The 70535-nt window shown below is 46.1% G+C and overlaps 2 protein-coding genes and 2 long non-coding RNA genes across 7 annotated transcripts in view; 2 read left to right on the forward strand and 2 right to left on the reverse strand.

The window, feature by feature from the left end:
- The window catches only part of LOC122462735, a 9692-nt gene extending 7520 nt beyond the window's left edge, over positions 1-2172 (reverse strand). Inside the window, exon 1 of the long non-coding RNA XR_006285481.1 lies at positions 2056-2172. This is a non-coding gene — a long non-coding RNA (uncharacterized LOC122462735). The remainder of the gene's footprint in view (positions 1-2055) is intronic.
- Positions 2173-13718: 11546 nt separating this feature from the next.
- LOC102941931 (perilipin-3) lies at positions 13719-22642 on the reverse strand. Of its 4 annotated transcripts, none has more exons than XM_043527219.1 (8): positions 22506-22642; positions 21396-21476; positions 20764-20959; positions 16705-16787; positions 15924-16149; positions 15194-15384; positions 14820-14945; positions 13719-14749 (listed from the first exon to the last, which is right to left on the reverse strand). In XM_043527219.1, exons 2-8 carry the CDS (start codon positions 21459-21461, stop codon positions 14381-14383), a joined length of 1257 nt encoding a protein of 418 aa, XP_043383154.1. In that variant the 5' UTR covers positions 21462-21476; positions 22506-22642; the 3' UTR covers positions 13719-14380. The 4 variants fall into 4 exon arrangements, with proteins under 4 accessions (XP_043383154.1, XP_037771264.1, XP_043383156.1 ...); XM_037915336.2 differs by having other exon boundaries at positions 13719-14746; positions 22506-22584; XM_043527221.1 differs by lacking the exon at positions 14820-14945 and having other exon boundaries at positions 13719-14746; positions 22506-22584.
- A 3025-nt stretch (positions 22643-25667) lies between these two features.
- LOC102941700 (perilipin-3-like) lies at positions 25668-38100 on the forward strand. Its single transcript, XM_007057199.4, has 8 exons — positions 25668-25797; positions 28848-28918; positions 30231-30426; positions 33065-33144; positions 34374-34626; positions 36700-36887; positions 37139-37264; positions 37371-38100. Exons 2-8 carry the CDS (start codon positions 28865-28867, stop codon positions 37743-37745), a joined length of 1272 nt encoding a protein of 423 aa, XP_007057261.2. The 5' UTR covers positions 25668-25797; positions 28848-28864; the 3' UTR covers positions 37746-38100.
- A 12493-nt stretch (positions 38101-50593) lies between these two features.
- On the forward strand, positions 50594-56945 carry LOC119567914. Its single transcript, XR_005227848.2, has 4 exons — positions 50594-50728; positions 53739-53794; positions 54511-54600; positions 56852-56945. It is a non-coding gene; the product is annotated as an uncharacterized LOC119567914 (long non-coding RNA).
- The last annotated feature ends 13590 nt before the right edge of the window (positions 56946-70535 follow it).

Below are 70535 nucleotides of genomic sequence, written 5' to 3' on the forward strand. Positions count from 1 at the left end.
ACGGGTCACTTGCTGAAGGATTCTCTGCTCCTTGAAGTCTTTAAACCACGATTTGAGGACTTCAATAGCTCAGACAGAGGTGAGAGGTTTATCGCAGGAGTGGGTGGGTGAGATTCTGTGGCCTGCGTTGTGCAGGAGGTCAGACTAGACGATCATAATGGTCCCTTCTGATATTAATATCTATGAATCTATGACTGGTAAGTGTTTCCATCTCTTTATCAGACACTGTGCAGTCCAGTGTAACCGAAAGGCAAGATGGAGAAGTGCAGCAGACTGTCCTCATGTCTGAGCTCATCACTAAGTTCTAGCACTGCCGCTGACTGAAGAGACGAAACCCATGCCAGGCAGGTTTCACTGTTCAGAGAGTGAAGAGCCACAGCAGCTGGTGCTCTCTCAAACAGGATTTCATGGCCCCCTAGGAGTCAAGAGCTCCATTATGCAAGCCCAGAGTGCAGTATGGACACCTCATTGCATCCCTCTCCAGGGGTGCTTTTAGGGACTATGGGTTAGAGTCACAGAGAAACTTCAGTGTGAGGCTGCCGAGTGTCACCATGCCTAACTTTAGGCAACTCGGGGGAAAAAGGTCTGTGGGTTTCACAGAGCCCAAATTCAGCTCCCATACAATGAATGGGGAGAGTCAGACACACCAGAACGTGAGTCACAAGCATGGTGGTTTATGCCACCCTTCCACCTGAGGGGGAGAATATTTGAACAGGGAGCTGCCATCTCACAGAAGAGCTATGGGGTATTGTTAGGCCGAGGTCCCTCAGCCTCTCCTGAGGAAACTGTTCCACTGTGGATAAATAACTTGAAAATGCCATTGGAGCAGGGGGTCGGCAGGTGGGAGACCCAGGATCCAGAGTGCTCTAACCACCAGGTTACACAGTCACTCATGCACCCGCTCTCTGGCCCAGTGATTTTCGTTATTTATTCTCAGTGGAACAGCTACAACAGGAGAGGCGGAGGAAGCCTTCATCGCAGTGCCTCATGGCCAGTGGTTAGGTCACTCACCGAGAGATAGCACTTCCCCATTCAAATCCCTGGTCCCTGAGGTGGGGGAGGGGGGGGGAAGACTTGAACTAGGGGTCTCCCACATCCCAGGTGAGTAGCCAAATCGCCAGGTTAGAATTATGAGGTAGGTGGTTCCTCTCCCCTCCCAGTTTTGTAGAAGCTCACGTATAAGAGCCTGACCTGATAAGCCTGCTCAGAACTCACCCACCGGCTTGGGCCCTGCAGGCAAGGTGGGAGAGGAACGCCTAGCCTCCCCGGTTACTGCAGTGCTCTGGGGCCTCAGCACTGGGACACCTGGCATAGGGCTGCAGTGCACATGCTTAGAGGCAGAAGCTCTCCTTCCCATTTTTTTTCCCTCCTTCAAATACACTCTCTCCTGGTCAAAAGGTTTAGGATGGAAGGAATCACAGGCTCAATGCCAGAGCCAAGTACAATTGCCTCCAGGTAGTGCCCATTTGCCTAACTGCAAAACTGAGCATGTTTACTTGCACATGTCGACACAAATCTTCCCTGGAAAGAGCTGTGCTAGTTGAAGGACAAGTCAGCATTTAGGTGTCACGACAGACATCACCGAGTTCTGACTGATACAGGAAGACTCTGTATGGAAGCAATTTACACCCAGGAAATCTGCATCTTCCAGTTGACAGACAGGCAGGCAATCAGCAGTCGTTTCAACACCCTCTCCCACACGCACTGAAGGTAGATAGATCACATATCCCCCTTTCCTCTTTCCACCCTAAGACACCCTAAGGCTTGCTTTTAGGAAAATTTAGCACCTGAAATCAAGATAAACCTACAACTAGAACTAGCATCTCTTAAGAGTTATTTTGTTATTGAATACACACTGCAAACTGAACCTAGCTTTTAATCCAAGGACAAGACAGATACAAGTTCTATTTAGCCTTTTAACTAGGGCCACTAGGTAGCTTACCTTGGTGAATTGACACAAGTCTCTCAGTAATTGAGAAAGACAAGCTATGTCTCAATTTCAACCAGAAATTCTTAAAACAAAAAACAACCCTAAACCTTAATCGTGCTCATTACCTTTAAAACTCAAACTACTTCTTCTTCTTCGAGTAGAAGTGTCTTCACTCCAGGGATCAGGCCAGTAAGAAACAGAACAACTCACCTCACTTTTTTTTTTCCCCAAGCAGAACCTGTACCTCACCCTCTGTTCTGCCTTTATATACTGGTTAGAGATAGTGTTGTAACAATGGAGGACGTGACTGACAATTCAGGGAAGCAATAAAAAAAAGCCATTGTCTGTCCTGACTCATGAGAGCTGGAACCTGGGTGGGGCATAGGCCTGAGACCCAGGAATGTTGTGATGTGTGGAAGTGAATGGTCATTAACCCATGTGATTCCCACTGGTTCTGCTGGCTCTTTGGTTGACAGTATGCCTACACTGCAGCTGGGAGATGTAATTCCCAGCTCAGGTACTATACACACATTAGCTCTGCTTGAGCTCGTGTAAGCGGGGGAATGGTCCCACTATTGTGGGGAACTTTCCTGGCTTCTGCACTACCCCAATGAAGTGGGCTAGTGAAAGGATCTGAGTCCTCGCTCCCACTTCCTTTACCCAGAGACCTCCCTGCCCTTGAGGACTCCCCTTCCACTCTCCTGTCTGGCAGAGTCCTCATAACCCCGACAAGGCTGGGTCCAGGATTCCTGGGGGGCTCGACCCCCAACCCTGCTGTGGTCACCTAGGACAGGGGCTAGGGTGTCCCCACTCCGGGGTACTCTCTCTGCACTGGGCACTTCTCTGACCCTCTGATCATTTCATACAATTTAAAGTAAATACAAGTTGTTTAATTAACAATTAATTTTTAAAAAGAATAAAGAAAAATGGGAAAGGTTAAAGGAAACCATATCACCCCACTCTGTGGTAGGGAACATTTCAAACAGTGTCCCTGGAACGTCAGGACAGTTCACAGTCTGTTCCTTGTAGGTCCCAGGCCTCCTTCTCAGGCCCTGGCTGTGCTGCAGGGATGCTGCGGGTTGGACACTTGCAATGGTGGTGGCCACACACCTCCAGGCTTTGGGTGGTGGGACCCTTCTTCCCAGCGTCAGCCCCCATCAGGTTAAGATCTCCCTCCCAGTCTGGCCTGCAAGAAACCTTGGCTGGGGGTGTCTTTCTGCCCTGGGCCCTTTGCCCAGGGTCCCCCCCTTGGCTGGCCCCAGTTGCTCACCACACCTGGCTCTGTGGCTGCAGCCCTGCTCCCAGCACAGGATCTGCTCTCCCTGGGCTGTGTCCCTGGCTCTGGGGCTGCAGCTCTGCTCCCGGCGCAGGGTCTGCTCTCCCTGGGCTGTGTCCCTGGCTCTGGGGCTGCAGCTCTGCTCCCAGCACAGGGTCTGCTCTCCCTTGGCTGTGTCTCTGGCTCTGGGGCTGCAGCTCTGCTCCCAGCACAGGGTCTGCTCTCCCTGGGCTGTGTCCCTGGCTCTGTGGCTGCAGCTCTGCTCCCAGCACAGGGTCTGCTCGCTCTGGGCTGCTTCTGTGACTGCTCCCAACTCTGACCTGCTTCCTGGGCTGCTTTTCTGGCCGCTCTGGCTCTGGCACAGCTCTGCTCCCCAGCTCAACCTGCATCCCTGCTTTCTCTTTAGCTCAGCCCCACTCTGTCTGACCCAGGCAATTCCAGCTCACAGGGAGGACAGGACCTCCCTAGCTTCCTGACTCCCTGATTAACCTGCCCGCCCTGTCATTCAGGCTGACCCGGAATATTGGCCTCTCCCCATTGTTCCTGGGGACTGTCAGTCTCAGGGTCCTGATTTCCCATCGACCCTTCCCCTTTTAGTACCAGCAGCTAGCCAACCAGAACACCCCCACTGAATGTTAGTAAGGGGGCAACAGTCCCCTTACATTCGCAATCTAAAATAGCATTGTGGCCGTGGCGGCTCAGGCTGCCTGAGTACGACTGTTGCTTGGCGCCCTGGGTATGTAGTTGGGTGGCCAGCCTGAGCTGTTGCAGCCACACCGCTGCTGAAGCGGAGCTAGCCCATGTATGGCTACCCGAGCTGGGAATCCCACCTCCCAGCTGCCGTACAAACCTGCCCTGAGAGCAGCCGGTTTAATCTTGCCTGCTGCTCGCTAGGACACCACAGAAGTTACAAGAACAGGAGTCCTTGTGGCACCTTAGAGACTAACACATTTATTTGAGCATAAGCTTTCGTGAGCTAAAGCCCACTTCATCGAATGCACGCTGTGGAAAATACAGTAGGAAGACATATAAATACACCAAGAACATGAAACAATGGGTGTTGCCAGGCCCACTCTAACGAGAGTGATCAGTGAAGGTGAGCTATTATCAGCAGGAGAAAAAAAACTTTTGTAGTGAGAATCAGGATGGCCCATTTCCAACAGTTGACAAGAAGGTGTGAGTAACGGTAGGGGGAAAAAATAAGCAAGGGGAAATAGTTTTACTTTGTGTAATGACCCATCCACTCCCAGTCTTTATTCAAGCCTAATTTATTGGTGTCCAGTTTGCAAATTAATTCCAATTCAGCAGTCTCTCGTTGGAGTCTGTTTTTGAAGTTTTTGTTGTTGTTGTAGTATTGCAACGTTTAGGTCTGTAATCCAGTGACCAGGGAGGTTGACGTGCTCTCCGACTGGTTTTTGAATGTTAATATTCTTGACATCTGATTTGTGTCCATTTATTCTTTTAAGTAGAGGCTGTCCGGTTTGGCCAATGTACATGGAAGCTACAGTTACTGTAGTTGACATATTAACAAATCAGTGGTAGGCAGCCTCCCATTTGAATTTCCTGGGATAATAAATATGACCTGGAAAGGAGGAGGAGGAGCTATTGTTGTTTTTGTTTATTTTATAGTATAATTAGAAAGGAAAAGATATAAGGTGTCTAGTCAGGGGATCATAATGATTGACCAGGGACAAATTATCCTTTGCAATCATATAACAATAGAAATTGTGATTATAGGTGGGCCACACAGTCTGGGAAAATAAATAAACATCAGTATTGATGCCCAGGCAGATCTGATTGCAGGATCAGGGCTTATAAGGGGGAAAACAGTGACACTTGCTATATGAACCTGGATTTGTGCTGGAAATGGCCCAACTTGATGATCACTTTAGATAAGCTATTACCAGCAGGAGAGTGGGGTGGGAGGAGGTATTGTTTCATGGTCTCTGTGTATATAATGTCTTCTGCAGTTTCCACAGTATGCATCCGATGAAGTGAGCTGTAGCTCACGAAAGCTCATGCTCAAATAAATTGGTTAGTCTCTAAGGTGCCACAAGTACTCCTTTTCTTTTTGCGAATACAGACTAACACGGCTGTTACTCTGAAACTTGCTATATGCTGTCAAATACACCAAGAAAATGAGCTTGAAAAACATAGACAATCATTTCCCTTGGTTATACAACTCTTAGGCCCTGCTCTTGCATGGCTTCCATGACAGCCGGCCTCCAGGGCTCTGAGCAGGGGCAGAAACCCACCCGTGAGGATGGTACTGTGATATTTATATTAGTGGTATCCCTTTATGGACCTGATCCCACAAAGACACACTTGCCTAACTTTACGCACAAGTGGTCCATTTCTCACAGCAGTTCTCTGTCACGGTACAAATGTTTTCAGGCATTCCCATGCCCTGGTGTCCAGCACCTGCCTGTTCAGATCCATGCTGCTGAAGCTGGGAGAAATGGGGGTAGATCAGGGATCTGCTCCGGTTGCACAAACACAATGTGGTTCCCTTTGCAGTGGCAAGGCGAGTGGCTTGTGGTCTTGATCTGAAAGTCCCTGGAACACAGTAAATTGTGATGTGACTCTTTCTTTCCGTATTCCGGATTTCCTGATGCTGCAGGGGCTGATTTGGGGATGCGTCCGTGGGCATTTGAAGTGGTTTCCTTCTCCCCCTCCATGCAGGCTCCATCTGCAACTTTGAATATCGTCTGTTTCCATTGGAATTGCCTCTCGGTCCTGTAAGTGTATGTCAGCAAATATTTGGTGCAGCAGAAACTCCAGATGGTTCTTAAGGTTCAACAGCAGCATAAATGGGCTTGTTCCATCTTCATGGCTCACCAAACCCTGCATTCAGCGATATGTAAAGGGGTGACAAGTGGCACAGACATCCCGACAGCACAGATTGCCAGATCCCCACCACCGGACTGGAAAGCCAATTCCCTTTTTCAGTCTGGTGCTTTCAGAACTGCAATGTTCTCCACCAGATGGCCAGCCTGTAAAGGAGAAATTGAGAGCGCTTAACATTGCCCCTGAAATAAATGCACCTCACAGCCCACCAGCCCAATCAGAAGCTTTAAGACATTAAATATTTTAAAACCCTTAGTTCGTGCCACATACCATTTCCAGCAGTTGCTTCTTTCCTGGGGGCTGCAAAAGTCATTTGAAGAAACAAGGATAATGAAACAAATCATGTTCCAAAATGCTGAAACGCATCTATATTGGTGGCCTTCCAAAGCAGAGTTCTGTTATGTGGGGGGGGGGGTTTCTTCCCTGCTTTCCAAGAAAAAATAAAATATAATGTTGTGCCTGTGATTGAATTGGCAGGACCTTTGGCTGTGGAGACTGCGCCCATTCTGCCCAAAGCCAGGAGCAGCACCCCATGGGCAGACGGAGGAGGACACTGGTGGAGCTGCTCATTGGCATCGACAAGAGCCAAGAGCAGTTTGACTTTTTGAGGAAAAGGGAGGAACATGCCACTGAGCAGGAGCCACAGGCTATGGAGTGGGAGGAAGGTTTTGTCCAGAGGCCGAGGGAATTAACGCTCTGGTTTCTGGAGCAGGACGCACGGTTCAGGGAACAGGAGCTCTCCCAAAGGCACCGGGAGCATGCCCTTTTGCAGTCCGTGATACAAATGGTGAAGGAACAGATTTGGGTCCTGCCTGCCACAATAGCCACTGCCAGTAACCGCAAGCTGGCACCTCCTCCTCTGACTCCACATCCTTCTGCATCTGCAGCCTACCAAGCTGCTGAGATGGAGGACACCAGCCCCCATGATGCGGGGAGGCCGCAGCACTCCAGGCACTGCACTGGCACCCAAAACCCCTCCCAGGGGGAGCCCTGTGACCATGCAGGAGATTGATGAGCCCAAGACTGGGCCTGAAGGCCAGCATGTATCTAGCCCCCAAGCCCCATGCAGGAGATGCCCCATTTGTCCCCCTGGAACATTCTCCACAGCCATGCCCCCCTTGTCTAGGGAAGCTGTTCTCCCCTCCTGCGGGGAAAGGGGAGATGAAGGCCAAGGAGATGGGTCACAGACAGTGAAGTTGTAATGTTCTTCGGGGCATCTGATCGGTTCTGTTTTAATTCTCAGTTCCTTTAAAAAATGCTCAGAGTTATGCTACATGCACTAGTTTCAATAAATGTGTGTTTCCTTTATTGATGTGTGGACCCTTCATTGGGGCTGTGGTGAACACCTACGTTTTTTGTCCACCCTTCTGCTGTGGGACCCTCCAGTCCATGCCTTGAGTCATGTAACTGTCTGGGGCAGAGACCTGTAAAGTCCTCTCTGTCCTTCCCAGAACCACCTCCCAATCCCCTGTCCAAGTGTGTGTGAATACAGGGAAGCTGGAGACATGAGGAAAGTACACTGTGCATGGAAATAACTGGTAACTTTATGACCTAGAGAAAGAAAGATGGGCTGGGTGAACTTCCCTGTGGGTTTTACAAAACAGAGAACAGGAAAAGCAAAGTGAAATACCTGCCATCACACCCTGAACAGCACTAAAATGTCACCTTCCCCCACCCCTCAAAAACTAGCACCACTTTGAACCCTGGGGTTACTCACAGTTAACAGCCAGTAAGTGCCCGTCTCCCCACACGCAATCACAGTTGCCAGGAAATGGTTGTCAGAGCTCCTCACACCCCCCTTCACCAACGATTCTCAAGGTCCTCGGGCACTGAACAATCCCCCTAAACTGTGGTGCAGCTAACAGGTGTGAGCATTAACACAAAATGAAAGTGCAATTTAACTTGGCAGGCACCTTCCGCATAAGCCAGAAGGTGTTGTTCCCATGGAGGTGCACTGTCCCAATTATCTGTACTGAGTCTTTACCGAAACGACTGGATAATGACCATCAGCGGGAGGGTGAGTGGGAATATTCCCTGCAAGGTGTTGTTCCTGGGATTGTTTTTACAACAGCTGCATGGGGTGGGGCACTTTGTTTCAGACCAGGCTGAGGTCACCCTCTGCCCACCCGCTGTTCCAAGATGTAGGCACAAATTGCATCCCAGATTTCCCTGGCCTACTGTGATCCAGCAACCAGTATGAACGTTCACTGGATCAGGCTGTCTATAAACGCTTTGGAAGCCAGTCCTCTCCAGTGTCCATTCTGTCCTAAAGTACTTGCCTTTAGTCTAACAAATGTTATGAAGCACACGTGCCACAATAAAGCAGACAGCTTGGCCACACTGGCATCCAGCAAGGTGTATAGGCTTTGCCAGTGAGCCTTCAGCCACCGAAAGGCATGCTGCACTACCATCCTGCTGATGCTTCGTTTGTAGCTGAATTCTCATTCTGGCAGGTCATTGATGTAGGGGTAGGATTTCATTAGCCAGGGTAGGAGCAGGTATGCGGGGTCCCCAAGAATAAATTTGGGCATGGAGACACCATACAGAACCCCATCATTTCTGGGGAATAAAGTCACTTTTTCCTCCTTCAAGTACAGTCTCAATGTCCTTAGCACCCTGGTGTCATGAACCTTCCCTGCGTGTCCAATGTTAGTGATTATGAACCTGCCTTTGTGGTCCACTGGGCCTTGAAAAACGAGTGAATAATACCCTTTCTGACTGATGTATTCACTCACTACCTGGGGAGGGGGGCAAAGTATGGGATGTGGGTGCCACTTCCCCACGCCATTTGGAAATCCCATTTTCTGGGACCCAGCAATAATTTCCAGAACTTTTGTGATGGCGACTACCCATGGGTAGATGGGAGTGTTGTTAGTTTCACAAACCAGCACCATAATGGGCCCAACAGTGGACTTCCCCACCCACAAGTGGTTTGTGACTGAACCATAGCTGTCCAGCATTGCCAGCTTCCAGAGGGCAATAGCCACCCACTTCTACACCTGTACGGGTCTCCAGAACCAAGTGGTTTGCCACTGTAGGGTAGAAGCCAACTTCTCACAGAGCTCCAGGAACATCTGCTTCCTCATTCTGAAGCTCTGCAGCCACTGCTCATCATCCCAGGTTTCCAAGACAACGTGATCCCACCACACCGTGCTGATCCTCCTGGCCCAGAAGCCGCTGTCCAATCATAGATATACAGTAACAGCACCAGCAACCTCCTGCGTTTCTCTGTCACATAGCATCAGTGGATCAGTCACTGTCCCAGTCTCTCACTTTTGGCTTGTGAGAAAGGTTTGAGGCCATTCAACCAAGGTTCTTGCAGGTCATGTACTGCAACACAGGCACATTTGTCCTGCAAGAAGGAGCAGTGGCAGAACCACATCATCAGTCACTTGCTCCACGTCTTCCACTAAGATGGGCAGGGGAGAGCAGTGAGTGGGAGCTGTCATCGCCAAATGTGTGAAGGCATCTGCAATACCACCAGCAGCAAGGAGGACCCTAGAACGTCTCCTGTGACACAGATACCACCCTGGAAATGCTAGCGCTGACCAGGTGTACCAAAAATTACAGCGTGGATATGGGTATTCCTGGGTCCAGAGCATATACCTGTGTCCACCACAGGATATCTGGACATTCAGCACAGATATAGGGTACATGGGAGAGCATACCCACACTCCAGTACCCATGTCCAGAGGCCAGTGTAGATGTAACTTCAGTGCCTTCCACAGGAAGCCATCAGGAATTTTTACAAGCATTATTGAATTCAGCCTCCCAGCCCTCTTTTTGAACATTATCTCCACTTTAGAGATGGGGGGATAGCAAGACACAGAGGCTCAGGTCCTCAAAGATATTTAGGCTCCTCACTTTCATGGAAATCAATAAGGGACTGGGCCAGAGAGATGAAGCCATTTGGCCAAGATCACACAGCAAGCCAGTGGCAGAGGTAGAAATAGAATCCAGACCTCCTGTGCTTTAATCACTAGGCCGTTCTAATGTTCAGTAAGGAACCATTTATTTCCCCTACCACTGCCTATTACCCCACCCTTGCAGCCCTTATTGGTCAGGGCAGACTATGTTTTATTTGTCTTGCTTTCTCAAGCTGTCGTCTAGTGAAGCCCACCACACGGCTTTATAAAGACGGAGAAGCAGCTTAGCTGGGAAGCATATAGAGTATGCATCCGATGAAGTGAGCTGTAGCTCACGAAAGCTTATGCTCAAATAAATTTGTTAGTCTCTAAGGTGCCACAAGTACTCCTTTTCTTTTTAGAGTATTTAAATGGTTTGTAGATATTTGTCCCCGTTCAACAGTTGGCAAACATGCCAGTAAGGAGTCTTTAGACCCATTAATTTTCTGTAGTCATAGTATTATCAGCAGCTCTGGCTGAACAAAGAATATATTTCGATTGTTACAGGTAGGTTGTGATGGAGTGAAGCTGAGCCTGCTTGTGAAACTCACACACCTTCTGGGTGTGGTGTTCTGTCCCATCTAGTGGCACCGAGACCAGAGAGACAGAGACAGAGTTAATGAGTCTGCTCTACAGCGTTACCTAAAACGCATATGGCTTTTAGGTAATGCAGTAGAGGCTCATGCATTAAGCTCCAGAGGTCCCAGGTTTGAGCCCGCCCACTGATGACTGGGGTCTGTTGGTGTTACATTTGCTCCCTTTTTTTTTTTCTCCTGTGCTGGTTCCTGATCTTAATAATACAGACTATAAACTAGCATGAGGGAGTATGGCAGACTGGACTACATAGCGAGGAGAATGAGAAACTCTAGTTACTTATGAGAGATTTTCCAGTGACCTTCTTTTGGTTCTCCTCCAGTGCAGCCAATAAAATCTGGGCATGAAGTGAACGAGGATACCAAAAAAAAGAAAAGAAAGGGGAAAAGCTGCCTCATTTCCCAAGTGCAGTCCCTCTTGTGCATCAAATGAGGCAGGAGTCCTGTTGAAAAAAAGTGCAATGTGACCATGTAACTAGAGCCTGTATCGCAATTATGGCTGAGCAAATAATTGTTTTGTTTTTTTTTAGTTCGGTAGCTAAACCGAAAAACCTGGAAGAAAATTCACTTTGTTTCAAACCAAAACAAAAAACAGAAAAAAAATTCTTGGGGTCAAAATGAAATGGCAAAATGGTTCATTCTGACATTTTCTGAAACAAACTGTTTCAACATTTTGGGGGGGGAGGTGGGAAATCAAGGGGTTTTTTTTCCCAGATGAAACAATTCACACAACTAATTCAAATTCATTAGTTTTGGTGTCCTGAAAAATAAATTTTTGATGAATTTACTATTTGCCAGAAATTTTTTTCCCCAAGATGGGTAGATATGCACAAAACAACCTTTCATCTAGCATCTTCAAACTTGAGAGCTTGACTTTTCAACTGTAACACTATTCTCTCACTGTAGGTTTCATACAGAATAGCAAATAAACTAAGGAAATTACTTCCTGCAGTAAGTATAGGGAAGTAGCATATATCATATTCTAGGGTGGTAACTAGATAACCATCAGCTTTTTAGTGATGACAACAGTAGTATTTCCGTTATGAAGATCAACCATACCTTCAAGGACATTTGCTTTGCATTTAAATAAGTTTTGTTTCACAGAAATTTCCCTATGCTCTCAGCTATCTCAGGGAAGAGACTAATTATATATAGCTGCTCCTTTGTTGAGCCATTATTCATATTGATAGCTGCATCCCATCTTGCAACTATTTTCCCTGAGCAAGCTTCTGGAGTAGTAGGTCTTATCAACTTCCTAGAGGTTTTTGTTTGACTTTCTCAGTGATGACCTATTCTTTGCCCCTCATTTTCTCTTGCTCTTACTACATATAGTTTGATATGGAAAAGACCTTTTCTGTCTTCTAGTCCACCTCTCTAAGCCTGCACAAACTCCATCTCCACAATATAGCTTTTGGTTTCATTTACTCCAGGTTTGAAAACTTCATTCAGTCGCTAGACAATTGTTTTTTTTTGGAGCTTAACTAAAAGTGTGTCCCTCTGATTAGACTAAACTCCTCAGGGGAGGGATGGGCCAGGTCCATGTCTAGCAGGACCATTGCAGTTTTTAGGTCTTAGTTGCTACTAGGTTCATTCCAGGTGCTCTGTTTTCCTTGTGAGAGTTTTCAATGGCCGTCCCCATATTAAGCTTTTTCATTTTCTTCCTTTTACAGTGGATGAATCACTTACTGCTATCCTGAAGTATTGCTCCATCCTTGCGTATGACTTTGAGAGAACTCTAGCTACTCATCCTCTAGCTAAACTTCAACAAACAAAGTAGTGCATTAAAGGACTTAAGATTGTAAAGTCAAACCTTCAAGTTAGGAAATGTCCAATTCAAGGATGCCTGGCCTCTCCTGAAATGCCAATGGTGAACTTCTGCTGTTGTATTCAGAGGTAGTTACTTAGCCACTCACAAAGAGATTTTTAACATTTGTAATGGTTAGGTTACTTCTCCAAGATATATTGAGCTAGCTTCTCTTCCCCCACAAACTGGTTAAACCTTATGTCATGTGCCACAATGGTGATGACCCCACCCAGTTTGGTCCCACGTGATACTTTAGTTCTTTGCCATGAGAGGACACATGAATTCCAACAGATGGGGTTGCTTAGGTAGCAGGCAAGAAGCTGTGCATTTACAAGAAAGCTTCACTCATTCATCTTTTATGGGTTCCTCAGTTAGGAAAGATGTTACCTGCTGATGATGATTTCTCTGCTTACTGGAGTGTGAAACTAGGGGTGAGAGGGAGTTCTCTGGGGTAAGTGATGTAGTTCAGGCTGCCCCTATTCTCTACCCTGGGGGCTTAAAGTATTAAATCTACTTCAGAACGACGTTTGCTCTTGCTGTATGGGAAACAAGCACCTTGGTGAGAGCAAACAGTCTTCTTTTAGCTCAGTTGACTTGAAGAGGTGAAAGGGGGAACCCAGCCTAGAAAACACAGCTGTGGAGTGGTAGCATCAGGGTCAAGCTCAACCGCTGCCCTAGTAGATACTGCTCTAGCCCTCCTGTGTTATCCAATGTGCAGAAGTGACACCTATGCTTGTCAGCCTTAGGGTTGACAATTACCAGTCAGTGCTGACTAGGACCCTCCACCATGTGTTCAATAAGCAGCTGGTTCAGGAGACCCACAGAGTGGTGTTGATGCAGACAGAGCACTTCCCTGGAGAGGAAAGCTTGTGTAGTTTTGTTTCTCCCCCCACCTATGAGAACATGTAAGCATACAAGTCGCACTTCTTCCTACCTCCTAAAATGTGTGCATGTAGCAGCAGAGGAGCCAGGAGTTGCTAGCACCCACCCTTAAGCACAGTTAGTTCATCCTGATTCAGGAAGCACAAAAGTCATTCCCCTCCTCCTGCCAGCTGCATAGCGAGTGTTAGAAGTAGGCTGCAACGTCTCATACTTTAGACTTCCCCCACACTGGTCACCCAGCCTCAGTAGCAAGCAAGGTCAGTCTAACAAAGGAGCAGGGCTCCTGCTCCCAGCTTAACAGAGGGTTAGGGGTTAGTGAGACATGGAGAACACTCAAGAATCACAGCACAGATGTTGAGACTTGAAAATAAAAGAGTTTTCAGTAGAACTCTTAGTCACATCTTTTCAGGTAGCTTTTACATTTTGGACAGCCACCCAGCACCAGCTTTGCTTCTTTGTTGGAGTTAAATGCAGAGAAGTGTTGCAATACACCCAGTTTATTGCTTAGAGTATAGAGGAGACTGGACATCAGCATCTCAGGCTGTAGCCTGAAAGACTACTGCACTGGAAAGAAATCCTCTGGAAGTTTTTGCTCTAGACCCCTGCATAACAGCTGTCTGTCAGGCCATAAAAATAGAACTATTAATTCAATGTTTACACCCTCCACATCCAGGAAATTTGTACTAGGCTATGAAATAGATCTAGAAAATGCTTGAAGCACCCCTGATTGGGTTAGGTCTCCTAGTACTCTATTCCTTCCCACCCAGCTTTGATTAAGTGAATAGCAATACAATACACAATTGATATGTACCATTTGCATGGAGAACCACCTTAAAAGGTCTCAAGACTAAACACTAAGGGACATTCCAGCTTAAGGGGTATTATCTAACCCATGGCATTGGGTAAGTGTGGGTGAGGGAAATGTAGTTCAGAGCCCACACAGCTCATCAATACCACTTCAGTTGATTTCCTGCAAGATTATGCTGCACTAGGATTCTATAGTAGGCTTGGATAGGTGGACTTTCAGCCTCCTCTTGGAGGAGAGCTGCAATTTTATGTGACAGCAGGTTATTCTTCCCCCATCAGCTGCCTTATGACTAGAAAAGTAATGCTTGTGTTTGACAAGAATGCTAGCAGGGTTCTCTAATCTATCTCCACCCTACAATCTTCCCGGTACTGCAATTCTGAAGAGGTTCTGCCACAGAGGGTAAAGGGTCCCACTAGCCAGGACAGGTGAGCCTTATGCACCACATATTCAAATAGTTCATCCACATACTCCTGGGCCTTGAGCAGCTTCTTCTTGCTGCAGGTCAGGATACTGGTGGACAGGTCCTGGAAGGAGTTGGCCTTGGAGAAGGCAGCATGGACCTCTTGCAGATTGTGATGAGCCTGCTGCATCTTGTCCTGAACACTGGTAGGAAGGCCTTGGACTAGAATCACTAGGTTCAAGCATATGGTCTGCAGCTGCTGGGTGATTCTCCAAGACATGACCAGAACCAGGGTATCCACCTGCTGGGGTAAAGCAAATCAGTGTGTGTTTGAGAAGATATTAATGGGCAGGATAGAGTTAGTATTCAAGTACCTCTGGCTGTGCAGAACCATTGTCAATTACTGCAAGCTCCTTCTTAGTCCACTCCAGCCACAACTGGTGCAGCTTCTGCTGACCCTTGTGTAGTTTCTTACCCACACTCTGCTTGACAGTCTCAGTCTGAAGTGGGGACAAGAACAAGGAGTTTTCAAACTGTACTGTAGGAGGACCAGCCTATGAACAAATGGTACCAGTACAGACAGTCTGCTGGACAGAAGTGTCAGACATGGCTCTTATGGATATCAGAGAGAGCATTGCAGTCATGTAGGTTAAGCCAGAACAGAATGCTTTAGAGGAAAGTGTTGTGGTTTGCCCTTTGGGGCAGGGTTGTCCCAAAAAGCTACTAGCACAGATTAGGGATTGCCTACCAGATCAATGGTGTGCTGGATCTGAGAGAAGTTCTCCTGCATACTCTGATGGAGCAGTCTCACTTTGCTCACAGACTGCAGGTAGGTGCGCTGGCAGAGTTCAGTGGCCAGAGACCCCAGACGCACAAAGTACTTCTGCTGCTGTTCCACAGAAGCCACCTCAAACCCTTTCACAGATGCTGCTAGTTTAGCTAAGGGAGAGAAGAGGATACAATTTAGGCAGCCCTGCCAGTGCAGAGGCTTCAGTCAGCAAGACCATGGCTATTTCAGAGCCCTTATTAACATCTGGGTCAGCAGACTTTTCCCTTAGGAGTACAATCACCAGGATAGGAACATGGGGGTGAAGATACATCAGCTCCCTGGAAAGTAGGTGTGCTCCCATCTAAGTGGTATTTGCCACTTGCTTGGGAGCCTCCCCCTGCCTCACTACATTCCATTTCCAGTGTCATGTAGGTTGCCCAGAAGAGACTGACTGGAGATTCAGGGAATTAGTTACCCTTATTGATGACCATTATCTACATTTGTTTCCACAGCAGAGTCTGGGAATCATTCCTCTGGATACATGTATTTAAGTAATGTTTTAGCAACCCTTTAGTCAGAGTAATAGGATTGAGACCTAGATTGTTGGCACATGAGAGAAAACTAGTGCAAGGGGAGTTTAAGACTTATGCTTTGGTTTGGGAAGTCCAACAGCTATGGTTTATTAGCATCATCCAAGTATTTCCCTAACCTAGTTCATCATCTGTGATGGGGAGGGAGTGATCCACCAGGTCTACTGATTTCCCCTGCATGGCTTCTGCTCCACTCACAGGCCCCACTCTGGAGCCCATGACTGTGCTCATGCCACTGGTTACTGCTGATTTTGCTGCCTGCATGGTCTTGTCCAGCACCTCAGTCACTCTGCTGTTCATGGCATCCCTGGTACCTGTCACCAGCTCTTTGGCATCCAAAAGAACCTAGAAAAGGTCAAAGGTAATCACTTCATGCTACTCAACATCCATGACTATTTCAAGGAGGGAACTAAAGTTACAGGATAGGGGCAGATGTGACCCCTCAAGGGATGCTCGCAAAGAAGACACCAGGTCAATGGAGTAGACACCACTGAACTAGTCAGAAGGCCACAGCAGGGGTCAGAAGTGTACAGCCTCTCTGGAGAGAGGGTCATATAAATCTCCCCACTGTATTTTCCATTGAATGCATCCGATGAAGTGAGCTGTACCTCACGAAAGCTTATGCTCAAATAAATTTGTTAGTCTCTAAGGTGCCACAAGTACTCCTTTTCTTTTTGCTAATACAGACGAACACAGCTGCTACTCTGAAACCAGTCTACTCTAGTTAGTGGTCTCAATTTAGCCATCCAAGTTTGGAAGCTTTGGCATAAGGTATAGCTAGCTACAGCAATGAGGAAGTGGTCAGTTCCCACCATACCCAGCCTTGAAACCTCAAGGGATTGACAGCATTTAGCTAAATAGAAATATTTAGCAGACCATGGCCCTCAAAGAGCTAGTTACCTTATCAGTTGGCTGTTGAAGGATTGGCAGCTTCTCCTCCAGCTTATCCAGTCCTTTGCAGGCAAATTCATTTGCTGCTGCAACTGTAAAAGTTGACACCGTGAATAAAGTTTCCCAAATCTTTGTTTAAAAAATGAACTCTAGTAGTGGAGAGTCCTTCCTGCTCTTTGATTTTCTGGTTCTGCAATATCCTTGCCATAGGCCAAGACACAGGCTCTCTTCTCAAGTGTTAGCCTATAGCTATTGTGGGAAGTGTGTCTGATTAGAGAATGTCTCTCAGAGACTTCCCCTTTCTCAATTATATTTCATGGACAAGCTTCATTTATAGGGTCATTAACCAACCCCAGGAAAAACCTTAACTTGGCATCTCCTTTCCTGTGAGGGGAGCCTTTTACTATAACCCAGTGCCAATACCACATGTAATTACTCAGTGGAAACATCTCCAGACAAGAGATTCTGAGCATAATGCAAGACCTCTGTTGTGACCTCATTCTTTCCCCAGACACCACACTTGTTAATGCTGACTATTAGCAAGTGTTACTGAGGTTGTAATTGAGGTTTTCATTGTACCATGAGGGAGATTACCGTGTAGTACATTTCCTTATCTGTCAAAAGCAGAAGGAAGCTCTGATGCTGCCAAGGGAATTTACCCAACCTTAATCCCTTAAGACTGTTTGCTCACAGCTTCTTGTTTTAATATAGAAAGTGTAGGGGAGTTCTAAAGGCATGGATGCCTCCCACCTTCCTCTGGTATGTGGGGATATGCAGGGAGCCCAGCTGTTTCATCTCTAGGCTTTAACATCAGTGGTGTCTGAAAACCAAGAGCAGGGGGGAAAAGCCTTGCAGATGTTGCATCTGGTCTGTTGGGGCAGCCACAGGTCCTCAGAGTCAGTGTGCAATCTTCAAAGGCTAGAGAGCTGCCAGTGCTGGAGCCCAGAGCTTCTCACCCAGTAACCCTAGATTTCACTCCTGGGCTAAGCAGTGGTTCTCACTTCACTTTCCTAATGACAAGACATGGGGTGGCCACCTTCCATGATGGAAGCTGCTGACTGACATCCAGTTGGAGACAGAGCTCGCTTTGACAGATTGGTCTCAAGAATATTATGGGAAATTGGCCTTATTGTATTACATTTATATGCTATTGTGGGCCAAGATTGGACCTAACCTCTCAAGGGGGAAATGTAAAGCCTGGAAGTTTAAGGGGGGGGTTATACTGAGAGTATGCCAACCAAGTCCAGACTTTTGGGACAAGTGGATTTCCTGGAGAAATCTCTAGGTGAAGTTAGTCACAGCTGGTGGGTTTTTGCATAATGCAAAAACCCACCACTTTGGAGTGACACCCGTCTGCCGATCGTACACTTGAGCTTCTGATGTTACCGGTTACAGAATGTCAGATAGGTGCTCCACTCCACCTTTGGTTCTGGTTTGGGATCTGAGATGAACTAGTAGCCACAGAGGAACCCACCCATGATGTTTTGAGGACTAAAAACCTATCAGAGCCCTAAGATGGAGCTGAGGGTGACCTCTGGTAAGCTTGTAGCAGGTGTAGATTCTTTTATTGTTTAATGGTTTTTGCCCTAATGCAGTCCTTATTGAGGAAGGGTTCCTACTGCTGCTAGGGTTGCCAGGCAACTGTTTTCAACCAGAACAGAGTTGAAAAGGGACCCTGGCAGCTCTGGCCAGTGCCACTGACCAGCCAGTTAAAGTCTGGTTGGCAGTGCAGCAGGGCTAAGACAGGCTCTGCTCAGCTCCTGGAAGTGGCTGGCATGTCCCAGAGGTGCCAGTGCAGCCAGGGAGGCTCCATGTGCTGCTCCCACCCCAGCACTGGCTCTGCAGCTCCCATTGGCTAGGAACTGCAGCCAATGGGAGCTGCTGGTGCAGGCAGCGCATGGAGCCACCTGACCATGCCTCTGCCTAGGGGCTGCAGGAACATGCTAGCCACTTTGGGGAGCCACCTGAATTAAGCACCAGCTGGAGCCTGCACCCCAAACCCCCTGCCCTAGCCCTGAGCCCCCTCCTGCATGCCAACTACCTCCCAGAGGGTCACCTACACCCACTCCTGCATTCCAAACCCCTCAACCCCACCCCCTAGCCTGGAGCCCCCCTCCTGCACCCCAAACCCCTCATCCCTTGCCCCACTCTAGAACACATACCCCCAGCTGGAGCCCTCACCCCTTCCTGCACCCCAACCCCCTGCCCTGAGCCCCCTCCAGAACACAACCTCCCTCTGACCCTGGAGCCTGCATTCCCTCCTGCATGCCAATCCCAGAGCACCCTCCTGCACCCCACCCCAGAGCCCCCTGCACCCCAAACCCTCATCCCTGGCCCCATTCCAGAGCCCACACCCCCAGCTGGATCCCTCATCCCCTTCTACATCGCAACCCCTTCCCCTCAACCTCACTCATTTTTGCCAGGCTGGGGCGAGAGCAAGCAGGGGTGGGGCCTCAGGGAAGGGGCAGAGCAGGGGTGTTTGTTCGGTTTTCTGTAATCAGAAAGCTGGCAGCCCTAACTGCTGCTTCAGGAGGCAATAGTTAGCCATACCATTTTACAATGGAATTAATGGAGAGGCTGCACCAGGCTATTGCTAGGAGTAGCATGTAACAGGGCAGGGTCAAACTGTTGACAGGGGGGATAGAAAGAGGCGGAATCAGGGTATTGATTGAAGGGGATTGTGAAGCATGTGCATTATGCATAAAGATTATCCCTTTGTCAAAAGCTCAGCCTCCCTAAAAAGGCAGAACTTGATTAAAGTGGTCTTTAAGAAAAAAAAGCAAAAAACCTGAAAGCCAAAGGTGTGATGAAATGAAGTCTATTGTAACTGGAAGAAAATACTTGCTTTCTAGAAAAGAGCTGACTTAATATGGCAGACCCCATTCCCATCCACATCTGGGTTACTAAGTCCTCCAACCACTAGAGGACACTCCCCTGCAGGGTTAAAATAGAATCCAGCAGTCCCACTCCCAGCATGTCAGTGCTGTCTGGCCAATAGTTGTGTAGCTCCCTGGTAAAGTGTGCCACATCCCCCTCCAGTGGGGTTCCCAGAGCAGAACAATTACTCCACTTCCATACTTGCCAGGAGCGTGGGCTGAAGGTTCAAACCCTGCTGATTTCCCCCTCCATGGGTTCTCTGAAGGATTGTCCATGGTAGAATTCCTTAGCCTTTGGGAATGGTTAAAGTCATCCAGTGAAGATTCCTTGGGCAGTTTATGCTTGAGCTTGGGCTTAGTATAAATGCCGTGCAACTGGAAACAAGTTGATGGTCACAGCAGTAAGCGTTTTGTTTGAGTGGCAAGGGAGCTCTTGCCCCTTTAACCCATTAACCAAGGACTATTTAGTAGAAAAACCTCCAGATGTGGCAAAAGCATCATGAGGTTGAAGCCAGCTTTTGCCAGCTAAACCCAATCTTGGCAGTGCCTGTCATTCATGTTTGTTAGCCATTTTGACTATTTTCCTGCTAGTTACTTTAGGTCATGCATGAGGCATTGTCCCTGCCAAATGAAGGCTTTTGCCACCAAACTTCTTAAGGGTTACTTGTGTGATCAGATCTCACCCACTCCTATTACGGATACTTGTTGCACAGCTGTTTTGCAGCTATTTTTCAGTAGTGATCTGGGTTGGAGATCAGAGTTACTCAGCGAGATTTTAGTACTCTGAATGAGTCTTTAGCAAGTACAAACCTGCACTTGCTAAGGAGGATCAAGCTTTTGTATAGTGGAGACAGGTCACCCACTGCAGTGAGAGATTAGTTGTGTACATGGTCCCTTCCAATCACCTGTACCTCAACCACACATTCAAAGAGAACTGTATTTATAGGTACAGACACTACCCCAGTCAAGCCTAATAATGGTAAGTCTCCATTAGAGCTGCATTGTTCAGATGCTGAAAGACAAACTCTGACCGGTCCTGAGTCACTCAGCTAGATGGAGGGGAGTGGCTTCCACCTAGGAGATAAGCCAGCAGGAGGTTCTCATGTGGGATATTACACAACTGAAGCCTGTGTGATCACTTGGAGACACCCCCCCCCCCCCCAAATACAGCTTTATGCCATAGTTTACTCACTCTGAGGTTCAAGTTTAGTCAGAACCGGCTGTGCACAGTTGATTGTAGCTTCAGTCATAGTCTTCACTCCTTTAGCTGCCACATCACACAGAGATCTGATGTGGGGGTGCCTCTCTTTGGTAGAGGTGTAGGCCATTGAAACCAGATCACAGGCAGAGCTGACTAAAGGCAAGTTGGCCACCCTGCTCACCACATTCTGTCAAAGGGAGAAGAGTCACATCAAGAGGAGATCTGTTGTGGAATAAAGGGAGGTTTGACTGTTCCCCCACCCACACTTAACTCAGAGTCCTGTATAGACTGGTTAAGTGACTCTCCAGCCAATTATGGCTTTTGTATTTGATACATTTAAATATTCAGTAAGGGAATACCCTTGTCTACAGCTGGATGATTTGAGGGTCTCAAAATTTCAGCTAGAATTAGACCACATGTGCTTCATGGAAAAACAGCAGTGATTTCAGTCACCAGTTACCTCTCCCAAGTTTGGCAGCATTATTCCTGACTAGGCAAGTTTTACAAGGCCCTAGACCCTTGGAGAGATTGCTTATAGACCCTGAAGGGTGCTGCTGCAGATTTGTCTGCTGTCTGTTAGTGGCCAGATAGCTGCTGGGTGGTGTGAAAGGTGGGCTACCAACCTGCTGTGCATGTTCCCTGCTCTCTAGGGTGTCAGCAACAGGAGTTTGGCTTCTGTTTTCAGACATTGTCTAGTCAGACCACTAAAGGAGGCAAGAGATAGAGTAGTTACAAGTCAAAGCTTTAGCCCTTCCCTAGACAGTTTTTGTGCATGGCTGTGAAAATGGAGCCCAGGATGAAGACAGTAATATGTTCCTCTTCCAGTTTGTCAGGGCTCAGTGGAGCCTGACCTTCAAGTACAATTCATCCATTTAGATTAAATACAAGTGCACGGACGCAAAGCTCTGGTTATCTTACAGCCATGTAAGTCACATTCCTAGGCAATCAATATATTCCAAAAGTGCTCAAGATCAGCTGCTGGAGGAACCAATCAGCCATTGAACCTTCAGTAATCTTGACTTCCCCACCCTACTCAAACAGTTCTGTCCCCTTGTTAGCAGTTACGGGATTGAGAGTAGTTTGACGTCCCCTCCCTAGTTTCAGGGTTAAGGTCTCCATTGATACAAGGAGACAGCTGGTTTGTCATGGGGGCATTAGTAGCCCTACTGAGCAGATCAGAGTAAGAAACTCTCAGGCAGAGCCCTAGCCACTTACAGGCTTTAGGCTAGTAACTAACATTCACAGGACACTCCAAGGGTTATGAGGGGACTAGAATCCAAGCTTGATAATAACTATTGTGCAAACATCAACAGCTGTTCCCTCACCACCAATTAGAGTCTCTAGAATTTGAGGCCAAGTTGATGTGGCAAGACAGACTAAAAAAATCTACAGCAGTGAACCATTGCCAGAAGCCACCTTCACACTTCAAGTTATATAAGACAGTTTCCTTCTCATCTGAAGGACTTAGTGTTTATTAGATTAGGACTCCTAATGCAAGTGAGATTAGGTATGGTTTTCATGCTATGCAAGGAATCTGAGATATACAAGCCAAACAAGAGGCATTTAGGAAGGCAAAAGCAACACTTCACAAAGCTTTCAGCTAGTAGCCTTTGCCACTGTTTACTTTAACAAAACTCTTACAATAAAGCAATCTGTTTAGAATAAAAAGCAACTTCCATACCACTTCTAAAGATCTTTTCCTTGGATTTAAAAAGCAAAAGAAAACCTCTTACCAACAGACTAAAAGTTGTCTCTGTTCAACATCATAGAAACTACCCATCTTCCGCCTTTATGTACAGGCAAGTGATGTCATCATGGGAGGGAATTAGAGGAATGACAGCTTGGGACAGCAATGAGAATGAACCAGACTGTGCCTTGACCAATGAGGATGGAAAAAGAAGAGCAATTGGGAGAGATACAGACTTCAGTTAAGTTGCAATTGTTCATTCACCTCATGCAATTCAAGCTGATTCTTCTAGTTCTTGGATCCTAATGAGCCAATGGATTTTAAAAATACACAGAGGGCTCACCTAACATGTTTATGGTAATGGCTTCTGGGTGGCAATGTTATAAGTAGCAACGCCATGGCTGAGTTAAGGAGCTTGCTCCTTGTGATTGCCAATAAAAACTTTTGCACTCCTCCCCACCCCCCTCTTGTAGAATGCCACTTTTCGCAGATTTTTCTTAGAGCATGTTTTAAATGTTGTTGGTATTATTGACTTGCATCTGATGAAGTGGGTTTTAGCCCATGAAAGCTTATGCCCAAATAAATTTGTTAGTCTCTAAGGTGCCACAAGTACTCCTTGGCTTTTTTGCTGATACAGACTAACATGGCTACCACTCTGAAACCTGTATAACAATGGTGGGTTATTGGGATTTCTGATATGATTGTATCTATCTAACTTAACAGGGGGCAAACAGGAAAGCAACACAATACATATAGACAAGGCCACCCCCACGCACACTAGAAAGACAATGAAGCAAGCTGCTAGATCCAGAGATCCTGTCTACCACAAGTTGCAGGCCTTGTTTCGCTGAAGTTAGAGCCTGGAGATTAAAAAAAAAAATTTAAATCCTTTCCTGGTGGGGGGACACTTGTCAGAATCTGACTCCAGGGAGATAGGTGGACACAGAGAGAGACTCTGCCCATGGAGTCTAAGCCATAGGGCCTTCCAAGATCCAGGGAACGGTACGGCCTGTTCTATTGTTTTAAAGATCTGTTTGCTCTGAAAGCTTTTGTTCTAAGCAAATAATGCTTTGCTCTATGGAGGCTGCTTGGTCACTGGTTTACCAATATCATTGCTCCCAAATCGAAAAGGAACAGAGCTGCAGGTACTGAACACAAGTCAGGCCTGCTGAGGCATAGGCACTGGAACAATCTGTATAGTAGGGATGCTGAAAGCCATTGAACAAAACTGTAAACCCTGTAAATGATAGAAACCACTGCAAACCAGGGGGTGTTGTCGCACCCCCAGCATCCCTAGTTCCAGCACCTCTGTGCTAAGGTAATCACAGTTAGCACCTGGGAACTGCAATCCAAGGCTCAGTCTGAGAGTAGGAGAACCACATGATCCATCCTGAGTGAGGTGACAGTTTGTGGCCTGGGCGCACTTAAATATACCTGGAGGGGTTGGAGGTGCTATAACAAATTACCTATTTTAACTCTGAGGAAAGGGGAATGGAAATCATAAAGTGCTGATCTTAAAACTTATCATTGGTCCAAGCCTGACTATTGCGTAGCCTGGGCCTTAGGTCAGTGTCATTGTTTATAGCAGTGGTTCTCAACCTTTTTGGGCTCAGGACCCATTTGTAAGTATTTATGGCCAGTCGTGACCCAGTAAATAGTCTGGGGATGGAGGCTCTGGGGCAGAGCCATCACTAGGCATTTTAGCACCAAGGGTGAGCAAGCATATTTGTGCCCCCTACCAGAGGTGGCACGTGGGGGCACACGAGCTCGTGTGCCCCACCCCCTGGTTTTTTGGTTGTGCCCTCCCAACCTAGACAGACTTGGTGGCTAGCTGAGATGAGTCAGGCAATGAAGGTGGCGTGCCCTCCCTGAGCCCGCTGCATGGGTAGGGTTACAACCTGGCTGGTATTTGATGGGCCTAGCCGCGTTTTTTATTGATTTGCCAGTTGCCAGAAAAATAATTTAATCTGCTGGGGGTGGGGGGCGTACGTGGGTCTAAGATTTGCATTATTATCACACTACACTGGGATCTCTAATGTTAAACATTTCAGTGTCCAGCTGAAGATACTGCAGTATTCCCACTTCTGCAGTTTAGCCAATAACAGATCAAAACTGTTGATAATACAGCAGCTGTCTACCCACCAACACATAAGCACACCGCGCGCGTGTGTGAGAGAGGGTTTGAGTCATGAGAGAGTGAGGAAACGTGCAACATTATCCATCTTATATGTGTTATCTCTCTACATACTATGGTTGGCTGTTGAAGGGGGGATGCGGAGTTGCTTTGTGGTTGGGAGTTGGGGTTGCAGCAGGCTTGCCTTGTGGGGGGTGGTGTCAGTTTTTTGCATTTCAAAGATGGTAACTGTACACGTGGGACTGGCCCCACCGAGCCCCGCCGCACATGGCTGGCCCTAGCTGCCTGGCATTGCCGGCCTAAGCTACCCTGCAGCTTTGCACCTTGAGCAGCTGCCCTGCTCACCCCACCCCGGTCACGGCCCTGTCCTGGGGTGGTTTCGGTCGGATCCTGCCCCCCGGGGCTTACTTGCCTCCTGTTATCATGATGGCTGGGCCTAACCTGAGTGGCGTTGGGACCCTACAGGCTGCAATGCCTAGAGCAGGAAGGCAAGCCCAGCCAGCCGTGCGGGACAGGAGCCATAGGAACTACCATGCCACCCTTTGAAACATTCTGGTGGGCCGAGGGATGTGCTGGCTGCTGCTTCCCTCAGCCCCCGTTGGCCTGGAATGGCGAACCACGGCCAGTGGGAGCTACAGTAGGCCAAACCGGCGGACGCTGCAGGTAAACAAACCGTCCCAGCCCGCCAGCGGATTTCCCTGATGGGCTGCGTGCCAAAGGTTACTGATCCCTGGTCTATGTCATCTTCCATCACTTATGACATTTTTTTATTTGTCATTGAAATGTCTTCAGCTATGTCAAACTTCATCACTTAAGCTTTCTTACAACGCTTGGCGCCGGAACTTGTATTGCAGAGTCACACATTCATAATGAGAAATGCTTTTCCTAACTAGCAACTGTTGTGACGTAGGCTATGCCTTCCAGGACAGACCAGCTGGTTGAAAGGTAGCTGTCAATCAACGAGCTGGCGGTCTCAATTGGTGTCACATGTGGTGAACAAATCACTTTCCACCTAGGATTCTCTCTTTCTGGATCCCAATAAGACTGCAACCACATTCCATCTCCCATTGGTCAGGACAAGCAATGCACCTGACTTCCATGTGCTCCCCATTTGCTCATCCCAGTAGCTGTATATTAAGGGCAGAGTGAAGGGTGCACTGTATAGTGCTTGGATTGGTGAGTAGAAATTCAGGCAGGAACAGAGGTGAGTGGGCTGGTTTCTAAGTGTTAGAATTGTGTAAACCCTGATGGTTCTGTTTTTTTAATATAATGTAGTCAGTTGTTTCTCCTTGCTGTGCCAACGTGGGGGGAAGAGGAGTGATTGTTTTTAAGCAGCGGGGTGATTTTTCTATTGCTGCCCCTCTCTCTCTCTCTCTCAGAGAGACCTATTCTCCTGTTTTAATGCTCTTTTAAATTTAAAGGTATTTCTTATCTTGTTGATTAAAGTTTTTGGTCTCCATAGGAGGTAGAATACTGGAAAGAAGCTGCAGGGTGTTTGTCTAACAGCAGGATTAACTTTATATTTGGGCTGGGAGTGATAAAAGGCTAGAGTGTGGAGGTCTCTTTTCTGACCTGCTACTGTTTGCTTCTCTTCACCTCTCAGTAAGAAAGGAAGTGGCTTTCACTGCAACTAAAGCCTTTGATTAGGAAGGAGCTGGCAAAAATGCTAAATACCCGGTGGTGGGAGTTGAATACAATTAAAGCTGTGGTGAAGATTCTCCTTCATTAAGCTGCTTCCTGCCTCTTGTAATGTCTGGGTATCATAATATGAGGTCTTAATAAGGTCCACTCCAGGTGCTTAAAAAAAATCCTGACACTTGTAAAATAAATTTGATGGGTTTTTATTGCTATTTGGGGTTTTTGAGCCTTCAGGGTTCAGGTCTTCCAGCTTTTCCTCCACAGCAGTCAGAGCTAGAAATGCTTCTAATACACAGATTCAGTCAATTGCATGATATGGGGCTGGAATTCTGAGGGGGGGGGACAGACAGACAGACAGGCAACAAGTGATAAGAATATTGGCTTCTCTTAAAACTACCTGAGACTACCCAGACCTGGTCTAGAAAGCAGATTGGCCAAAGCACTCTAGAAAATCTTCTCTAATGGGTACTCCGAAAATCTGTGTAGGAGATTCTGTCCTCAAAACCTCTGTAGCATGCTGCAAAATATGCTTACAAGTTAAGTAAAAGGAATCTTGTCTCCTTTACTGCTTGTCTAGGCTAACACAACCAGTTTTGACTGTTAACTATTAGCACAGTGGGGTGGTGGGAGGGGGAACTGACTACATTAATAAGCCTGTATCTCTTTAAACTATAAAGCATGGTGAGGCTAGAGAAATAAGTAACACCCTGAAAAGCTGTAATCAAAATTTGCCTAGATATGTGAAAAAGTGCCCCTCTCCTGCTGTATTGGAAAAGATGAAGGCGCTCTGTATGCTGCTCATGGGTAATGTCAAACTGAGTAGACACTTAAAGGTCAAGCACTTTAATTTATGTGAAGTCTATAATTTGAAAAGAGAAGTGAAACTCATTGGTGGAGAGGAAAGCTTAATTCCTGTGACCTGACTGAACATATGCAGAGATGGAGAAGCTCTGTGTTTCCCCAAAAGAAGAACCCCACCAAAAACCCCAAATACCTGCTGCTCATGTGGTATAGGCAAGGCCTTATGTTACCATGGGATCTACCAGCACATGGACTGTTCCAGAATTGAAACTTTAATCTGAATTTACATGTCTGGTTCTCATGTCTGGAAAAAACCCTCCATGTGAACTGGTGACCTCTCTGGACAGGCAGAAATCAGTGTAACAGGATGTGCCGCTGTCAATTAGGTGTCTAGTTATCAGTAAACTTCAGAGTTCTGGTCCCCTTGTGACTCACTGAAATTATTTTATTTTCCCCCTATCCCCAGCCTGTTGCCCCTACTTCTTCACTTGCCAAAACATCCAGCTTTGTCAATAATGCCCCCTTTCTAGTTTCATTTTTGGTTAATGAAGCGGTGTTTTGAAAGTGAAACTTGGGGAGAGAGGAGGAAATATGCCATGTATAAATGGAACTTGAGCCCCTGTGATGACACAAGGGGACTGACTCTTATAGTAAATCTTAAAATAAGACTTTAAGAGGTTTCTTAAGCTGCCCAGACTCTGGGACCCCTGCAGAAATGAGCAGTGGGGGTGAGCTTTAGCCATGGCTGTCATGGGACAAATGGGAGGGGGGCGGCGGCTGTGTAACTTTTTTCCCCCAGCTCACATGGCTTTGCCTGAGGGGTAAATGTGCTCCTCCTCACAAGGTACTGCTTTGGGGGTGGGGCTTTGGGGCAGTAGGAGCTGTGTCCTAGGGAACAAGCTGTGACTTGTGGGACTGTGCAGCCTGGGGCTGTGGGTGCCAGCAGGGGGTGACTGTTGGTGGAGGTGTGCTGTGCTGACTGCATCGCACCAGGCCTCAAACCCCAGCACCAGATGCCAGGAGCCTTGAGCTGCCAGTCAGCGTGTGCCAGCTAAATACCGTAAGGGCAGAAGGGATCAGGAGCCAGAGGGGAAGGCTTAAAATGGCGGTGGAGGGGAGACAATCACCAAGGGCAGCAGACCCTGGGGCAGGGGGGACAGTGGTGCATGGGCCCTTGCACATGAGCTGGGCCCTGTAAAGCCTGGTGCTCCCCATAAGGCCGCCTTGAGCTGCAGTAGTGAGATGTGCAGACTAACTCTCCTGATCCTGCCTTCAATGTGTGAGTAGGCCTGGCTGGGCTTTGCTTTCCCCAGAGCTGAGCCAGTTCCCAGGTCTCAAGGGAAATCCATGAGAACTTGGGAAGAAGGAGAACTTTGCTGAACAAAGCTGGATCTTGGCACCTCTAGAACTTTTTGGGGGGGGGGAGGGGGAGGAAGAGAATTGAAGATGCAGTTGTACTTGTTATCCTCCGAGAGCATGAGGCTTGATCTGAGATGGCAGCTGTGCTCTGGTGGGAGACATTGAGTATAGACCAGGAAACCATCTGAACAAAAGCTACCTGGCCCAGTGATCCAGTGCAGGTTGCAGACTCCAGCACTACTTGGCTGCCTTCCCTCTGAGTGCCCGGATCATTCTTCTGCTCTCCCAGTGGGGCTGCCCTGCAGACTGACTTCTCAGTAGTACCCTATTGGCCTCAATGCCACCCTGCAGAAAGGGAAAGTGAACATGTTGCAGTTCTTGGGTTGTACTCGCTCTGTTGGCAGTTATAACTTGTAGGAGAAGTCCTGACTTAACTGGTTTGTTCTTGCGTTTCAGTTCTATCTAACTAGAAGATGTCTGACGAGAGCCAAACAACTGCTCCTGCCCCAGACAGCAAGGAGCAGCAGGTAACTACTCCACAGCATGTGTAAGGTCCTGATCTGTGCTACTGCCAACCAACAGAGGCAGCTTAGTCCTTCACCAGCATCTGGGCAGCATCTTGCCCCTGTTGTAGTGACGCAGGGTTTGTTCTTAGTCCTGAATCAGTGCCGAATGGTCTGTTACTAGTGGCTCTCTCCACTTAGGAGGCATAACCTAGTGTGTGCTCACTGTGGTCAGTGGAACTCCATAGGTTTGATTCTTCACTGACCTGCAGCAGCATTATGCTGGCTGAGTGGGGAATAGGCCTGCTATTTGAGCCAAAACTTGGCCAGTGCTCCTATTAATCTAAATTCCTCCTGATATGTTTGCCACATAGACCAGAAATGACCAGTGCTATAACTTTTTTGTTTTATGCTACATGCAAATGGCTTGTGGAGAGCCTAATAAAACTTTTTGGATCAATCTCAGCCATTGCCTGCCCTAGGTGAAATGACAAGCTTCAGGTTTCAGAGTAGCAGCCATGTTAGTCTGTATCAGCAAAAAGAAAAGGAGTACTTGTGGCACCTTAGACTAACAAATCTATTGGCGCTTAAGCTTTTGTGAGCTACAGCTCACTTCATCAGATGCTTACAGTGGGGAAAAATACACTTCCTCACTTGCTAGCTATTGGTGAGCTAGTTCTTACTAGTCTCTAAATCTGCCACTCTATGCTTGACTTTCCCATGCTACTTGCCTCTTCTCCACCCCCCCCTTCCCCCCACTTGGGAACTGTCTTCTGGCCATCCTCTGCTCTGAGACATGCTCTTGGAGTATGCTGGGTGTAATCTTGCAATGACATGCCTGATGAATTCAGGCCACTCCAGGTGAACATCTAGACAACTCCTATGAGCTGTCCCTGCTCTGAAGGAAGCATGTCATGCAAGCTTATGTCAGGGTGTACATAGAGCACAGTTACTAGTTTTCTGAGCTACCCTAGAACTCCCTGCTAAAGAGGGAGGTCCAGGGCTGACCTGTCAATGTGCTGAAGGGCACATGATGTGTACATTGATATGAGTTTCTAGCAGTGTGGCTTACAACACACCTCTGCCTCAAAACTAGAGGGAGAAATGGGGAAGGAGAGCTTGACTGGGGAAGGAGCTTGTGGTATGTGTATAAAACTCTTCTCCCCCCCCGCCATCACAGAGAATACCTGGAGAGTTGCTTAACTTCTACTGGAAGAAGGCTTTCAAGGCAGGAGACCTATGGCAACAAAACTGTTACCTAGTGAGGGTAAAAAAGAGGACTGATTCTGGTAGGGACTGTCACTTCACTTACATGACTGTTCTTCTGCCTTGTTAGACCACAGCAAGTCAAGTGGCTGGTCTGCCCTTGTTCAAGTCTACTTATGACATGGTGGTGTCTGCCCTGACTTCTGCCAAAGAAACCCAGCCATCAATCAAATCTGTGTGTGAGGCAGCAGAGAAAGGAGTGACTGCCATGGCTGGTGAAGCTGTCATTAGTGCACAGCTGGCTCTAACTGACCTGCAGCCTCAGAGTGAGTAAGCCATGGGCTGGCAATGGCCTTCCCTTTTGTAAGTGTGTTTGGTGATGGGTAGCTTGTTTGTGTGGGGGAGGGAAGCACCTCATAGCTCCAGTTCTGAAGAGTTCTGGACTTCAGTGCTGTTTTGGGGAAGTTACCTTACAAGTGAGCAGTAACAACTGTTGTGCTAGCAGCTTCTGAAAGGCTTGCACAGGTCCCTGATCTGGACAGACTATATGTGAAATAGACTATACCCACACTAAAGAGGGATGCTGTGAACAGCCGTGATGAACATCCCTTGCCCACCATCTTAGTTCAAAACTTGCCTGCTTGGTGTTTGTACTGGGAGGGTGTCTGTACGGAACTTCTTAGAAGATGACTGTCAGAGTCAAAAGAGCAGAAGGCTAAAACCACAGCAGACTGAAGGAGGGCTTCTAGGTGTAGCAAGCCTGTAGAGTAAGATTCCCCCCCATGAGAATTCATGCAACTCCAGGTGGCAACAAAGAATATTGCTCTTCTCAGCACTGGAGACAAAGAGGTTGTATGGAACACTGAACATCATAACTAGCTGACTAAATCTGACGTGGACAGGAAGGGGAAGCCACTGTTCAGAGCAGTAAGCAACACAGCTTTTGCAGCAGTATATAGGAAGACTGAAGGAGAAGTCAGAATAGGTCATGTAGAGAGGGTGGTTGCTGAATGGTAGGGTGGGGGGAGGAGGGTGCAGTAAGGGAGGTCCCACATATATGGGGTGAGGAAAACTTATGGTTTTTGGAGGTGAGGCAGGAGGTGTGGAGTGGTGAACAACCAAACTGCTGAACATCACATCTGGGCCTGTCCTTCAAAAGTGCTGAACACTGGGCAGCTCCCACTGAGAATAATCAGAGCTGGGTGCAGAGCTCTTCCAAAATCTGGCTCTAGATGCATATCTTGGGCAAACCTTTCTCTGGGTCTTCACTGCACTGGTGTAGGCAGCTCTAGCTTCAGGCATCCCATGCTACACAGGCTAATTCCTCAGCTGCTCATCTAACCTTGCAGACAAGGTTCTCAGGATAGCAAATGCTCCTAGTGGCATATGAAGATCACTTGACACCTGAGCTACCTAAGGAGGAGACCACTCCCCTTTCTCTAGAGATGGCTCCTGTCAAGGTTCCTTCCCACTCTGAATTCTAGGATACAGATGTGGGGACCTGCATGAAAGACCACCCCCAAGCTTATTTTTACCAGCTTAGGTTAAAAACTTCCAAGGTACAAACTTTGCCTTGTCCTTGAACCATATACTGCCACCACCAAGCATGTTAAACAAAGAACCAGGAAAGAGCCCACTTGAAGACATCTTCCCCCAAGCCCTACACCCCCTTTCCTGAAGAAGGCTTGATAAAAATCCTCACCAATTTGTACAGGTGAACAGACCCAAACACTTGGATCTTAAGAACAATGAAAAATCAATCAGGTTCTTAGAAGAATTTTAAAGAAAAGATAAGTAACCTCTGTAAAATAAGGATGGTAAATACAGGGTAATCGGATTCAAAACATAGAGAATCCCTGTAGGCAAAACCTTAAGTTACAAAGACAAACAGGAATATACATTCCATTCAGCACAGCTTATTTGACCAGCCATTAAACAAAAGGAAATCTCTAGCATTTCTAGCTAGGTTACTTACTAACAGAAGTTCTGAGACTGCATTCCTGATCTGTTTCTAGCAAAAGCATCAGACAGACCCTTTGTTCCTCCCGCCCTCCCTCCAGCTTTGAAAGTATCTTGTCTCCTCATTGGTCATTTTGGTCAGGTGCTGGCGAGGTTCTTAGCTTCTTAACCCTTTACAGGTGAAAGGGTTCTGCCTCTGGCCAGGAGGGATTTTATAGTACTCTATTCAGAAAGGTGGTTACCCTTCCCTTTATTTTTATGACCACTCCTAAAACACCCCTGGTTAGCCAGCTGCTCAAGGCATAAAGAACATTCCCACTCTTGGGGTCCCATATTCATAGCTGCTCACCACACAGCTTCCATTGACTTCAAAGGCAGTTCTTTGCAGACTATCTGAAGCATTGACCCGTTAACCCACTCAGTCTAAAGACAATAGAGCAGCAGCATTAGGCTGGGTAAGAACACCCTGTATGGAGGGGGAAATTACCTGAAATAACACTGCCCTGGGAGGCTCCCTACCTTATGGCCCATCTATGTCCAGTGTCTTTTACTTTCCATGTGTGCTGATGGAACTCCAGTTCTGTTATGTGGGACACTGGTTCCTTTCATTCCAATATGGAAGCATCATTGCATGAAAAGTCAATTGTTTTGCAGGAAATTCTGAGAAATATTGAAATGACCTTATTAGAGATTAAATGAAGCATGTTGATGTTTTGACTATTACAGCAAATTTTCTAGTCTGTAAGTGCATCATCCTTATCAAAACATGGTTGGGTTTTTAACTCCACAATCTGTTCAGCAAAACACTCTGATTTCAGTCTGAACTGGCATTTCCTGAGGGGAAAATTTCCAGTGAAAACTTTGACCAGCTCTATTCAAACAGCCTAGTCTAATGCCAACTGGGTCAAAGCATGCTTTTCCAATGTATGAAATGACTTTTTTAGCACAAATCAGCATGTACCCTCTATAAATCTGGAGACTATATGCTTTATATCTTCTCTCTAGTTGCAATTGCAAATATGGGTGGTTGTAAGGGCCTGGAGAAACTGGAGGAGAAGCTGCCAGTCCAAGAGCCAGCAGATAAGGTAATTACCTCTCATGGGTGGGAAGGTCTGGTCTCCATGCTCTAGAGAGCTAGTTCAGAGCTGCCCCTGAGTCTTCAGGCTAGTTGTAATTCTCTGCAAATACTTTATTCTATGTAGAAAGAATTTGACTAATAGGCTCTTCTCCCAAGAAGGCTCTTCTCCCAAGAAGGCTTCCTCTTCTCACCACTGCCCTTTCAGCTGCTAGTTGGAGCTGGACAAATAATTCATAATTAGCAAACTTTAGTTCTTGTCCAAATTTGCCACAATAGTGTTCCTTGATAATCTCCATGTAATTTCAAGTAAAATTATCTTTCCTACAGAGTTAGTTGGCCAGCAAAGACTTGTGCCCTCTCCTGTTTTATGATGAACTGAGGCTTTTCTCAGACATTAACCTTTTATATCAAACAGTCTGGCGTTAGTTTAGCTGGAAGATGTTGGATGATCATCATCTCCATTTGATGGGGAAGGCAGGATCAATACTTGGAGGTGGCTGTTAATGCAAAACATTATTCAGCATTAAATAGACTTTTTAAAAGAAACAACTTTCCCCTCTCAACTCTACAACTTCAGGTCCCATGACCCTTGCAGAGATTCACTAAACTTTTCAGGCCAGATGAGACTTGAACTTCTATTTATTTTTTTAAACTTTTTTCTGAAACTCCTCAGTCCTCTTAGGCATCCTAAAGCAGCCAAAAAGGGCACAAGCCCATCTTCTCTGCTGGACACTTCTTAGCTTTAGTTCATGTGAAGTATTCAATATGCAAGCTGTCATGGCTATGCATATAGGTCAGATTGCATAATTGACACATGATAAATGTGTCTGACTTATCTTCCAGAGCCTGAAGCTGTAAAGCTTAATGTGACATTCGTTCTGAGCAAATATTCCATAGCTGCTGTTTCCATAAATATCCCTGCCACTAAAATACTTTGGGAATATAGCTGGGGAACAAAGAGTTAAATTTACTAATGTACTTCTGACTGCTCATGAAAGTTCCTCCCAGTTTGATTTCAAGTCCCATTGAGTCAGTCACTTAAGTGCTTGTCAAACCCACCCACAATCTCTAGTAATACTTTCTCCCACTCATTCTGGTGCCCAGACTCCTCTCCCATCCGGCTATAAGACAAACTCTGGAGTTGTTGATACAGTCCCTGCAAGGTCAGGCCCCTGTAGTACAGCACTGGCCTAGGTGGAAACAGGAGTTTTATACAAACTTTATTTCTTCCCCTAGGGTCTCTTGGACACTGAAACTCTGCCTTCCAAAGAGGTGGATGCTGTGAGCTGCAGAATGTCTGAGGTGGTAGATGTCTCCTTGGTTACTCTTCAGGGCAGCATAGAGGCTGCAAAATCAGTGGTGACCAGTGGCATGAGTACAGTCATGGGTGCCACAGTGGGTCAAATGGCTATGAGTGGAGTGGACGCTGTGCTGGAGCAATCAGAGGATCTGGTGGATCACTACCTCCCCATCACAGATGAGGAACTAGGTCAGAACACATGCATGAGCCCTAACTACAAATAGTACACTTCTGTCTCTCCCTCCACTAAATAGCCTTTCCACAAGGAGTGGGAACACAAGGCTGGGAAGGTGTGATTTTAAGCATTAATGCAGCAGACTTGCTGACGGCCCAGCCACTCTGTTACCTGCACCAGCAGTCAGACTAAAACAGGTTAGACTTCAAGAAACAGCTAGGTCATGAGGCTAGTGAGGGGTTTAACCTGGGCTCTGGCATAGTCACTCCCACACTGATATCTGCTGCCTTATAGGGATGGGTACCTGCCCTAATCTTCAGCAGTAGGGAAAGAGGCCCTGTATGGTGCACCTCTTTTCAAGGTCCTCTTGGAGAGGAGGAGGCCAAACTCTCTGAAGTGGGCACAACTTTTAATAGCACTTCCTTGGCTAGACCTGCAAAGCCAAGGATAGGTACAAAGAACTCCATTCTGGATCTGTCACTGAGGAAAGACCAAAGGGCCATATTCTCAGGGGCTCTGAGCACCCTCAAGTCTCTCCAGAAAGAAGGTTAAATAGCTTTGAGGGTGTGCACTGTCTCTAAATCTGTAGCAGGAAGCAATGCTGGAGGGATGGAGAATCTTCTAGGTAGAGGCCCTGGAGTGAACTAAAATAACTTCAGGGAAAATATGGCTTTCTTGATCCTAAAGCCTTTTCGTGCTTAAAGGGACTGCTTCACCAGTTACTGTCATGTGACCACTTTTGTTCCCACTGAGAAGCTGAAAGCTACAGAATATTCAAGATGTCACTGCTATTTCCTCTAGCCACATGTACAAATAGCTAAGTGATTGGACACAACTAGAATTACCTAGGAATCTGGTGTGCAAGTTCCCCTGTGAGGGGAAGACTTTTTTAGCATCTTGAGTTAAAAACAGACACATGAGGTGACTAACAGGAGGGTAATTCAGACCTCTGTTCTGGATGCCTAAATCTGGATTCTTGCTTCACAAATAACACACTGACGAATGCAAATGTACCCTTGAAAAAGTCCTTGGGATAAGACCCACAGCATGGCTGTGGTTGGCCTGGGTAAGCTGACTCAGACTGTGGGGCTACAAATTGCTGTGTAGCTGTTTGGGCACAGGCCAGAGCCTGCAAGTGAGGAGGGTCCCAGAATCCAGCCCAAGCCTGAATGTCTACACCACAATTAAACAGCCCCATGAGCCAGAGTCAGCTGATGTAGGCCAGCAACAGGTGTTTAATTGCTGTGTAGGTAGGCCCCAAAGGGTATGACGCAGACTGAGCAGACCAGATAGAGCCTGCAGTGGGGAGGTTTTGAACACCCCTGGAATAAAGGGCTGGAGAAGGAGTCACACTTGGATTGACATGTCTGTTCTTCCTGGGTTTGCTTTTAATCTTTTTTGTATTCCTCTATATTGAGAATGGAAGGCTGGCTGATTCTGTGCCATTGGTATGACTAAACAGGGAAGAGTTAGAATGCAGTCATCTTCCCTGTTTAACTCCCACCTGGGTCTTCATGGGGACTAAACCTGAAGCTGATGGCCATTGACTAAATTGTTAAACCAAAACTGAACTCCCCATTACCAGGGAAATGCCTATCTGTGCTGAAAAGCTCTGCATAGACCCCCACCTCATGCCAGGTATCTGGCCTGTTGACTTCAATGGGACCCCTGCATGAAGGGAGATCATGTCCATTGAGAACACCTGGCTGAAAGTGACACTCCACTTGTCCTATAGCACAGGCTTTAGCTATGACTCTTACTTCTGGGTGGGATGTGATGGACAAGGTCTCCAATACATGGTACTATAAGTATACTTGCAACTTAAACACTCCTGAAAGGTCACTTAGGAGGCAGTAACTTTATATGAAAGATCTCATGCCAGTCCCAAACAATCCCATGGGGCAGATGCCTCCAGCCAGCTGCTGAAGGGAATAAAATCTTCTCTTGGGGGTGAGGATGTCTAAACCAAAGCTCCTGGTTATTTTGTGGATCTTCAGCTCAGTGAGGACTTGGACAGAGTAGGTGGCTCATGTTGACCCCCATGCCCTTCATCCAATAGGGTCTGACCTTGTTCTCATTCCTTACAGCAAGCTTAGCTGAATCTGTGGAGGGAGCTGAAGGGTCTGCTGTCCAGCATCAGGGCTACTTTGTGCAGTTGGGCTCCTTGTCAGCTCAGCTCCGCCAACGTGCCTACCAACATTCCTTGGGCAAAGTGAGACAGGCCAAGCAGGGCATGCAGGAGACCTTCCTACAGTTTCATGAAGTCCTTGACCTGGTAGGAACACTGTTTCCCTAATCTCCTTAAGTATCCTGTCCTAATGCTACTTTTGTGGGAAATGGTTGTCTTGGCTTCTCTGGCCTCAAGAAGCTCAATCCAGGAGAATAGCTGTATTGTCCCAGCAGTGCTCCTGTGTCTAGCAGCCTCTTTATGCTGGTGTTGCCATCTTTAAGTGTCTCAGTCATATGTGCAAGTTGCTCTCGTAGTAGAGATTCATCCTTTGCTCCTTGCTGATTGTCCCCTTCTAGATTAACTCTATCAGGCAGAATGTTGATCAGAAGCTTCACGATGGCCAGCAGAAGCTGCACCAGATGTGGCTCAACTGGAGCAGTGAGCAGCCAGAAGGAAGTAATGCAGCCTCTACAGAGCCAAAGGTATTGGGCTACTGGAGAGCAGTTTTGGACTTGGACATCACTGCAGAGAAAACATAGACCTAGCTCACTTCATGTCTTCTAAACCTGTTAACTTGCTTCCTTACAGCAGGTGGAGTCTCATACTCTGGCCATGTCTCGGAGCATCACTCAGCAGCTGCAGGACACCTGTCAGACCCTGAAAGCCAGCATCCAGGGCCTCCCTTCCAGCCTACAGGAGAAAGTGCAGCAGGTTCTCAAGAACATAGAAGAGCTCCACAATTCCTTCTTTGCTGCCAAGTCCTTCCAGGACCTACCAAGTGCCACCCAGAGCCAGGAGAAGATAACCAAAGCCCAAGAGTACATAGATGAGCTACTTGAGTATGTAGAGCACAACACTCCTTTCTCCTGGCTGGTAGGACCCTTCACCCCATCTGGCAGAGCCTATGTAACATCACAGGAGGAGTCTGAGAAGGAGGAGGCGGCTCAGAAGGAGGAAGACTAGGGACCATGTTATAGCTGTACCTAGCAAGGTCTTTGGAAAGTGCCTAATGTATAAAGGGTAGAGCTTTTGTGGGAGGAGTGGGGACTAACTTCTCTGGCCAGCACTAGTATCACACCTTGAACACAGTTGACTGTTTGCAGGTGAATACCTTGGAAAAGCTAATAAGGTAACTAAACTTATTAGCCAATGGCTCTCCTCCTAGGAATACCTTAGACCCAAGAACAGTCTTATAGCAATCAACCTTCAAGTCTGTTTAAAAGTAGGTAGCGTTTACACTGAATAGCTTCCTCTAATTCTCCTAGAGACCATGTATGGTGTAGAATTGCTAATTAAAAATAAAGCACTGTTTAAATGCTGTCTGTCTTTGGCTACTGTCTCTAATTCTCTCTAAATACTGCCATATGGTGGTGAGAGCACTTAATTGAAACTACACCTTGTGCCCTCTGACCTGGGCTCTCCCCACTAAACAATCTTGACTGACTACTCCTACATTCATGGCCCCAGCAGCTTCAGATAGGGGAAGGGGGAACCTCTGGGAAAAGGGGGGAACCACCAGCATTTTTAGTTTGGGGTAGGGGTTACATACTACACAATAACCAAACTATGATTCAGGCAATAGCTAGTTCTGTCCCAATGGCAGTTTTAAAAGTCTGTACTCTACAGTTCTAAAAGAGTGCTGGGGGTTTCTTTAAAGGGTGCTTCTGTTAGGGTCATTCTACCTGTTAAGTCCTGAGATACTAGATTCTTGCTTACAGAAAAGCCATTTGAGGTAATCTGCAGAGACCTGTGTGCTCGTTCTGTCTGAATCCTGTACGAATAGTTTTGACTTGTAACCCACTTTTTTTTTTCTATGCAAAGAACCATAAAGCTGCATCTTTCCCAAGGATGGATAGAGTGGTCTCCTGCATCCTGTGTAGTGCAAGTTTTAGTGGCAATCTTGCTAGCTGACCTGCACAATTCATGGCTATAATGCTAGCTGATTTGTCAAAACAAAGGAGGCAGAAAACTAAGTCTTTGCCTTTATGGCTCTTGGCCTTCAGACTTAAGTGAGATAGGAACACAGACAGAACAAGAGGGTCATTTTGCAACCTTAATTTAGTCTAACCTTTCTCTACAGAGCTTCTCTTCTGCAGGTCACACAACCACTGTTCCATAGCAGAGATGAGTCAGACTCCTAGATTTCCTTTTGTCTGCCCAACTCTTGCAGCTGGGGCTCCTTAATTTCTTGAATTCCAATACAGTATAATAGTACTCCCAGGCAAGGTAAGATTCAGTGTCCAGCCTCTAAGCTTCAGCTGCTGCAGCTAACTTTCAAAAGCCCAAAGAATCCTTGGTGTCCTCAACTTATAGGCAATGCAGCTCCCCTTGCAAAGCCCTTCCCCCCCCCCATTCACTTTTTTTGCTTGAATATTTCAATCACGAGGAAAGTCCCTGCAGGAGTAGGACAGCTTGGGGAGTGTTAGACACACAAGTCTGTGCCGAAAGGCATGTCTTAGTGGCTTAAGTATCACAGGCTTCTTCCCCTGCAATCCTCGGTTCAAATCCTTGTCATGTTCTGTTTCGCCAGGCTTGTACCTGAGCTGAACTCTCAACACAGCTGAGTCTGACCTGGTTTCAAATCCTTTGCCCACGCAATTGTGACTGACCCTCATACACCTGAAGGTCAATTTCCTAATCCCTCTGGGATGCTGGTCACTGACCATGTCACTGGATGCTGGCATGCCAGCACTCCATGATCTTGAATAGACTAGCAGAGAGTTTGAGCATTGCTCAGACAGGCTGCACAGCCAGCCAAGTTGTGGGGGTTTTTTTCAAACCCACCATGACCTAGATTTGTTTAAGGGAGCAGGGATGCTTTTCTTTTTCCCTTCCTTCTGATCTGGGGCCCAGCAGGGTTTAACCTCTGTTCAAACTGATCAACTAGAACACCATCTCTTTCCAACACAGTTCAATCAGGATCTGGGGCTAGCCACAGCAGTTTTAGCCAGACTGCCTTCAGGCAAAGTTACCAGCTCAGTTTTTAATTGACCAGCTCCATTAAAGGCCTTTGAGGCTCTTCATAAGAGGTCCAGAGTAACTGTTCCCACTATGTTGCTCTTGAATGAGGTAAACACTGAATGTACCAACCCCCAGGTGTGCTGTCAGAACAGGTTTTTGTGTTGGCTCTGGAGCCATGGTAAGTTCTCCTGGGGGGAAGGAAAGTGTGTCAGAATTGATTTGTCTGTGAGCCAGGGAGAGACACAGCAAGCTCCACAAGGGGAGGCCTCCAGCTTCCTTGCTGATAGGGAGATGGCATGATTCAAGCGCTGTAGCAGCATTCAGCATGTCCCTGCCTCTAGTTCAGAGAGGAGGTAGGAACAGGATGTCAGTGTAGGTTTATTAGCAACTTGGCAGCTACAATCTCAAAGCTCTAGACAAACAACTGCACTTTTATTTTCTCAGCTAAAATTCTCCAGTTGCTTTTCTGTACATGTTTTTACTTTAGTCAGCTCTGTGACAATCTGAGTGTCACTTGTGGAAGCAGATGCTCAGATCATTGAGGTCAAGGACAAAGGTTATGTCTGAGTCCTTAATTCTCTTTTAGGGAAGGCTGCCTTTCCAGCAACATAAAGCATCCTAAAGGCCTGCTCTAGCTCCCATTGAAGCCAATGGACCATATCAGGCCCAGATAATCTAGGAAAGGCTGCAACCAACCATTTACTTAGACATATTGTCCTTGGGGATTCTCATGTTGTATTATAAACCACAAGGGGTGTTAGGTAATGAGATGCTGCTTCCTCACTATTGACCTCAGAAGGTGCTAGGAGCCTAAAGAGTTGGGTTCACTGCTATTTTAAAGGAGCACAACTCCAGCACCATCTGGGGTTGGCTTCCTTACACCAGCAGTGACTTTGGCTCTTGCTATAGTGATCAAATTTTAAATACTGATCAAAAAGGGTTTAAGTTTTTATTCCTTAATATTTTTTATGGTTTGTAAATATGACTCAGCAGATAGAGCACTGGACTGTAACTCTCACATCCTAGGTTCTTTTCCCAGCTTGATCACTCTCCTGCTGGGTGACCTTGGGAAAGTCCAGTTGCCACCTCATGCCTCAGTTTCCCCTATCCATACAATGGGGATAGTGATACTGACCTTTGTAAAGCACTTTGAGATCTATGGGTGAAAAGCAGTATATGCAAGATAGGTGGTATTAATAGAAAACTACCCAGCTCCTACTGGAAAGATACTGTTATGAGCCATACTAAAGCTAATCTGTAATCCAGCAACTCAAGAACATTCTGTGACTAGATGCAGAGGCCATCAGAACTTTTGTCCCCAACCTTGCTCCTGTCCAGGACAAGAGAGCTCATTTTGGTTCTGATTTCAATCTGCTTGAGCACATGCCACATTTGAAGTGTGAGCAGACCTATTGACTTTAATGGGACTGCACAGATGCTGAAGGGCCTTGCCGAGTTGAGACCTGAGAATCCACCTGCACAGGTAGTGAGGGACCAGTCACAGCAAATGCTGATAAACCACAAGCTGGTAAAACTGGCTACTTGGGGCTGCAATAGCAAGAGTGGGGGTGCAGCAATTTGGAAGTGCGCTTCACTGGCAGCGATGCCTGAAGGATCTTGACTAAAAGAGCAAGTACTGTCCCACATCAGGATTGAGGTGCTTCCTAATCTTGGACTATGCCTACCAGCATCAGTCATGGTTCTAGTCAGCCCCATCACTTTCCTTGCTCTTCAATGAGCTGTTCAAAAACATAAATTGTAAAGTTATACCCCCAAAAACATGCAAAATAAAACCCACAATTACCTTAAATCTTCCCTAAGACACCATAAAATGGGCTAGTTGGCAATTTAGATGTGTCTTGTTTAACTCCTGTAATCAGCTTTGACTCCAGCACTATGAGATAACTATGTGTGACAAAGCTCTGTCCTTGCCTCTGTGGGTCCCACATTTCGTGGTGGATTTTGCTAGCCTCAGAGGCTCACTGTGACCCTCCACGTAACCCTTCTCTCTCTAGAGACAAGGGTCACAGTCTACTCAGCCATTTTCATCATAAGCCAGCGAGGGAGGTGAGAAGTTCTTTCCTTGCACAGTCTCTGTTGTCTCCCAGTCTCAGTGATTAATCAGGGGGCAAAGGGCAGGGTGGGATGGAGCCCAGGCCCACCCGCTACTCTGGGCTCCAGTCCAGGGACCCTAATAGTATCAACTATGGTAGCTGACCTTTTAGAAACATGACATGTACAATTCGCTGGGCTACTTCTCCCACAGCAGCCCTCACTTCCTCAAGCTCCACTTCATCCTTTCCTCAAGGCCTCCTTCCTTGTGCCTGATATGGTGTGTACTACTCAGCCTCTCCAACAGCACAACTTCCTCCCACGGCTCCTGACATGCACACCCACCTGACTGACTGGGAGGCTTTTAAATAGTTTCAGCCAGCCCCTGATTGGCTTCAGGTGTCCCAATCAACCTAGCATTCTCCCTGCCTTCTGGAAAGTTCTTAATTGGCCCCAGGTGTCTTAATTGACCTGGAGCAGCTGCCATTTCACTTATCCTGGTACCAGGGATTTGTTTAGCCTGGAGCTAATATATCTGTCTCCCGTTACTTTTCTATAACCATCTGGCCTTGCCCCATCACACATGCTAAATCTTGTGCCTTCTGTGCCTAAACAGGAGCCATGTGCTATTGCATTCTACCCACCCCAGAAGCGGTGAATCTTTAAGTAGAATAATTTGCTACCAATGACCAAAGAAGAATAAGTGGCTGAAGCTCAAAGTAAGAAAAGGGATGGACTTTCTTCCATCCCCTTGCACATCTAGTTCAAAGAAAGATTCTGAAAAGGGTGTTTATACCAGGACAGACTTTGTCAGGTGGAACACAAATCCACTGACCTCCTCCATTCAGCAATCCCTCTTTGTCATACTTATGGAGTCCTCCTTGTCATAATATCCAAAACGTCCCAACCATTTTAAAACAGAACAATAATGATCTCTCTCTGTCTTGGCTCCCAGGTTGTAGGGGAAATAACGTAGTTTATAAGATCTTGGAAGGAAAGGCGGGGTTGTGTGACTATTTGTGTGTGCATCATAAACTCATTGTGGGGAAACTGATTCAAAGAAATGAAATTGGTTCTGAACTCAATGTGGTTGTTTTTATCTCTGGGGAGGGAGGGAGGGATAAGTTTGGGCTCAGTCTACAATCTTCTGTGAAGATTCTGGCTCATCCATTCACAAGCCTCATCTTTTGGTTGTCTGTTTTGTGGTTCTAGTGGAATAGAAGCTGTTGCACGTGGTCATGGCTGCAAAGGCAGAGGCATCTGTCTGGTTGCTAGTTCCAGCCCTGTGAGTGCATAGGCCGAGTGCCACTTTTTAATCACAGATTACAGTAATGCCCACTATGCCTAATGCATATTCAGTAGGGGTCTCGTTTCTCTTTTCTAATGTGTAATTCCTCATCCTACTAATATCGGGGTGCCCTTCTGCCATAGGTCACCAGGCCTTTTACCTCAAGCTTATCAGTATGTACATCAATTAGTTACTATGGCATCCATACAGTCAGACTTCAGCTGATGTTCCTAACTTAAAATATCATAAACTGGCATCTTGTGGCTCCCTATCAGCCATATAACACCACTTGTTTATACCAGCACTCTATCTTGCAACATCTTGTGATACAGGGTCACGCACTGGTTAGTTGCTTATGTCAAGTGTTTAGGCCTTGGGCCTTAGTTACTCTGGCTAAGCTATTGTCCTTACAGATTTGAAACCTGAAGGCTTTTGCATTACTGCCTTAATCCATACCTATACCATATTTAGCATATGCCCATATATCCATAGCAACATAGCTGGGTACAATGCCAACAATTTGTTTCCCACAGGCTACTTTTGCTGTCACTTGGTAACCACTCTCAGTCCATCTAACTGGATTGGAACTCGTACTGACACAGGGTTCTGATTTAATTGCTGGAAGAAGCTGAAGGAGAGAGAAAGCTGTGAAGGAGAATGATTGCAGAGGGAATAAGCTAAACACCTAAACAATTCTATTATCTCTCATTGTATAAACAATCTGCTTCTTCGGGTTGGGTGCAAAGTCCCTGTTTAAGGGCTTGCATGTACTGTAGCACTGGGAAATGCCTCTCGAGGGTCTACGTGATCCCACCTGACTTTGCACGAGTCTCGGGTTACAGCACCACAGCAACGTAAACTAACAAGGAAGAACGTCAATCTGCTCTCTCACTTATCAGCTCAGACTGCATCAGTCATTGCAGTTGTCGCTGCTTGCAATTCGCCTCGCAGGGAATTTAGGCCGCTATGTGGAGAAAAAAATCTAAACACAAAAAAAAAGGGAAACACCAATGACAGCGTCATCTGTCAACCAGAGGTGACAGAGACCCTAAACCAGTCAAAAATTTCCTTTTGCGTCACTTACACCTGAAGATTCTGGAGCATGAAATATGTGCAGAGCATCAAGGAATCGGCTGCAATAAGAGGTTCTGAAATCAGATCTTCAGTCAGACTCCTTAGCACTTTGTTGGGTAGTTTGTAAGTGTTCTGCCTGGATACAGAATAAATAATAATAATAATGATAGTGTCAGATACAAAATAATCTCACAGCTTTTTTCTCTGCAAGGCTTTCCAGTTTCTATAAATCACATGCTCTTCTGTGCAACCAAGGGAGACCAAAACCCTCAGCACAGATAGTTCAGCAGAAAGAGACCAGAGAGTCTCTTTTTTTCTGAGCTAGTTCCACCCAATACCTTGTTTGCCTTAGCAAGTCATGCATTTGCTGAGCTGTGATGCCTTTTCAACAGCAGGGCTAATTGCTTTATAGGATACACAGGAGGCATGTACTGAAATCAAGCATGGAGAATCATAAAGGAAGCAAAGCTGCATTTTCTATTTTTCCCTCAACACAGCAAGGCAAAAAGGAGAGCCCATTTCTTTGGGACACCTCCTCCCCCACCCAAAATAGGTTTAGATTTCAGTAGGTCTGATAGTGGGAAAGTAGGCCTGGAGAAAGCAAAGGAAATGTTTCCTTTTCTTTGAGAAATGATGATTGCACCCGAATATTTTCATTTTAAGTTACATGAAAATGTCAGCACATGCCAGGCTGAGGCTAATGCAGCCTGTATGGGGGTGGCACTATTTTATTCCAGACCCCTAAACTGCCCCAATCGCCCTAGTAACACCTTACCCATTCTGAAAGGTTACAGCGATAAGGGTTTCTGTTTCAGTGGTGTTAGCTATGACAAGATAGAGCCATTAGGGGACACATAGCAGGAAGCCATAAGCCTGTGCAGGCAGGAAACGCAGTACAGTAACTCCTCACTTAAAGTCATCCCAGTTTACATTGTTTCGTTATTAGGTTGCTGATCTATTAGAGAACATACTAGTTTAAAGTAGTGCAACGTTCCATTGTAAGATTGTTTGGCTCACCCCGCTCTACCTGCCCGCCCAGCGTTCCTACCAGGGAGCGAGGTTGGGGCACGGGGGCTTGCCCCATTCCACCCGCCCGGCGCTCTTGCCAGGGAGCAGGGTCGGGGAGAGGGAGCTTGCCCTGGTCTGCCCACCTGGCATTCCAGCTGGGGAGCAGGGCTGGGGCTTATCCCACTCCACCCACCCGGCATTCCAGCTGGGGAGAGGACAAGCCCCCGACCCCGCTCCCCGGTAGGAGCTCCAGACGGGTGGAGTGGGGCAAGTCCCCACGCCCCGACCCCACTGCACCCTGCCTCAACTAAGCTTCACAATCATCATTGGTGAGTACAGTAGTACATAGTTTGTTTAAAATTATTTAAAACTTATACTGTATATGTATATAATGTCTTTTGTCTGGCAAAAAAAATTTCCCTGGAACCTAACCCCCCTATTTACATTAATTCTTACGGGCAAATTGGATTCACTTAACATCGTTTTGCTGTAAGTCACATTTTTCAGGAACATAACTACAACGTTAAGCAAGGAGTTACTGTAGGTTGGTATTCACTTCCACCCTGGTGCCCTGGCTCTCTGTGAACTGTACAAAGTATCAGAATAGGACTGAATAAAGACCCAAAAGATCGCAGCAGACCCCGGCAAGATAAAAAGAGGGAGAAAGGAAAACAGAGACGCAATCCTCCAGCCCAGCGAGGACAGCAGGGAAGCTGCACAGAGTTTAACAATCTGTTTGGAGGCCTGGGCTAAGCAAACAACTACAACAGAGAGTCGAGAAATGTGCTGTTTGTGCTCACATATAAGAACCAGCCCATTGGAACCCATGTCAATTTGCTGAGTCGCTCCAGGAACCTTCCATACACCTTGATCCCTACCCTGAGGTGGAACCTGTGAACAATCCCCTGGCAGCCCACGTGGAACTGCCAGCGAGTTCTCCATGTCCTCTCCCTGCCAGGAGGCCCCAGCTAGAGAAAGATGGCTTCCTGCATCCCTGGAGGGTTACCTGAGATCTTGAGAATCCAAGAAAGACAGAGGACTAATAGCCAAATGTAGTGAAAGGGCAGAATACATCCCTGAGACAAGGCTGAAGGTGCGGGCAGCCTACCCCGCCCTTCCTAGGGGTGTTTATTTTTGTTTGTGTGGACACTGTATTTAGTTACATGTTGTTGTTCCATGAAAAGTTTGGATAAAGATTAGTACCCTTCCTCTTCAGAAAGGGGGGTGTGGTAGTAGCCGTGAAAAGACAGAGCCACTAGGGGGCACACACTCTCTTTAACTCCACAGGTTGTCTCCCTCCTGCTCTTGACCATGTTTGCTCTTGTGGGAGGACAGTGACTTCATCATTCTGATATGCAGCTGGTCACTCCAACCTCTTGGGGAAATGAGCCCCACAGCCAGCTGCTGAGGAAGTTGTCACTGGCCCTCACTATTCCCCCGAATGAGGCTGACAGCGTTTTTGTTTATTTGCTAGGTAATCTGCTTTGTTCTGTTTTCTATCATATATAATCACCTAAAATCTATCTTTTGTAGTTAATAAACTTGATTTTGCTTTATCTAAACCAGTGAGTTTGAGTGAAATCATAGCTCAAGCGGCAAAGGCTGTTGCATATTCCTCTCCACATGGGTGGCAGGGGGAGGGACAACTGTATGAGCTTACACTGTACAAATCCCTGTGCAGTGCAAGATGGTATAATTTTGGGTTTATGCTCCAGTGCGGGTGTGTGTCTGGGGAGCTGAGAGTTACGTTGGCTTTAGCCTTTCTACTGTTGGTTCATGGTCAGAGAGTCTGCATGTAACTGCAGCTAGGTGTGTCCCTACCTGTGTGAATGCTGGTGGAAGCGTAGGACCGGGCGCAGGTCCGCAACTTGTCACAGCAGCACAGTAAGAGAGGGAGCCCAGATTGGTGGGTCAGAGGGCTCAGTGGTACCTGAGTTCCAGGAGGCACCCAGGGGGAACTCGTCACAGCATGCATGGCATGGCATAGTCATGGAGAGGGAAGCCGTCCCTTGGGTAGCCTGGGGCCAATACAGGGAAAGCTTTAAAGGTTAAGAATGGACTCTTGAATTGGATGTTTTATTCCATGAGGAGTCAATGCATCCAGGGCCCTGGATGATGGTCACTGGGTCACCTGTGCTGTCAGTAGGCAAGTTGCTGCATTCTGAATCCATTGGAGCATTTCACAATCAGCAGGCCCAATCCGCCTCAAAGTATACACCAGTGCAAAGTGAGTACCAGGTCTGTAAAATGCTCTCATTCTGAGCCACAGTGGTTCACACCTGCTTTGCACACTTAGAAGTGTGGAAGGCAGGTGTCATAAATATAAAGGGAAGGGTAAACACCTTTAAAATCCCTCCTGCCCAGAGGAAAAACCCTTTCACCTGTAAAGGGTTAAGAAGCTAGGATAACCTCGCTGGCACCTGACCAAAATGACCAATGAGGAGACAAGATATTTTCAAAAGCTGGGGGGAGGGAAAAACAAAGCCTCTCTCTCTGTCTGTGTGATGCTTTTGCCAGGGACAGAACAGGAATGGAGTCTTAGAACTTAGTAAGTAATCTAGCTAGAGATGCGTTAGATTCTGTTTTCTTTAAATGGCTGAGAAAATAAGCTGTGCTGAATGGAATGGGTATTCCTGTTTTTGTGTCTTTTCATAACTTAGAGAATCCCTCTAGGCAAAACCTTATTTTTTGAATCTAATACCCTGTAAGGTATTTACCATCCTGATTTTACAGAGGTGATTCTTTTACTTTTTCTTCTATTAAAATTCTTCTTTTAAGAAGCTGATTGCTTTTTCATTGTTCTTAAGATCCAAGGGTTTGGGTCTTTGTTCACCTATGCAAATTGGTGAGGATTTTTATCAAACCTTCCCCAGGAAAGGGGGTGTAAGATTTGGGAGGATTTGGGGGGGAAAGACGTTTCCAAACGGACTCGTTCCCAGTAACCGGTGTTAGACGTTTGGTGGTGGCAGCGAAAGTCCAAGGGCAAAAGGTAAAATAGTTTGTACCTTGGGGAAGTTTTAACCTAAGCTGGTAAAAGTAAGCTTAGGAGGTTTTCATGCAGGTCCCCACATCTGTACCCTAGAGTTCAGAGTGGGGAAGGAAGGGGAGACCTTTTATTCCTAGGTACAGTGCATTGCATCAGATCACAATGGATATGCCTTTGTCTGATAGAAAATCTACAGACTCCTGCTCAGACAAGAGGGCTGGCCTTTCCACTGGCACAGTGCTTGTGTCTGCGAGAAGTGGAGAGTCCAGCATGACCTAAGAGCTTCCTCTGACCATCTGTAGCTGGATCCTGTGGAGTGATCCTGACTCAGGTAGAGCACTGGGTCCTAATCCAGCAAACCATTTAAGTGCATCTTTAAAAAAGCTATGTCCAGACTTTGATATGGTCTTCAAAGCATTTCCCACACCACTTCTGTCTCTCCTGGATTGAGTTTACACCAAGCGCTCTTCAGCCATCTACCCGGCAGTACTCCTAAGGGCTTGTCTACACTGGCAATTTACAGAGCTGCAACTTTCTCACTCGGGGGTGAAAAAACACCCCCCGAGCACAGCAAGTTTCAGCGCTATAAAGCACCAGCGTAGACAGTGCACCAGCGCTGGGAGCCACGCTCCCACCTCTGGGAGCTACGCCCCTCGTGGAGGTGGGCTTTTTTAGAGCACTGGGAGAGTTTAGCGCTTTAGCATTGCCAGTATAGACTAGCCCTAAGTGATTTAAATGAAGCCAGATTGCATTGTATGACAGAAGGGTTTGCACCAGTGAAACTAAATCCATTTAAATTCACACCTTTAGTTAAACCAGTGCAATTCTCTGAGTAGAAAAGAGCATAGGCTTTGTATAACTGTAACAGTGCAGCTCTTGGAGATGGCAGAGACTGCATTAGTGGGGAAGGAAGTATGTAGCAGTGTGCTGCTTGCATAGCAACGGAGCTCACTGTGGAGCTAGAATGATAGGTTTACTTGTTTGATTTTTACCGTGGAGTATTACGTGAGGGAAGTGACATATACATTTTGCAGTTGTTTTTTGAAAGTTTTTCTCACAAGATGATTGGTTATTATTCCCCCAAAGAGTGAAAACTACAGAAAGAGTCAGTAAAAACATGTGTACAAATTATTTCTGAAAATTCTTCCCTGACTTCAATGCGGCTGCTGGAAAAAAAATCCCAGGAGTGATGGTAAGAAAATATTTTCTTGAAATATGGAGATAAGAGTCATCAGTGCTCAATGCTGCTATAAAGCAGAATAACTTATTAAAAATAAATCACTTCCTTTATTAGATAAATCGTTGGCTATCGATTGAATTCAGCTGCTCTTTTCTCTGATTGGCAGAAACTCACATTCCTAATTCTTACAGAAGTAGAATCTAGGCCAGCAGTTCCCAAATACCAGTGTGTAGGCTACAGGTCATCTGCACAGCACTCGCAGGAGACTTACATGAGTCTCACTCCTCCATCTTGTTTTCAGTGGGTACATCTCATTAAATAAATACAGCTAAAACCACGCTCGAGACTTGTCTGGTGGCAGTCAACGCTACTGCTGCAGTTGCCGCAAGAATGTTATATGTTTTTTGACTGGAAGGAGGTGAGCCACATTGTTGTCCATAGGATGAAACTGCTCGCAAGATAAACGCTCTGTTAAGATGTGATCCACACCGTGAAAAAAATCAGACAACCCCTGAACTAGGAGAAATGGAAACCAGACATTAATGCACCCGATGTATGTTCTGCATTGATCAAAAGTTTAGAGTTATGTCTTAAAAAAAAAAAATGCAGAGTGTGACATCGGCAGGCCAGGTGTCAGCTCTTGCCTGGGCCCCAGGCCTCATAAACACAAAGGCATAGCTGGAAACCAGTTAGGCTCACCTGTCTGTTAACATTATCAAAATACTTAGTAGATGTTAAATTGATAAGAACAGGTTTAGTGTTTAGACTTTATAAAATGCTTGTAGGGTACTGCAGGCATTGATTTCACTTATCACCTCTCTAGCCCATGGTATAAAGTTATATTGAGTGTTTTCACTGTAAACCTCTACACTTGTATAATTCACCAAACAGGAAAAGAAGCGTTAATTAAGGTAAAGTGCTCGCCCTGCATGCAAGAAGGCCCACTGAAGGCAAATGAGGCACTGTGTAGCATCAAAGGAGAGAGGCCCAGTTGATTGCATTCCTAACTCCTGCCGGGAAGGAGAGATTACATATGAACTGATCCCATCAATTTTGGACTCTGGAATGGAGGGGATAAAAATCCCTGTCAAGGAGAAACTGAATCTCTTTTATGCTGCCTGGATTCTGAGGGGCAAAGATTCCTAAACATAAGCAAAGATCCCCATGCTGCTTAGCCTGGGTTAGCCCTGAAAGACACTTTGAACTGACAGATTACTACACATCTTGTCACTTTTTGAATCACAGACTGAAGTTCATTTGTGTATATGCTTGCTTGCTTCAACCTGGAAATAACTCTCATTTCTTTCTCCTAGTTAATAAACCTTTAGTTCATTTATTACAGGAATGGCTACCAGGATTGTCTTTGGTGTGAGATCTAAGGTACAAATTGATCTGGGGTAAGTGACTGGTCTCTTGGGACTAGAAGCAACCTGCCTATTTTGTGATTTTCATTGGTAGTGACCTTTTATCACATAGTCCAGTTTGCCTGGGTGGCAAGATAGACTGGAGAGTCTAAGGGGACTATCTGTGACTCCATTATAAGACTATTGTAGTACTTTGGGAGTTCACATTTGTTACTGGGTTGGTGAAATCTAATTATAGAACATATAACCAGTTTGGGGTGTCTGGCCTGATTTTTGATAGTCTGCCCTGAGGTTGGCACCCTCAGTCGTGAGCCACTCCAAACAACATGACACTGAGAATACATTTTTCGGAAGAAAGTAGGTATATTGCAATATGTGGTTACATATGTCCCTTTTTAGGTTTCATTTGTCGAACGTATTCACTATTTTTTCATATACTATATAGAATGTAATTTTCAGCAAAATTGGTGCAATCCTATATGTTCAAGCTTAATGTCTGAGTTGTCCAAAGTGCTTAGCATTACCGTGTAACGTTGCCTCGTACAGACCTGCAAGGAGCTCTACAAAATGTGTTTGCAGCAAATGTTTCTGCTTTACGTTTGAGGTGTCCAAAGGGTTCAGTATCAAAGAAAAATTACATGCTACAGTGGCCTACAGAGCTCTCAACAAGTATGGTTTGGAACAACTGCATGTTTTCTCCTTAGATCTGATTTACCTAAAATGTTCAGTGTTCAAGAGAAATTTTGTTTGGTATAGATCTACAAGGCAAACTGTAATTATTGTGGCCCCATCCTGCATTCTGTGTAAAGCCTTATTGGAAGTCAATGAGATTTCAGCCCACATAGGGACTGCAGTGTTTGGCACTGCATTCGTAATGTGGTATTTTCAATGTATGAGTTGGATTTTCTAAGAGAATTAGATAAGCATCTATACATTGTTTCAGAGTAGCAGCCTGTATCCGCAAAAAGAACAGTACTTGTGGCACCTTAGAGATTTGTTTGTTAAGAGATCAATGCCTCATAGTTACGTTAGTGCTGCTGATGTTCCTACTTTACTCATTTGATGTAATGTCCTGCTTGTATTGTGTTTTCTCTGTAGAAAATATGTTTATCAATGAAGGGCTTATGATAGACAGTAACTTGTGTGTAGTGCAATTAGTGACTCTTTACTTTTTTGGAGATATCTGCTAAATCTGTATATAAGGAGAAACAAGTAATTTTTGGAACTGAGATAGAAATAGATTTTGAATAGATCACTAATGGATCACAGAAGCCATCAAATGTATGACAAAGGATGCAGTTCTGTATTGTTGGTACTTCTAGAATGTATTCATCCATAAGTGATTGTTTTCAGTACTATTCATTGTGCTGTTGCTTTGTCCGTACTAATGTGACTTTGTAATTGATATTAATCATAGAATTTATCAGTACATTTTCCACTTGAAAGGTGTTCCACTAAGATACATCTTACTCAACATTCATGCTGAAAATTGGTCACGTAGCATGTGTATTTAAAGGTGGTCAAAAAATCTGCGCAAAACTTTGTTCTATAGAAAATTCCTCTTCAGCCAAAATTAAAAGGTACATGAAAAGTTTCATTTTGGTGAAAAAAATTCTTTTTTGATCACAAGTGTATAATGAAAAATTTTGAAATATATAATTTTTCCCTCCACTGAAATAAACAGAAGTTTCTTGATTTTTTTTTTAAAAGTCTCCCACCTTTTTCCAATGGAAACATGTCTGAGTTTTTTCCCTATGAAAGAGTTAAAAATATGTCAAAACTTTCATTTTGAAAATTTTTGTTGAAACTCCCCCAAAAAATTTTGTTTCAGAGTAGCAGCCTGTATCCGCAAGAAAAACCCAAACAAAAAAAATTAATTTCTTTCCAAACAATTTTTTTTTTTTTTGCAAACTACAGTCTTACATCTATTTCCAGTGAATGGAAGCGATAGTGGTATTTCCTGTGTGCTTTTCTAACATTTTATTCTAGGACATATTGAAGAAGTATTTGGGCTGTTGTGACTTAACTGCATAAATTCCAGTAATGTTTGGCTATTGCATGACTTAGCGCAGTGTTGCCAACTCTCACAATTTTATTGGAAATCTCTCGATATTTGGTATTTTTCTTAACGTCTCAGCTCCTGGAGTCATGTGATTAGATGAGAATCTCAGCTTTTATTGAAAAATACATGTATTTCTGTTTCCAGCCTTTAAGGTTGAAGAGAAAAGCTGGAAAAGGTGACTTGAGTGTCACTTAAAAGTTTGAAAACCAGAAATCAAATAAAAGAACTCTAAATTTATTCATTTTTTTAAAAATTGCACCATTGTTAAACCAATCATCTCATGAGTTTGGGGACATGATTTTTGAATAGCTGGCACTGTTTGAATAGTTGGCTATATGTGTAACAACTAACTTAAGAACAGTGGTCTAGTCTGGGGACCTCTTTATCTTCCATTTGGTTTGGTTTGCGCTCTGTGTGCAGTGTCTAATCTTTTGTTTTTATCTTGACTCTGTAATTGGCAGGGACAGTCACAAATATTGTGTATATGTTTATATGTAAGCCTTTGTGTGTTGTATTCTTGGAACAGTGATGCTGATTTTGCTTAGTCTACTCTAAAACACCATCCTTTCATAGGTTTTATTCCACAAAGTGCTACATATGGTCAAGACTTGTGTCACAAAATATTTCAGCCATTTTTTTTTCTTAGCAAAAGGTGCAGATTTGGGGACACTGAAACATTTTCAGATTTGTGTTGGTTTCCCTAACTGTTCACATAAAAAGAAAGTTGCCAAAAAATTAAAATGTTTCATTTTGACATGTTCAGAACATTTTGATTTCTTTGTTCAAAGCAACCTTTTCTTTCAAAAATTCCTTCAAATTTAATTATTAAAAACATTTAAAAAAAAACCACTTAAAACTGAAACGAAATATTTCATTCAACCTCCCCCCCGCAATTTTTTTATTTTACTTTTCAATTTGCCAAAACTTTTACAAAAATTGTTTATGGTTTGACCTGAAACAATTTTGTTTTCTATTTTGCAGAATTGCCAGTGAGACAAAAAATGTGTTATTCGTCCAGCTCTAGAGACGTTTACCAGGTGAGTTGTGCTTTTACCCTTCTATTCCCTCTCCAGTGCACCCCTCAGGTGATAGGCCCGGCATCCTGCTCCTCTCTCTGGGTGGACCCCCATAGTCCAACCACTCTGGGACTGGATCTCTGGACCGACCACACATACACACACTCACACACTTCAAGGGATAACTTGCAATTCCTACACAGTCCTCAATACACCACGTGAACCAGCCCCAATATTTGTGAATCTATGGAGAATTCATAGGTTCATTATAGGGGGCAGTAGTACCACTACAGTCAAGGTTCAGGCTAGTTTACAGTTTGTGCTGATTTTTCTAGGTGCTGTAAAATAAACCCAGACAAGGCCACTCTGATCATTTAGTGTGACCTCTTCCTTTACAGGCCATAGGATTTTACCCACTGAATTCCAAAAATATTTAATGGCTATCACAAGTAAGTATATGGCAGTCTGTAACAGGGTGACTCTCCTATAAAGGGCTGGAGAGTCTGGGGCTAGCCAACCCTGATTACAAAACAGGCACACCTCAGTCAGATTAGCGGTTTCTCTATGAAGAGCATCAGAAAGTTGAAGGGAAAGATGGAAGAGCTGAGGACTGCAGAGAGAGTGAGAAAAGTTCCTTCAGGGAAGACCCTAGTACCTGAGGAGTTTGGGGCTAGACAAGAAACCAGAACTGAGTATAAACCTTGGGTTGTGGTAATAGACTTCATCTGACCCTGCAGAAAGAGTTCTCGTGGAGCACAGAGGCTGCTGGGAGTGAGTAGGTTCCAGCAGAGAAACTTGAGGAGTGAGACAACAGGCAGGAAAGACCTGTGAGTATGAGTGGACTTGAACATTTTTGTTAATTTAATGAAGCAGAACCTGAGAAGGGAAGGGAATGGACAAAAGCGTTTTTGAGTTTATTGAGGAACCAATTGAAGTAGGCTGCTTGCAGGAAGCTGCCTGCAGTGTGACCTCAAAGCCATGAGGGGGTGCATGGCAGCGGGCTCCCCTGCTACATAGTCCATGGATTATTCCACTGTTGCTATTCATTATTCTGTATTTGAATGTGAAAACTGGCCACTTGAGTTACTAATGCATCAAATCTATGGTTTTTTTCAAATTTGCATGTCCAACAATAAATAAAAAGAAAAGGAGTACTTGTGGCACCTTAGAGACTAACCAATTTATTTGACCATAAGCTTTCGTGAGCTACAGCTCACTTCATCGGATGCATACTGCTCACTTCCTCGGATGCATACTGTGGAAACAGTTTCCACAGTATGCATCCGATGAAGTGAGCTGTAGCTCACGAAAGCTTATGCTCAAATAAATTGGTTAGTCTCTAAGGTGCCACAAGTCCTCCTTTTCTTTTTGCGAATACAGACTAATACGGCTGTTACTCTGAAACCAACAATAAATAAGTAGCTTTGTCCAAATCATGCAGGTGAGTTTAAAAGCTTCATAAATGTTCAAATACTAGTGGATGACCCTACTTGAGTACAATCAAACTGACCCCCTGCAGTATTCATAAATGTCTTTCCAATATGTTGTAAGCAGTATTGTTGTAGCCGTGTTGGCCCCAGGATATTAGAGAGACAATGTGGGTGAGGTAATATCACCCAGCTTCTGTTGGTGAGAGAGACAAAGAGTTCATCTTCTGGTCTAGGAAACTTACGCAGAGTGTCGCAGCTAAATACCAGATGGAACAGTTGTTTAGCATAAATAGTTAAGACATGTTTCATATTACTTATGCTAAGCAATCTATTCCATCTGGTATTTAGCTGCGACACCCTGAGTAAATTTCCCAGACCTGAGGAAGAGTTCTGTGTAATCTCAAAAGCTTGTCTCTCTCACCAGCAGAAGTTGGTCCAATAAAAGATATTATCTCCCCCCACCTTTCCAATATGTGACCAACTGTAATAATTTTTTGGAATGAAGAGGTATTAATTTTTCATGTGATTTTTTTTTAAAGGAAAAACTGTGGAAAGGTGTTGTTTCCTCAAACTCAAGATGAAACTACTCTTATAACAAGTAGTACTGGTGAGCATTGAATACTACCACAAAGTACTACTTCTGAGTGATGAGAAGTGCTTTTACAGCTTACGATATCCAGTCTAGCTAATGAGGCCCTTGGTAGTAATTTGTGATTCCATATTGAATGGTCATTGACAGTCTGGAATAGTTTTTCTTCTGATTTCTATTCCTTTTGTCATACTTTTGCAGAAGTCTCTGAAGAGCATGGAAACATTCTGATTCTCGGTTACATAACCGATGATGACACAGCTATGTTCTTCTTTGACTTGGTGTTATCAGATGTCCCTTGTTTGCATTATTCTCTGGAGCTATGTTCTAGTTTGCTCCGTTAAAAAATGGCACAAGGGTTAGGGTTTGGCCTCTTCCTCAAAGTGAATTATTTGCATCTAGGGTCTTCCTAGGAAGTTTCAATAATTATTTAAACCCGATATTATTCAAGCTGCCAGTCTTTTTAGAGAGGTTTCAGAGTAGCAGCCGTGTTAGTCTGTATTCACAAAAAGAAAAGGAGGACTTGTGGCACCTTAGAGACTAACACATTTATTTGAGCATAAACTCACTTCATCGGATGCATCCGAGCTGTAGCTCACGAAAGCTTATGCTCAAATAAATGTGTTAGTCGCTAAGGTGTCACAAGTCCTCCTTTTCTTTTTAGAGAGTCATTGAGTTTGATGGTAAATCTTAATTATATTTGTCTAAATACTCTTTTCAGTAGCAGAACCTTTTTATACTAAATATGTTGCCATTAGTGTATTTAATATGTATCCTCTTCCTTTTCATATGTTTGAAAGTAGTTATGAGGATAAAATGTTTTAGTCTGCCAATGTGTTCCTTTTTGTAAGACTGCACAACTGCTTCCTTCTTTCTTTGAGTCTATTGACATTAGATTTGAAATTATTTGTTCTGTTCCCTGTATTTTTCTTTTCCAAACTCAGGTATTACTTCTTGTACTGCTCCTGTTTTTTGTACCATCTTTTCTTTAATAATCTCTCTGCCAAATAATTTTATTTCTTGCGTCTTCTTATTCTCTATTTTGTGACCTTTTCTCAGTTTGTTCTTCCCCGAAAGTGTCTTGACTAAGATGCCTGGAAGAGAAAGAAACGATTTTTTCCTCCTATTCAAGAAAAACAGAGGGAGCGTCGCATGCCTCAATGTACATGTGTAATGATTTGAGGAATCTGTCTATGTACAATTTTATTAATTCTGTTTGAGATTATGAACTCTCTGTATATGCATGTGACGGCCTGCAAACTCCATTTTGATTGTAAAGCTGGTCCTTGCCTTCCTGTTGTCTTTTCACCTCCCTCTCTGACTAAAATTCCAAGGGATGGTGGTGTAGGACTAACAATAGAGGGCTATTAAACTTTGGCAATCATCTATTCAAATGGAGCACCATAAAGTTTGTCTAGATGAACAGACCACAGCAAGCCGGGGTGTAAATCTACAGTATGCTAGCCTGCCATCCACTAACTGGCTGTGTGGACCTTGCTGCCGTGCACTGGGAGTTTCCTAGTGTGCTTTGACCTACACTGCTTTGAAAGGGGAGTAGGTCAAAGCACAGCATGGAACATTTAGTGCCCAGCAGACAAGTGTGGGGGATAGATTTACAACCCAGCTTGCCACGCGCTAATTGTTCATCTACACAAGCCCTCATATATTGCCCAGGGCACACTATGGCGATGTAATGCTTTAACTACACCCGGACAGTGAAAGAGTGACAACTTGTGTGTGTAGACACATCTTTGTCATCCAGAACCACTTGAGACTTTATTAAGTATTATTTATTATCACTGTAAATGAAAGCGTAGATTCTGAAGCACAGGATGGCAGCCTCCAGAAAATGTACCGGCTCGCCAACTCCCTGACCTTTCTGCCTCCCTGCCTCAGCCTAGGTACTCCTAACCCATTTATCCTACCCACACTGACTTACAGCTTACCAAGGTCTACGGTACACCACTGTTTGTCACCTCTGACTTGAATCCTCACATGCTACACAGAGGAGGGGTTTGTATGCAGTCATGTTAGAGTCACCTTAGCATTTCTTCCTTATCCACCTCAATTGTAATGAGCAATCTCTTAGTGCGCTGTCTAACATGGTCTGTGAATGACATCAGCTGCCTCTGTGCTGTGCATAACAGGGCTCGTTCACAGCTGGGCGGAGTGCTATAGTTAAAATCAGTCTACCTGGTGCTGGCTCTCTGGGAGCCAACATGAGATACGCTTTTAGCAGCTTTTTGGTTCCACTTCTCTAAAGCCACACCCACTAGTGGCTGCTCACCTTCCTATAGATTTCATGGAAGGCTAGGATCCAAATTTACATAGTTCTATTATGTAACAATGTTTGGAGTATCTTTTCTCCCTCCTGTTATTTATTAAACCCCATATATGAACAGACAGTGTAGAATGGGCAGCATTTTCCAAAGTGAATGCATAACTTTGCACACCCACAGCCTCTGATGCATGCACACAACCCCTGATTTGCACACACACACACACATTTGTGCACAGGCACATAGGAGGGAGGGATTACCTGCAAATCAGGCTCCCAAGTAACTTAGCACCTACACACATCTGAAGATATATCCCAAGGAGGATATATGTCTCTATATACATCTTCAGCGTGGTCCCAGTACTGCGCTCATGGACTTCAATTGGAATTTTGCTATCGACCTAACAAGAAATGAATCAAAACTTTCTAATTTAGAAGAGACAAATGAAAAAGCTATGCAGCCAGAGTAAACGCCAGAATCCAAGAGAGAACTGGCAATAAGTGCTGAAACATTGTCTTGCCCCAGCCTACAGGGCAGCAGGAGAAAGATCCCTGACATATAGATCCAGGAAGTGGGAAAAGAAAGTCTCTTCTGGTTTGCTGAAGGTTGGTGATTGTTCTGCAGCGAAGTAATCAGCCTGTCTTTACACAGCTGTGGGGAGCGGGCGTCTGAGCAGCAACAGTGGGCAATTGGTTAGAGTGGAGCCCAGTGGTATATCCATAAAAGGGTTTTTTAAAAATCATAAAGAGATGCAACTTGTTTGCTTAGAAGATGTTTTTATGTTTGTTTTGTTCCTTTCCCCCATCTTATGGCTCATTGAATTAATGTAAGTAACAAAATGCTTTTTTATGAGGACCAATGGTCCCAAGCATGCCTCTGCCATGTGGAATGTCTGCTCGGATTTATTTCACTTGGTGCTCCAAAGCCCAAACTAATGACCAATGTAATGTGTGCTAAATCCTGCTAAGCACTTGCAGCCATGCCAGCATTTCATCTTTGTGGACTATAGAAACTCAATAGAAATTTAGTTTTAACACTTTTGATCCCATGGAGAGATTCCCGAGGGCTGGAGCCTGTAGATGAGACTGTTGCTGAGCTGTTTTTCCTGGCTGGATATTACGTCGTCTTTATTTTTATTATATGTTGAAATGCTGGAGTCACAAAACCAAGAGCCAACCCTGAGCTACACCAGTGCAATGCAAAATATTCCATTAATGGGGGAAGAATTTGGCCTCTCTTCCAGCATATGCATAGACACTAGGCCTCCCTCACAGACAGAATACCCCCAGATATGGACACTGCTGCTTGGCTCCTCTCAGTGCAGCCGACAAGTTACAAAAGACACAAAGATGCAAACATTTTAAAGAGTGTCCAGAACTGGAATACAAACACCTGGTAGTTTCACTAAGCTCCAAAAGCATCCCTGAGTTGCCCCACACCCAACATCTGTGCCATGGAGTTACAGTCTGGGGAAGCTCTCGGGTACAGCCCCACAGCTGATCTCATTCTAGCCTGCCCTCTTCCCTTAAACTGCACATCATGTGGGCTGAACGACGGCCATCCTGAGCTAGCTGTAGCAGGGTTATTAGAGAGAGAAAAGCAAGCAAAGTCAGCCGTAGGCAAAGAGCAAAACACCTGGCCTCAAGAGACCGGTGCATTGCATTGGTGCAGCCTTGAGAAGGGATGCCTCCAGCACAGCCTGAGTGCCAAGCAGCTGGGTTATTAGCATCTTCGAAACCTGTTGCCACTCTTCATTAAATGCACTTAATATAAGCGCTACACCCTGGATATGCTCATATAGGCAGTGAAGATGGCATAAGCAAGAGCCCCTCTGCGGCTGGGAGACAGCTGGTCTCCCTGCGTGTTTTATAGTACCAGGCCCTTCTGACTGGTTGGCTACTCCTATCGTTTTCCTGTTTGGTGGAGCACTCCCTGCCTCTCTACCTTGTTCCTTGCCTGCTGCCCCTGCTAACAACAGAATGTGGTGCCAGAGACTGGGCCGGCAGGGGCAGAATTGCCAAGTTTGCAGAAGGATGTAAGCAACAGGTGTGAATGAAGTATTACTCTTCCCTAGGACTGCTCTAGAACACTGTTCTGATCCCCAGCAGGACTCAAACAGGGAATCCTGCACCAGGTGTTAGCAAGGGTCCCAATGCCAAGAGCTGGCAACGGCTCCCTCTCAGAATCCTGCTCCATTGCTCCGATTTCCTTCTATGGCCAGCCTAGTGTGCCTGGCTGACAGTGGGAGCGTGACCCAGCATAGGTCCACGTTCTCCCTCCTGGTCCAATCAAAATGTTGACCTGCGAGTGACTCAGTTGTAGGAGCAAAGGGGGCAGGAGCTGAGAAGAAGGGTCTGCCTAGGGGTGCGGGGGGGCTGGGAAGAAGCTTTCGACTAGGGATGGCCCCGGTTCTTTCAAAGCTTCCAAAGCTTTGTGGGCCCAGCTCCAGCTCGGTTTAACGTCTCTGCCATGACTCACTTCACTGGTATCTCACACAGTGCTACTCAGCTTTTAGACCTACCTCTGAACCAATCACAGCTGATGCCCTGCCTCATAGCACAGGATGATGACAAAGGTCACCTTGTCTATAGATCTGGATGGTTGCTCTGTTTGCTAAAGCCAGACAGCACCACGAGTGGGTGCAGGTGAAGGACACATGCCACTGCATTTTCTACCATATGTCCCAGCTACAGAAACAGCTGGGTTAAAATGACATTAGTTCAAGTCCTGGAATCCTTATACATTTTTTCCTCTGTCCTTACAGAGATAGGGCTCCAGTGACTTCAAGTAGAATTTTGCCTCAGTAAAGATATAGTGAAAATGTCAGACTTTGTCTCTTTGTGCAGATCCACTAAGCAAATGTGGGGTGAAGTTCTGGTCTCAGGTCTGCATGGCAGTCTTTGACCATGAGACCGGTGGGAGTTCTGGGCATGTCACCTTTTGCAAAGGGCCAGTGCCCTACATAGCATCTTAAAGTGGGGCTTCAAAAGGTGCATATAACCGCATGCCGGTCTTCTGCATTGCAGTGAATTCAGTCTGTGGGCGGGTCAAAACATTAGGGTTAAGAGCTCACCAGTGGATTGGAGGAGAGGGTTTAGCCATTATATCAATTGGAACCCCCCCACTGCAGCTGTTCTTCCCTCATTTCCTGTAGTCTGGGGAGACTAGGGCTGGCTTGTTGTATAAATCAGGCCAAATCTGATAGAGCTTAAAAGGCTCATTTCTTATGCTGCTTCCAACAGGTGCATGTATATTTCATTGCTTCTGCAATTACTGTATATCTCGTACACTTAGGAGGAGGCTGAAATAGCGCAAGAGGAGAAGGAACAGACATTTATCCAAAGATAGGAGGAGAAAAATGGTCGGAGAAGCTCACTAGAGAGAGCAGAGATGCAGAGCAGGTTGTGAGGGGGAAGCGTACAGCCTCCGAGGAGGTGGCGAGTTGCCCTTGGATATTAAAGGGATCCTTTCTTAGGATTTAAGAGAGTGCTTTGGTTTTATGCTTCCTTTGTAGGGGGAGGCCCAGTGCACAGAGGCTGGGATCTTGACCACACCTTTTTGGAAGGCCACGGCCACTTTCCCTACTGAGCACGTGAAAAGCATGTGAATGACTTGCTCCTTATTACACTTCCCCTGGCCTAGGTTCAGGCAGTGCCTGTATCGTTTTGGGGTAATTTACTCTTTGGGAAGGCAGGTGGGATTTGACTCTTTGGGCAAAGCCCTGTTCTCAAGTTATTCATTAATAATTATTAGCATTAAGGTAGCACCTACAGGCTCCAGTCAAACCTTAATCTGTACAAACACATAGTAGAAGATGGTTTCTTCCCCCAGGAGCTTACAGAATAAATAGACAAGACAGACAAAGGGTATCAGCCTCCCCGTTTAACTGGTGGGTAATTGGGCACAGAGAATGTAAATAACTTGCCCAAGATCACACAGAGAATTTGTGGCAGAGCCTGGAATTAAACTCCCGAGTTTCACTGCACATGACCATCAGGGCCTCTGTCCTCTTCCAGCAATTTGCATAGACCAGTGAAAGGAGCACTGACCACGTGCAAACCCTGCTCCGGTGTACGCCCCATGCCACTCCATTGCCGTCAGCAGAGATTCACCAGGGTAAGTCTGGGCAGCATTTGGCCGACAGAGGATGATGCAAAACTTCTGCTCTCTTTTCTCTGGCAAAAACCCCACTGACCTCAGTGGAAGTCTTGCCAGAAGAAGGAATGAGGTAGGGCTGCAGGATTTGACCCAGAGCATTTGTGAGGGACATGCTGATGGGCTGGCTGTATTTTTAAGGCACTTACCTGCCAGCAAATGGAAATGCTAAGTGTACTCAGAATTGCTAACCTAATATTTCATAACACTTGAAACAGAATAAATACATGCTTCACCAGCACCAGTCCTCTGAAATCTGCTATAAAGACCTGATTGGAGCTCTCGCTCCTATAATGTTGTCTATCACCATGGTATCGGAGATCTCCCACTAAAAACACCAAAGTCCCTAGCAGACTTTTTGGAGTTTCTGGTTCTTCCTCCTATTTAGCGTAGAGTTGCTCTACTTGGGGTAGGATTTTCTTGGGGGGGAGTTCTGGGTGGGAGAAAGGGAAGGTTGCGTTTATTTTTTATAAATCCTTTTCAGCTTGGGGTTATAGAGATCACAAACCAACAATGTGATGCAGCTGCCAAAAAGGCTAATATCATTCTGGGGGGTATTAACAAAAGTGTAGTACGTAAGACACCAGAGGTAATTGTCCTGCTCTGCTTGGCACTGGTGAGGCCTCAGCTGGCGTTCTGTGTCCAGTTCTGGGCACTATACTTTAGGAAAAATCTGGACAAATTGGAAAGAGTCCCGAGGAGAGCAACACAAGTGATAAAAGGTTCAGAAAACCTAACCTGTGAGGAAAGGTTAAAAACACTGGGCATGTTTAATCCTGAGAAAAGAAGACAGAGGGGGGAAGTGATACGTTAAGGGCTGTTATAATGAGGACGGGGATCAATTGTTCTCCTTGTGCACTGACAGTAGGGCAAGAAATAATGGGTTTAATCTACAGCAAGAGAGATTGAGGTGAGATATTAGGAAAACCTTTCTAACTCTCAGGGCAGTTAAGCTCTGGAACAGGCTTCCAAGGGAGGTTGTGGAATCCCCATCACTGGAGGTTTTAAAGAACAGGTTGGACAAACACCTGCCAGGGATGATCTAAGTTCACTTGGTCCTGCCACAGCGCAGGGCGCTGGAATTGATACTTCTGGGGTCCCTTTCAACCCTACATTTCTCTGATTCTATTACGTTAGTACAGCACCTAGCACAATGGGGCCCTAATCGGGGCCTCTAGGGGTATGTTTACACTGCAGCTAGACACCCATGGCTGGCCCAGGCTCACTGGACTTTGGGCTAAGGGGCTGTTTAATTGTGCTGTAGACATCTAGGCTTGGCCTGGAGCCCTCAAGCGTTATCACAATAATAAATAATCCTTCCAGGTTTGGGTATTTGTATGAAGTGACCCTCTACCACTGGAAGGAGCAACAGAGCACATAGTTTGCCAGTACTATTTAATTAATGTACTTTGTAAATATTTTTCCAGCATGGCAAATATAATATGCCTATTATTTAAAAATAATAGTAATTCTGTATTTGTCTGAGATCTAGAATATTTATCCAGAGAACCATTCATGGAGATGTGTCATTTCATTGACAAGAGTGTTCTCTTGGCAGAGAGGAGATGAAACAATAGTGTCATAGATTTAACACAAAGCTTCATTAAGCTAAACACACTTAGCAATTACAAAAACAAGCCAATTAGCCATAAATCCAGCTAAAAGCCACAGCTGACAATCGTCTTTTCCCCTGTAATTAAGGGGAGTCAGCATGAAACAAAGATAAGCCTGTGATCCTTGCTTCTTCCGCTGCAGGCAGACTTAATCGATTGCTTGTCTGTTTGTTCATCTTACATCTCCAGTTCAGTTTCTTGTTCTTGTTCTTCCATGCTGCCCCCGTGCATGGGAACAATTTGTACAGCTGCCTATTCATCCTCCCTAAAGTTATTTCTTAAAACCTATCTCTAGAAATCACTCCCCTCTGACTTCGGTCAGGCAAGCAGTCAGCTGTGACTTCAGATTTCCTGCTAACCTTTGTGGAGCCTATTGATCTCCCAACCACCCAATTTGTCTGGATCATCCGCCTGTTACATCCTGTCTTATGTGCAGATTGTAAGCTTTTTGGAACAGGGACTGTCTTCTCTGTTACATGCAGCGTTGTTGTGGCTGGATATGAGACAAGTGGGGGAGGTAATCTTTTATTGGGCCAGCGTCTGTTGGTCAGAGAGACAAGCTTTGGAGCTAACGCAGAGCTCTTCTTCAGGTCTGGGGAATGTCCTCAGCGGGTACGTCTTCACTAGCAGCGTCAAAGCGCTGCTGTTAACATGCTGCAAGATTGGGGCCTCGCTTAGTTCAAGGCATACCTGCTGATTAGGGCAGCTGTAGCATACAAAGCAGAAGAGGCAGGAGCCTAGAACAACAACATGTGCAGTGACTCTCTGCGTGGGTGGCTGCAGGGCTAGCAGGACCAGACAGTGCGCCTCCAGCAGCAGACTCTCCTGAGCTGGCTCAGCTGTGGAGGCTCCTGCACTGGGTAGACTGGGCAGGGTTACGTAAGGTACTCACGGGCCACCCGCCCCTAATGCACTGTTAAATTCCTGACTGTAGCTAGTGCAGAGTGCATCGGAGGAGCAGAGCGCGAGGCACATTAGCACAAGTGCACTCTCAGTAGCTCAATCCATTAGCAACAAATGGACATGCTAGATACCTGTGGCTAAAGCACCATCTGGCACAAAGCCTCGGGTTGGTAATGGCTACAGTGCCTGCTGTGTTCTGTTTAACTAAACAGGAGCCCCCCGCACACAGCCATTTACATTCTGTTGCCATGATCTGGCAAGTGACTTATTTTATTTGCATGGCAGCAAGAGACAGAAACACAGAGCTGGGGCCTGGCCCCTTAGTACAGCTCCAGCAGCATAGAGGGGACAGACAGGTGCCATAAAAGAGCAGCCAGAGATTCCCTGGGTAATCCCCCAGCTGGCATAAATATGGCATAGTCTAGCATGGGGGGGGGGGCATTCCTGGAAAGGTTGGAGGTGGGTGCGAGTGGAAGTGGAGCACAATGCGCTCCAATCACGCCTAGCCCACAAAACAGGTCCTAGCCTAGCTACGGCTGGGGTGGGGCCAGAGCAGAGCTGGGAGTGGAGCGGGGCTGGGGGGGGGGGGCGCTCCCTCCCCTCCCCCTGTGGTAGCTTGTCTGGGCCCCGCTGCGTCCCCCCCGCATGTTCCTCCATGCCCTGCTCCTCCCAGGGTGGCATGCCACGATGTGGGGACCTCTGCCTTAAGAAGACTGGCAGAGGCTGAACTCAGTTTGGAAAGACCCAGGAGAGAGAGAAGGTTGAGACCGGTCTGATACAAATGAGGAGAATCGGGAAAAGCCACGTGAGGGGAGTTAGCAGCTGTGGTGGGTCTCAAAATAGGGACAAGCCTCCAGGGAGGCAGCCCCAGGGTGTCAGTGTTCAGCTGAGGAGCAGAGCATTGGGCAGACTGGTGAAGGACTGAAGGGCAAGCCCAGGAAGGGTGGGAGTGGTTTAAGTTTGTACACATGGTTTGGGATTTGGTAGAGCACTGTAGGGCGTGAAATCTTGTGAGTCCCAGCCCTGAAGGAACCAGGGAGCCTGAGAGGAATGTAGGTACATAGGGGACCCAGGAAGGGTCTCTGGAAAAGGCCTGCTGACACACTGAGGTAGGAAATAGCCCAGGAAGGGAGCTGGAGGCCTTAACAGTCAGACCTTGCCTGCTCACGACAGGCTCTCTGGGCTGAAACCCAGAGGAGAGGGAAGGCCTGGGTTCCCCTACCGGCCACTGGGAAAGATAGCACGAAGACCCCAGAGACCAGTTGTAGACAAATGATTGAGTCAGGACTTGAAGTAAAGACTCAGCTTGAGGCCACAGGACTATTGTTTATTGGATTTTTGCATACCCTGGAAGGGGTGAGACTTTGAAGTGACCTGGCTAGAAGGCTGAGCCATGAGAAGAGGCAGACCACTGCAGGGCTGGAGTGGCTGTCAGCAGGGGGCGCTAGACCAGGAGAACCTGCTACACCACACCCAGGCAGGAGGAGGCATGCCAGCAGTGAGTCCACTTCACCGCAAGGGGATTCTTCATCACTCCTCAATACTCTTCCTGATGAAGACAACGGGAGATTTGCTATGGACTTCCCTGGAGGCTCTAGGCTTTGCAGGCCCTCAGTTATACCTGGCTTGGCTCTGCCCCTTCATCCACAATCATTCACAACCCATCACTGCTCTCCCAGCCCAGGCACCGGGCCCCCTCCCAAGTCCATAATAAAAGCCCAAGTGGGAACAGAAGATCCAACAGTTCCAAAAGCATCGAGCTCGCTATAGCGGCCCTGTTTTCATCCATACACCCCTCACAGCAGCTAGGCTGGCGTCTGCAAACCCTCTGGCTTAATGCACTCCGGATCCCGCACCTGCTCTCCATCTCCCTGCTGAACGCACATGCTGATGAAGCGTTATAGTACTCGTCACTCTCACCTCTCTCAGCCACTCTCCACCCGCCGCTCGTTTGGCGCCGAATACCGACTCCGCGGCAGGCGTCTTTTTTATTGGGACTCGCTTGGTTTATCCTCCTCCTGTTGCTGCTGCCTCGCATCAGCTGTCTTCTCAAAGCTTAACATCCACTTTGCTCTCATCGGCATTCAACGGCACATCACCGCTCCCCCGCCGGGGTAAAGTACGATATATCTGTGTCCATGAGACGCTTCTCACAGGCCTGGCGGCGTGCACCAGGCCTGTCCCCCGCCTCAGAAGTTACATTCCCTGGATCAGTCACCCAATTCGGAGAGCCATTCGGAAGCTGCACCAGCGACAACGCTGGAAGCCTCACTCTAAACCAGTGTGTCCAGAGTAATTATCACCGTGCTTGCCGGCTTGTTTACCACTGAAGGGCAAGTGAGCTATTTCCCCACATTTCGACTTATGAGGGAACGAGGCAGCTCTGCTAAAAGCTGGCGTTGTTGCCTCCATTTCACTATTTAGTTCGGCACAGGGAATGGCAAGAGGAGAGCGTCTGACTGGGGGGGGGTGCGTCACATTCCCGTTTCGCTTTACCATCTATGGAAAAAGAGGGGCAGGGTTTTAATTTTTAGTGGCTGATTAAATCTTTTCCTCATTAAGGGTCAAATTTATCCCGGTGCAGAGAACCAGCGTAAGGCCGGATGGCTTAATGCCCGGGGCCAATGTAGGGGGGGTGAAGATCACCTTTAATGAGGCGAGTGAGCATAAAGAAGTTTATCTGTGGCTGCGGGACATACAGCTGGCTGAACACTGCGATACACTAATCATGAACACTCTGCTGAGCTCCAAGTCACAGTTCATTTTTACTGACTCGTAGTGTTGCCAACTCGTGCAATTCTATTATAAACCTAGTGCTATTTCCTTAAAGCCCCAGCTCCCGGGGTCCTGTGAGAATCTCAGCTTGCATTCAAAATAAAAAGTATGTTTCTCATCTTTGTAGTTATGGAGAAACACCTGGAAACATGACCCACAGTTGCCCTAACAGCTCAAAAACCAGCAGGCAAATAAGAACACTCACCATTTATTACTTTTAAGCCCGTTTCATGATTTTAGGGGCCCCCGGTTGTGAGCATATGAGATTAGCAACACCATGTTTGACCCAGATCTTACTCTTGCACAGAGAGTTTGATCACGCTAATGTTTGGGAAGCAGCTGTTCTGCACGCAGAGAATGGGACTAGCCCCAGTAAAGGGCATTTGCTGTTTGGTAATCATCCAGTCAGGGAGTGGAAACAAAATCATGGGACACACACAGGCAACTATCACTGTCACAGTTCAGGGCACCTGCACCCGTCTTTCCCTTTAGTGGTCCAGCAGGAGCACCCTCTCTCGGCTTCCAGGTCCCCAGCAGTTGCCTTTTGTGGGTGGAGACCTGGGTTATTTCCAGGCTGCACAATTCCCTGCCTTCACTGCACTGTTCCCAGCAGAGACAGGTGGTACAAGCTCACACCCTTGCTTTCTCTTTCAGAGACTGATAACAGAGTGATTGTCAACAGTTATAACTACCACACAGCCCTTTCTGTGCAAGCCTATTTTATTCTTATGATAAAAGCCTTACAGAGAAATCATATTAAAAAGAATAAAAGAACCTACTCGCATGCTAATAAGCTTACCAGGCTTCACCCCACCCCCTACCCTGGGCTCAGGCAGGAGCTGGCCTTCAAATCCCCACCCAAGGGCTTTCCTTGTGGTTACAAATCCATCACAGCTTCAGCTCAGAACTAGCAACCAACAGGACCTCCGTTGGCCTAACCCTTCTAACCTGCCCCTAAGGACTGGGCCCGCGATGGAGCTAGGGGACTGTCTGTTTGTTGGATCATTGTTTCATGTTCTCTGTGTATATAAAATCGTCCTACTGTATTTTCCACAGCATGCATCCGATGAAGTGAGCTGTAGCCCACGAAAGCTTATGCTTCAATAAATTTGTTAGTCTTTAAAGTGCCACAAGTCCTCCTGTTCTTTTTGTGGGTACAGACTAACACGGCTGCTACTCTGAAACTAATTCCGTAAGGTTTATCTGAATTCAGTACACATTACCTGAATTCCATAAGGTTTGTTCGGGATATTGCAGGAGATGGTCTGTCGCAATCGCACCCTGTAAGCAACGACTAACCAGCTCTCCCTCCCCCCTGGGAGATCTAATATGGGGTGGGGTGGGGCGTGAAAGGAGGATTGCAGCCTCAGTTGCATCATTGCACTTTTTCCTTGAGCCTGTGGAGGCCTCTGTGCAGCTGCTGCATGGGTGTGTGATCTGCAGGGCAGGCCGGGATCTGGAAGGGAATGGCAGGGGTGATGGCTTCCCTTTGGGGCATCACCAAACCCTGCAAAGATTCCCTATCTAAAGGGTTTCAGAGCCACAAGTACTCCTATCTAACAGGAATGCTGACTTGTGTCAGAGTTAACTTGAGTGGCTTCTCCCTCCATGCTTTGAAATCTCCCCCAACAGAAGTTCTGGGGACAGCAGCTGATCGAGGGCAGTTCTGCTCCATCAGTCATGCTGCTGTGGGGAGAAGCTGAGTTGGAGAAGAAGGGTGGCTCAGGGGTTAGGTCATTCAGCTAGGGCTTGTAAGAGTGGGTTCAAGGCTCTGCCTTGCCGCAGACTTCCTCTATGGCCTTAGGCAAGTCACTTAGCCTTTCTGTGCCCTAGTTCATATCTGTACTACAGCGATGACACCTTTGCCCTGCCTCATGGGTTGTGCAAGGCTAAATGACTGAGGTGCTTATCTGATGTAATGTGGAGGCCCCGTTAGTTGGAGGCACAAGTCTATATGGCCCCAGTTTCTCAGAGCTAACAGAATAGGGCCAGGTCTCTCAAGAGAGCTCAGTACCCAGTGTGTCTAAATGGAAGCTGAGCTCTGGGGAAACTCTGGCCCAGCTGATGAGCTCTTTGGAATCTCTGGCTCATGACAACCGAGAGCTCTGCTGTCACCTTTGGGTTTTTGTTAAAAAAGATCTTGTGGAGCGTGAGGCAGGGGCTACTGTCAATGATATGACACCAGCACCATCTGGCCACTGCCCTGGCTTGCGTTAGATTAAGGACTAGAAAAGAAAAGTGTGATGTGGCATCTGGATTTCCCACTGTTTGCTAGTAATTAAGTTTGTCACAAACTTGACAGAGCTGGGAACAATAGAGAGAGGCAGAAAAAAAAGACAGATGAGGGAAAATATAATGAGTCTCTCTAGAGCGGTTTTATTCTGATTCTGTTACAGAAAAATGATTACAAGAAATAATGATATTTCCATGGTGTTTTTCCCCCAATTCCACAACAGATATAAATTAAGCCTAACAATGTGTTTGTTGGGTTTATTTTTTAAAGCTCAGGTAATGTCATTCCAATATCCCCTGGGCTACGTGCCAGTTTCTGCTCTTTTATATCAATTCAAATCTAGTCTCTCTCTTTGGTTTTTGCTTACGCTAACTGGTGGAAAAAATAGAATACCTCAATGGTCAAGTTTCCCAGGTGTTGGGGTGGGCCACGTTTCAGCACAAGGAGTTGCCCATGTCATTTTTCTGTCATGAGGTTTCCGGAGGTATCTGCAGAGAAAAGCATGCCTTAGATTTCATTTTCATCTTCTGCTGGAAGCGAGCTTTAGATTTCATTTTCATCTTCAGATCACATTTTATTGCAAACCATAGAATACTCAGGTGTGAGCATTATCAAAGAGGGCATCGATCCCATTTGTTTCTCTGGAGGGTGAGCCCCAGAGAAGAGTCGGTTCCAGTGGAAATACAGTACCGTGCAGCGCTGGTGGAATTGAGACACACACAGTAAGTGCTGGGAGCCGGAGAGAGGGTACAGACACTGAGTGGGTCTCAGAAGACTCCAGGTTA

Source organism: Chelonia mydas, chromosome 13 (assembly GCF_015237465.2).
Source record: "Chelonia mydas isolate rCheMyd1 chromosome 13, rCheMyd1.pri.v2, whole genome shotgun sequence".
Classification (NCBI taxonomy): Eukaryota; Metazoa; Chordata; order Testudines; family Cheloniidae; genus Chelonia; species Chelonia mydas.

Bases quoted from the DNA above. Each gene is read 5' to 3' on its own strand.
- LOC102941700 (XM_007057199.4), top strand. From the start codon at position 28,865: ATGTCTGACGAGAGCCAAACAACTGCTCCTGCCCCAGACAGCAAGGAG. The intron at 28,919-30,230 runs GTAACTACTCCA...CTGCCTTGTTAG, and splicing joins CAGACAGCAAGGAGCAGCAG to ACCACAGCAAGTCAAGTGGC. The intron at 34,627-36,699 runs GTCAGAACACAT...CATTCCTTACAG, and splicing joins CATCACAGATGAGGAACTAG to CAAGCTTAGCTGAATCTGTG.
- LOC102941931 (XM_043527219.1), bottom strand. From the start codon at position 21,461: ATGTCTGAAAACAGAAGCCAAACTCCTGTTGCTGACACCCTAGAGAGC. The intron at 20,960-21,395 runs GTTGGTAGCCCA...TCCCTTTGACAG, and splicing joins GCAGGGAACATGCACAGCAG to AATGTGGTGAGCAGGGTGGC. The intron at 14,946-15,193 runs GTAGGCAATCCC...TCCCCACTTCAG, and splicing joins TCCAGCACACCATTGATCTG to ACTGAGACTGTCAAGCAGAG.